Source organism: Zea mays, chromosome 10 (genome assembly GCF_902167145.1).
Source record: "Zea mays cultivar B73 chromosome 10, Zm-B73-REFERENCE-NAM-5.0, whole genome shotgun sequence".
Taxonomy (NCBI): domain Eukaryota; kingdom Viridiplantae; phylum Streptophyta; class Magnoliopsida; order Poales; family Poaceae; genus Zea; species Zea mays.
The window spans coordinates 55,274,954-55,347,042 of NC_050105.1; the positions used below are offsets into that span (position 1 = coordinate 55,274,954).

At 44.0% G+C, this 72,089-nt stretch overlaps 1 protein-coding gene and 1 pseudogene across 1 annotated transcript; both read left to right on the plus strand.

Annotated features, from left to right (window-relative positions):
• The first annotated feature begins 26,170 nt into the window (after window positions 1-26,170).
• On the plus strand, window positions 26,171-27,028 carry LOC100284176 (GDU1). Its single transcript, NM_001157072.2, has one exon. The coding sequence runs from the start codon at window positions 26,276-26,278 to the stop codon at window positions 26,801-26,803; it is 528 nt and encodes a 175-aa protein (NP_001150544.2). The 5' UTR covers window positions 26,171-26,275; the 3' UTR covers window positions 26,804-27,028.
• A 19,468-nt stretch (window positions 27,029-46,496) lies between these two features.
• LOC111590412 (uncharacterized) lies at window positions 46,497-46,656 on the plus strand (annotated as a pseudogene).
• Window positions 46,657-72,089: the final 25,433 nt, after the last annotated feature.

The following is a 72,089-nucleotide window of genomic DNA, read 5'->3' on the forward strand; positions in this document are numbered from 1 at the left end:
ATAGGGCGCGGGCTGGCACCGATAGGCGGGGTCCGCCTATCAGGGACGGCGGGCGCGCGGGGGGCTGGGCCAGATGGGCTGGTTGGGCCGAATTGGCTTTTTCTTTTTCTCTAGAATTTCTAATGGCTTTTCTATTTTATTTTCCCTAGTGTTTTCAATTCATTTTCAAACCATGTTTCAAATTTAAACTAATGCAAACATGTGCAACAATTCAAAGAAAATTTTAAGCTCAGCATGATGCAGCATTTCATGACTCATATTGTTTTGACAAAATAATTAATTTATACATCTCCTAATTTACTTAATTCTAGCTAAAAGAAAAGGAGAGAGAGAGAGAGACAAGAGTAACACCTGAATTTGGTAGATAATTAGAAAGAAATTTTATACCCCCAAATTCAGGGTGTTACAGACCTATCCCCCTTAAAAAAATCTCGCCCTCGAGATTCAGTGTTGGCTAGCAAAGAGTTCAGGGTACTTTCCCAGGTTGCTTCTTCTTCTAAGTGATGGCCCCATTTGACTTTGCACATCCTGATGGTACTTCTCCGAGTGACCCAATCTGCTGTCTCCAGAATCTGAGTTGGCTTCTCAATATATGTCAGGTCTTCTTGTACCTCAAGGTCCTCTGTTGGCAATTGCTCTTCTGGTACGTGCAAGCATTTCTTTAGTTGAGACACATGGAACACGTCATGCACGGCTGACAAACTTTCTAGAAAGCTGAGTTGATATGCCACTTCTTCGCGTCTTGCTTGAATCTGGTATGGTCCGATGGATCGATGTGCTAGCTTGCCTTTGACTCTGAACCTTTTGATTCCTCAGATGGGTGACACTTTCAAGTAGACATAATCTCCCACTTCAAAACTCAATTCTCTTCTTCGGGTGTCAGCATAGCTTTGCTGCCTGGACTGCGCTGTCTTCAGATTCTCTCGAACCATTATGATGTTCTCTTCGGCTTCAAGCAAAATATCTGGACCAAACACCTGCCTTTCGCCGGGTTGGTCCCAATGCAACGGAGTTCTACAATTCCTCCCATAGAGTGCTTGAAATGGTGACATCTTCAGACTGGCTTGATAGATGTTGTTGTAGGAGAATTTTGCATATGGTAGCCTCTTGTCCCAACCTAACTTGTCTTGCAGTGCACAAGCCCTCAACATATCTTCAAGAATCTGGTTGGTTCTCTCTGTTTGACCATATGTCTGCGGGTGATAAGCTGAACTGAACTTCAAGTGTGTGCCCAAAGCTTCATGTAGTTGCTGCCAAAAATGAGAAGTAAACTAGGTGCCTCTGTCAGAAATCTTCTTTGGAACGCCATGCAAGCATACAATCCGAGACATATATAGCTCTACCAACACTGCACTGTTATAGGTGGTCTTGACTGGTATGAAATGGGCCGCCTTTGTTAAACGGTCCACTACTACCCAGATGGAGTCATAACCAGCACGAGAGCGGGGCAGACCAACTATAAAGTCCATCCCAATCTCATCCCATTTCCAGTGAGGAATCTGCAATGACTGCAGCAAACCTGCGGGCCTCTGATGTTCTGCCTTGATTCTCTTACAACTGTCGCATCTGGCAACATACTCTTCTATCTCCCTTTTCATACCGTACCACCTGAACCTTTTCTTCAGGTCTTGGTACATCGTCTCGCTACCAGGGTGTATGGAGTACACTATCTCATGAGCTTCCTTAAGAATCAACTCTCGGATCGATTTGATGTCAGGAACACATAGCCTATCCTTAAACCACACCACTCCTTTTGCGTCTTCACGGAAATCTGGGCCTTTTCCATCTATGATCAGCTGCTAGATCTCGTTGATCTTCTCATCGTATTTCTGGCCCTTCCTGATATCTTGCTCTAGAGTGGGTTCCAGCTCGACTGTCACTCCTTGAGTGTTGTTCAGAAATTCGAGACTCAGCCTGTCAAATTCCTTTGCTAGCTCATACGACATCGGGTGAGCAACCAACATATTGACTTGACTCTTTTTGCTCAAAGCATCTGCAACCACGTTTGCTTTGCCTGGATGATAATGTATCTCTAGCTCACAGTCTTTGATTAACTCTAGCCATCTTCGCTGCCTCATGTTCAATTCTGACTGAGTGAATATGTACTTGAGATTGTTGTGATCTATGTAGATATCACACTTATGCCCATACAAATAGTGTCTCTAGGTCTTCAGTGTATGAACCACTATTGCTAACTCCAGATCACGAGTAGGGTAATTCTTCTCATGAATCTTCAGCTGGCGGGACGAGTATGCCACTACTTTCCCTTCCTGCTTTAACACACATCCCAGTCCGGTGTACGAAGCATCACAATATACTGAGAATGGCTTGTGAACATCTCGCAGAATCAGTACCGGCGTTGTGGTCAACTTCTTCTTCAATGTCTCAAATGATTCTTGGCACGCTGGGGTCCACTTGAAATCAACCTTCTTTGCGAGCAAGGCTGTCATTGGCCTGACAATCTTTGAGAAACCATCAATGAAACACCGATAGTAACCGGCCATTCCAATGAAACTCTTGATTCCTCGGACATCTTTTGGTGCTTTCCAATCTAGAATCGCTGCTACCTTCTTTGGATCTACAGCTAATCCCTCTCGATTGATAATATGACCCAAGAACAGAACTTCGTTGATCCAGAACTCGCACTTGCTCAGCTTGGCATATAACTAACAATCTCATAGCCTTTGTAGTACTTTCCTCAAATGCTCTTCATGCTCTTGCTCATTTTGGGAGCATTCAAGGATATCATCAATGAACACCACTACGAACTTGTCGAGATAGTCCATCACACGTTGTTCATCAAGTACATGAAATAAGCTGGCGCATTCGTCAAATCGAATGACATGACAGTGAACTCATATAGTCCATACTGGGTGATAAATGCGGTTTTCGGTATATCCGAAAGTCAGATCCTGAGCTAATGGTAACCTGACCTCAGATATATCTTTGAGAACACACTGGCTCCTCTCAACTGATCGAATAGATCTTCAATTCTTGGCATAGGGTACTTGTTTTTGACAGTGACTTCATTCAAGGATCTATAATCAACGCACATCCTCTTTGTACCATCTTTCTTCTCCACAAATAACACTAGGGCTGCCCAAGGCAAGGTAGTTGGTCTGATGTAGCCTTTCTCTAAAAATTCATCAATCTACTTCTTGAGTTCCACCAATTCTGGTCCGGACACTCGATAGGCTCTCCTGGAAATAGGGGCGGTGCCTGGGATAAGATCTATGGCAAATTCAACTTTACGCTCGAGTGGCATGCATGGTAACTCCTCAGGGAACACGTCAGGGAATTCCAACACAATTCTAATATCCTCAATCAGGTTGGCCTCCTTGCCATCTACTGACAATAGTGATAGGCTCTTTCTTCTAATTCAGGCATGTACAACTCAATTATTACTTCCTTCCTGGATGGGGACACTAACTTGACGGTCCTCTTGTCACAACTGACAGTGGCTTGGTTTCTGTATAGCGAATTCATCCGTAAGATGACATCTAACCCTTGAGTACCCATTACCACTAGGTTAGCGGGGAAGTCTATCCCCCTTATTTCAATCCTTAGATTCGGACACATCTTATCGGACTGAACTTCCCCCCCCCCCCCCAACTGAATCAACTCTTAAAGGTGGAAACATTGGTTCTACAGGGATGTTATGTGATTCTACCCATGATGTAGAAACAAAAGAATGTGTGGCACCAGTATCAAATAATACTTTTGCTGGATGGGATTCGACTGGAAACATACCTACTGCCACGTCCTGAGCATCCTGGATTGCTTCAGCCTCCAGGTGGTTTACCTTTCCACAGTTGTAGGCCTAGCCACGGCCTCCTGGTGCTTGTTGTGGTGCTCCTTGTCTTGCTGAAGTGTTGACTGCTGGCGACTGCTGAGTTGCCTTCTTTGCACAGTGCTTCGCCTAGTGATTTTGTTCCCCACAATAGAAGCATGTGCGGACTCCTACTTGAGCTGGAGCTGCTTGATTGTTCTGGCTGGTTGCTGGGGCAGGAAGGCAAGGTGCTTGGTTGTTCTGACGCTGGTACTAATTTCCTCCCTACTGGTTGTTCTGACGGTACTGCTGCTGCTGAGGAAACTGCCTCTAATACTGCTGCTGGTGCTGACGCTGATGCTGGTGCTGGTGACCTTGAGGGTGTCCTTGCTTGAACTGTTGAGGGGGGTTGCCTGAGCAGCGTGGACGACTGCTACTCCTGGCCTGAGATCCACCAATCTTGTGTTTCCTGTCCTCCATCTCCCGACACTTCCTTTTAGTCAGTATGGCTCTGTCGATCAAATGTTGGAAGGTAGTGAAAGTGTGGTTCATCAGCTGATAGTGAAGGGGGTCAACTAATCCTCTCAGAAAACGGTTCTGCCTCTTAGCATCTGAGTTGACATCTTCTGGTGCATAGTGTGACAACTGCAGAAACTTGTCCATGTACTCACTGACAGACAACGCACCTTACTTCAATGCTAGGAATTCCTCCTTCCTTACTATCATCAGTCCTTCAGGCGCATGGTAATGACGGAAGTTGTCCTTGAACTCTTCCTAGGTGATGGCTTTAGGGTCGGCATGGGTGGCGAGGTAAGACTCCCACCAGGACTATGCTGCTCCCCTTAGCAGACAGGGACCATATAGCACCTTCTCACGATGGTTGCACTGAGCAGTGTGCAACTCACACTCCACGGTACGCAACCAATCTTCGGCGTCCATGGGATTAGCAGAATGGGCGAAGATAGGGGGATGGCCCCTCATGAATTCTGTCCGCTTGTCTCTGGGCACCTGTGGCATCTGAACTTGCACTTGAGGTTGAGGTGGGGGTTGCTGCTGCTGCACCTGCTGCATTGCTGCTAGGGTCTGACCAATCGCTTGGACTGCTTGGGTCTGCATCAAGAACATCTGCTCAATTGTCATCGGGGGTGGCAGTGGCAACTGCTGCTGAGCTGCCTCTTCCTAGGGTGCCTGCTGCTCCTGCTGAGCACGCCTTCCACCTCTGCGCTTGTTCTCAGACATCTGTAGAAAGCACACACACATCAGATCTAACTATGTAGTCTTTCAACATAAGAAAAGATATATGGAAATCTTCATAGCACTGAACGATTGATCATCTTCACAGACTCTTAAACACAACTTCTCAAATAAAGATGAAAGTAGAAATAAAGGGATTGCCCAACTAAATAACTAACTTTATTAATAACTACACCAAGTTGCAGGGGATGCCCACACCTTGATGACAATCATTACAAAGATCCAACTTCATTACAAGTTCATCATGACAAACATCAAAACATATGATAAGCAAACTAACTCTAACTAAGACAGACTAAGACCAAGACACTGAATTAAGCATTATTACATACTCCGACTCTGTCGATCTATGGCTCCAAATCTATCTAGGTCTTGCAGTCAGGGGTGCCGTAATCAAAGCGACCATGAGGCGGCAAGCAGTAAGGGTACTGAATCCCGATAGAGTGGGAGAACTACCATCCTGATAGTGGTGTGTTGTGCGCTCAGCATGCAATTCCGCAACCTCCGCTCGAATCTTGCTCAATTCATCAAGGGCATGGTCTTGTTTGGTGTTGAGCATGGCGACCAGGTTGACCATGTTGTTCAGCCTAGGATTGCCCTCACCAACGGACGAGACAATCACACCTCCAGCACTGTCGGTCGAACGGCGAGGGTAGTACTTCAGGTTGAGGCCATCAGCTACCCCGCTGAACAACGAGCAACACTGTGAAAGTGTACGTCGTGCAGCATCTTGCATGGCTTCCTCGGCAGTATCCCTCTCAGTGATAGAATAATGCTCTAAGAAGTCCTCTGCACCCCGAAGATCATCATCCAGATGGCGCAGCAAGCAAGTAGCCTCCCACTGGTCCGGGTATAACCCGCAACGATGCTGGTAGACTACACAACGATACTCAATAGACCAAGTGTGTCGGTCCAAGGCCTGACATAGCAGGGTATCGAGAGCGTCGTGGAAGTGACACCCGCGAGCGGCGTCGCGACTGATGGGCCTAGCAATCCATCCCTCTGGCTCCTGCTCCTCCAAGAGCTCTGTGTTGTGGCTAGAACTGTCACCAGCGTCGTCGTTGTCGTCTCCATCAAGGTCTCCTCCAGCAGCCGGGATGCCCTATGGTGATGCAGGGGCATCTCTGGATGAGGTGCAGGGGATGGCTACCTCCTAGACTCCACCTCCTGCTGAGGCGAGGGGAAGAGTCATGCTGCTCCTACTCCTGGCTTCGGCGCTCCTGCTCCTCGTGCAGGCGACGATGCAGTCTCTCCAGATGGCTACACTGACCCGTCATCGTGCGGTGCAGTGGGCGCTCCGCCAGGTGAGAGGGCAAAAAAGGGGATCACTGACTTACGTGCAGTGCATCTAATACGAGCCATCTACAAAAGACATCGTAAGCACAAGAGTGAGAGTAGAACTTTAAGACCAGCAAGTAAACAGAAAGAAAAGTGAGACAAAATTTTGTAGGATGAGTAATAACATAGAATTGGTCAAGATGACCAACTTTTGAAATGACACTAAAGGTCAAGGTAAGGGTAGAGGTCTATAGTCCTTAGGGGACCATTCTAGTCTAGGTTAGTGGTCCTACAGTCAGCAAGGCTTTGATACCACTTATGTCACACCCGATTTTGGAAGGTAAACCAGATGCGAACCATGTACATGCCAGGATCAGAAACTCACGTACATAGTGATTACATAATTGAACATCATCACACATTGCTCAAAGTAAATAATGGATAGATACTTTATTACATCAAGATGACCAAGATATCCACAGAGTCTAATACATAGTCATTAGCATTAATATCATCAAAGTGCAGAAATACGTAACGTAGCAGATAAGGCCTTCACATGCAGCTGACTAGGGGTTTGCCACTAAGAAAAACTAGAACTCGTCATAGTCTTAAAACTCCTCTAAGTCCTCCATGTTGCCAGCATCTCCTCCTGAGCACTGAGTACAGTGGGGACAACCTTGGGTGGGGTGGTTTTTAAACCAAGGTTGAGTACACATCAACGTACTCAGCAAATGTCCCGTTTGGCTAAAGTGAACTAGCTGTATGTGGAGTTAAGGTTAAGCAATTACTTTTAGTTGGTCAAGTATTTATTACTAATAGTAGAGCCAAATTTTAGTAATAAACCCAGTTATTACCCAAATGTACTCCCTCCAAGAGAAATTACCAGAGCTCATAATTGTAAACAACATCATTAAACATCATTATAAGAGTATCCAAAGTTCTTAACCGTGAGCACGGCTGATATAACGGTTTCTAACACTCTGCAGAGGCTGCACACTTTACCAACAAGTCATGATTCCCATTCTGCCCGAAGATCATGACTCTCCATTGATCACTTCCAAGATGACCTAGCAGGGTCTCACTACATTGCCTTTACAAAGATTTCCCAGAGGTCATAGTCGCCCATTAGGTTTCTCCGATTTGATAAACACAGTACCTCTCCCTAAAAAAAGGGTGACTAACAAAACCAAATCAAGAACCTCTGTATCCAGCCTCGGCAGAGCAAGTACTATGCCCGAACCCCATTGATGGCCCTACTGCGAAGCCAACTACACCTCAGGTTCCTCTAATTAATCAGCTAAGGGCGTCCCATTCCACCCTCATGGTTGCACTGTTATTCTGGGTTGTCACTCCCCAAAAAGGTCCTTACGGAGAGGTGCTCAAGAAAATGGCCTGAGTCCCCTAAAATATCACAGGATCATCATCGGGATAACATCATCGTATCATAAGTATTCACATCATGTTCATTGATTAAAGTAAAGCAATAACATAAAGCTAACCATGATAACCCAAAAGGTAAACAAGGATGAGGTAAATACAGAATAATCAATCCTTAGGTTTCAATAATGTAATGCGGGACAGTGAATTATAAAGTATGTAGGATATAATGGGTTAAAGGACACTTGCCTTCACCAGGTTGCTGTTAGAAATATGCCCTAGAGATAATCATAGAGATGAGCATATTTCTTTGTATCCATGATATATATATTGCTTAATTGAATATCCATGGAAGGCACCTTGTATTGATTAGCAATTATGTGAATTGTTTGTGAGATTCTTTACTTATATGGTTATTCTAAATGATGTCCCTAGTCAGAGTCGATGACTAGCACATGTATTAGTTGATGACTACATTTCACAAGTCATGGACATGGAGATGTTAAACTAATAATGTGGGCGCATGTATGACATGAGGCTGGACCGACCCAACGTGAGATATTGTAATATAGTTCTCTTCTTGCAACATGAATACTGTATCCTTAGACCTGAGATTGTCGCATGTTCTCAAGATGTGAATTGACTTACTTAGGGACTATCAAACGCTATCCCGTAACTGGGTAGTTATAAAGGTAGTTTTGGGTTTGTCAGGAAGCATGCTATGAGGCATGGTCAGTCAAGATGGAATTTGTCCCTCTCTTTGTGAGAGAGATATCTCTGGGCCCCTCGAGTGATTGGATCAAGAAATGCATGGCCGTGCTAGGGTTAAGAGTTAACCATTGAAAGGATTCCAATTCACAGTATCGAGAAAGAGAGGTCAGCTTGGAGCCAGACCAAATATCGTGAGACAAAGGGAACAGCATGTACTTAATGTCGCAATGGTTCGTCTGATATGATCTTTACGTACACATAGGAGTTGACATGTCTTGCTAGAGGCCGCTGTCAATTATTGGGCCAAGTAAGAGTACTCGGGCTATGTCTATTTGTACGTGAACCTATAGGGTCACACACTTAAGGGGAAGGAAGCCTAATTCGGATTAGATCCGAAATTAGACTGGGCTTTAGGGTTAATGATGGGCCTCGGCATCAGAAGCCCACCATAACGCCTATATATTGAGGGGCGGGGGCGCGGTTAAGGATAACCTAATTCGCCACCAGCGAACTAACAGCCGCCGCCCACCTCTCGCCCTCGCCAAGCCGCCGTCGCGAACCTAGCAGTTCGGTACGCGGCGCTTTCTCCCTGTACGTGTGGATACCTCGGAGGTGCTACATCTGGAGCACTTGGGCGAACCGTGCGAGGACGTGAAGGACGCCGGCGACTGCACGGCACTGCTCGACGCGTTCGTCTACATCGAGACGTCTTCCGCTGCTTTGCGCGTCTAGTGGTAATTCCATGACCTATAACCGCAGTAGTTCTTGGTGTTATGGGGATGAAAATTTTTTGTTTTGCGCTAGCGTAGCCTCCCCGTAATCCTACAGTGGTATCAGAGCCAGGTTCTGCGTAGTTTTAGGTCTGGATCTAAGTTCATGAGATGGATCTACTTGATGCACGGTTTGATTAGATCAATTGGTTATAAAGGGTTGAAGTCGATTACATCGGATATGACTGGAGAGATCAGTTCATCCTTCTCTGTTATGTGCGCGACTTGCCCCTACCGGCTGGAATCACCATCGGGGCTAACTGCGTACACAACTAGCAGATTGATGTAACAGATCAACGTCATGAGTGTAATCTTCTTCGGGTCGAAAGTCTCGGATTTGGGTTGATTTGATCAACCGCATGAGATTTCTAGTGGAATTTCCATACATACGATGCATGGACCGCCGTGGCTATCTGCTGTAGTGGCGAACGTATAGAAACGTGTTTGTCTAACCTGTTTTTGCAGGACATCTTGTGATCGGTATGGCTATTGTGTATATGATGCATGTTAATAAATTATTCATGACCTGCGTGTCGTGACCAGGGCAATACGGCTGGAGCCACATGTATTGTCCAAATTTAATGTAATGACCTGCGTGTCAACATGTGATGATCCAAAGCGTATATGTAATTTGTTTACCAGCATACGTTAGATAGATCTTGAAGGACTCATCACATGGAGGATGGCATACCTATATCATGGAGATGGAGATCATCGTGATGGACAGATTAATGGAGATGGGGATCACCATGTGAAAAGCAAGCCATACCGAATCACAACTGTTGTGTGAATGCCATTCTTATTGTTCTACTTGTTTATATTGCATATAATTCCTTGCGTCCGATGTTATAAGTAGGACGATCCCTCATAAATGTTTAAGCTTTAATGCCTCTCCAAACCTTGCACTATCATAAGTCTTGTACAATTGGTGGTGGGTCTATGAAATTAGGGTGCCACCAGTTTTCCTTGACTAGATAGGTTTGTATCGGATACGAACTGCAGAAAGGGTTGGTTAACTTAAACAAAGTCAGCTTAATGGTTAAGGACTTTGAGGCATAAGGTTGGGAGCCGAGACATAGAGATGTCACCCAACAACAGGAGTCATATATATGATATGATTAGCAAGGAGTTGCTTACCGATCTACCTTGTCTTCTAGCGGTGATGCTAAAGCTCACTAGTAGACTTGTTAGTTGTGGGTTCTGAATCACTAAGTATCAATCGAGGGATATTGATTTTAGTGGGAGTAGACTATTAAATGTTAAATATGATTTACTCTGTCATGGATATTTTTGTCTTAGTATTTTGCATTATTTTGTTGTAGATGGCACCTAGCACACCAACATTTACTTTGCGATCAATTCTTGAAAAGGATAAGTTAAATGGAACAAACTATACGGATTGGATCCGTAACCTGAGAATTGTTCTCAGGGCTGAAAAAAAGGAAGACGTTCTAGACACCCCACTGCCAGAGGATCCTGGTGAAAATGCAACTGCTGCAGCTAAAACCGCTTACAAGAAAGCAATGGATGCTAATCTTGAAGTGAGTTGCCTAATGCTTGCTTGCATGGAGCCTGAGCTCCAGATGCAGTTTGAGACAAACCATGAGGTGTACGATATGATCGTGGCGCTCAAGGATATGTTCCAGACTCAGGCTAGGACTGAAAGGTTCAATGTGTCCAAAGCCTTTCTGGAATGCAAGCTAGCAGAAGGCGCAACAGTTGGGCCACATGTAATCAAAATGGTTGGTTACAGTCAGAGGTTGGAGAAGCTAGGCTTCCCAATAAGCCAAGAGTTGGCTACTGACTTCATTTTGGCATCTCTTCCGCCCAGCTATGGAAACTTCATCACGAACTACCATATGCATGGGGCGGAGAGGGGCCTCAATGAACTATGTGGCATGCTGAAAACAGCAGAGGGGGACATAAAGAAAAGCGCTGGCAGCAGCGGCCATGTGATGGCGGTCCAAAACAAACCCAACTTTAAGAAGAAGGGTAAATCTCAAAAGAAGAAGGGCAAGGCAAAGGATACAGTATCCAAGCCAAATCAAAAGCCCAAGGCTGGACCAGCTGCAGATGCAGAGTGCTTTTATTGCAAAGAACTTGGTCACTGGAAAAGGAATTGCAAGCAGTACTTGGCCTCTATTAAGGATCGCGGCGGTAAGGGTACAGCCGCAGCAGGTACACTTGCTATTCACATTACAGAAATTTTTCTTGCTGATTCTTATATTAATTCTTGGGTATTTGATACCGGATCGGTTGCCCATATTTGCAATTCGATGCAGGGAATGATAAGAAGTAGAAGCGTGAAAAGAGGAGAAGTTGATTTCCGGGTAGGCAATAATGCAAGAGTTGCTGCGTTGACCGTCGGGACGATGCAACTCCACCTCCCATCAGGATTTATTTTGGAGTTAAATAATTGTTATCTAGTTCCTAGTATGAGTCGAAACATTATGTCTCCTTCATGTTTGATGAAGGATGGTTATTCATTTGCGAGTGAAAACAATGGTTGTGTGATCTCTAAGAATGGCATGTTTGTGGCTTTTGCATCCATTATGAATGGGTTATTCATTTTAAATCTTGATGATGCACCTATCTGTAATATTAGTGCTAAAAGGCCTCGGCCTAATGATTTAAGTCCTACCTACATGTGGCACTGTCGTTTGGGTCATATAAGTGAGAATCGCATGAAGAAGCTTCATTCTGATGGGCTTTTAACTTCGTTTGATTTTGAATCATACGAGACATGTGAAGCTTGCTTACTTGGTAAGATGACCAAGGCGCCCTTCACGGGTTTACCGGAGAGGACGTTAGATTTATTGGAACTCATACATACAGATGTGTGCGGACCAATGAGTACGACAGCTAGGGGAGGATTCCAATACTTCATAACCTTCACTGATGATTTTAGTAGATATGGGTATGTCTACTTAATGAAACACAAGTCTGAATCCTTAGAAAAGTTCAAAGAGTTTCAGAATGAAGTAGAAAATCAGCGTGGCAAGAAAATTAAAGCACTGCGATCAGATCGTGGTGGTGAATATTTGAGTCATGAGTTTAGCAATCATCTAAAGAGTTGTGGAATTGTTCCACAGCTTACGCCGCCTGGAACGCCTCAGAGGAATGGCGTGTCTGAGCGACGTAATCGGACTTTATTGGATATGGTTCGATCAATGATGAGCCAGTCGGACCTACCTTTGTCGTTTTGGGGATACGCTCTAGAAACAGCAGCTTTCACACTAAATAGGGTACCGTCTAAGTCCGTAGTTAAGACACCATATGAGATGTGGACTGGGAAGACTCCCAGCTTGTCTTTTCTGAAGATTTGGGGTTGTGAGGTTTACGTCAAACGACTACAGTCGGATAAACTCACTCCAAAATCGGACAAGTGCATGTTCGTGGGATATCCAAAGGAAACTTTAGGATATTACTTTTACCACCGGTCAGAGGGCAAAGTGTTTGTCGCCCGGAACGGTGTGTTCTTAGAGAAAGAGTTTCTCAAAAGAGAGAAAAGTAAACAAAAGGTGTATCTTGAAGAAGTTCAGGATGAGCCAGTGGGACAAGATTCAACAAGTGATGCTAATGTAGCAGAACAAGTTGAGACGTCTATGGCAAGAGAATCACCACCACAACCACGAAGGTCAGCAAGGCTTCACGAGGCACGAGGAGAAGTGCTATTGTTGGGCAATGGGGAAGTGTTGTTGTTAGACAACGACGAACCTGCAACATATTCAGAAGCGATGATGGACCCAGATTCCGAGAAATGGCATGTCGCCATGAGATCCGAGATAGATTCCATGGGAGAAAATCAAGTTTGGAACTTGGTTGACCCGCCTGATGGTGTTAGACCTATAGAATGCAAATGGATCTATAAGAAGAAGAAAGACATGGATGGAAATGTTCACATCTATAAGGCTCGACTTGTTGCAAAGGGTTTTCGACAAGTTCAAGGAGTTGACTATGACGAGACATTCTCGCCAGTAGCGATGCTTAAATCTATTCGGATCATTCTAGCTATTGCCGCATATTTCGATTATGAGATTTGGCAGATGGATGTCAAAACAGCTTTCCTTAATGGAAACCTAGATGAGGACGTGTATATGATACAGCCCGAGGGTTTTGTCGATCCGATCAATGCTGGAAAGATATGCAAACTTCAGAAATCCATTTATGGGTTGAAGCAAGCATCTCGGAGTTGGAACATTCGTTTTGATGAAGTGATCAAAGGGCTTGGTTTTCATCAGAATGAAGAAGAAGCTTGTGTTTACAAGAAGGAAAGTGGGAGCGCTGTTGTATTTCTGATCTTGTATGTGGATGACATATTATTGATTGGGAATGACATTCCTATGCTGGAGTCCGTCAAGGCTTCACTGAAAAAGAGTTTTTCTATGAAGGACTTAGGGGAAGCAGCATATATTTTGGGCATAAGGATCTATAGAGATAGGTCGAAGAGGCTTATAGGATTAAGTCAAGATACGTACATTGACAAGGTTTTGAAACGGTTCAACATGGAACAATCCAAGAAAGGTTTCATACCTATGTCACATGGTAAACACCTTAGCCAGATGCAATGTCCTGCAACGGCTAATGAGCGGGAGCGCATGAGTAAGGTACCATACGCCTCAGCAATTGGTTCAATCATGTATGCCATGATAAGTACACGCCCAGATGTTTCATACGCTATAAGTGCTACAAGTAGATACCAGGCTGATCCAGGTGAGGATCACTGGACAGCGGTAAAAGGCATTCTTAAGTACTTAAGAAGGACTAAAGATATGTTCCTGGTATATGGGGGTAAGGAGGAGCTCGTTGTAACTGGTTACACCGATGCTAGCTTCCAAACTGACCCAGACGAGTTAAAATCGCAATCAGGTTTTGTGTTCACAATAAATGGTGGTGCTGTTAGTTGGAAGAGTTCCAAACAGGAGACTGTGACTGATTCTACAACAGAAGCCGAGTACATTGCAGCTTCTGAATCTGCGAAGGAAGGTGTTTGGATAAGGAAGTTCCTCATCGAGCTTGGTGTGTTTCCTAATGCATCTAGCTCATTGAACCTCTACTGTGACAACAATGGGGCTATTGCGCAAGCTAAGGAGCCAAGGAACCACCAGAAAAACAAACACGTACTGCGGAAGTTTCACCTCATACGGGAATTCATTAGGCGGGGTGAGATAAAGATATGCAAAATACATACGGATTTGAATGTTGCTGATCCTTTGACAAAACCTCTTCCACAACCTAAGCATGAGGCACACGTGAGATCTATGGGTATTAGATATCTTCTAGATTAACTCTAGTGCAAGTGGGAGACTGTTAGAAATATGCCCTAGAGATAATCATAGAGATGAGCATATTTCTTTGTATCCATGATATATATATTGCTTAATTGAATATCCATGGAAGGCACCTTGTATTGATTAGCAATTATGTGAATTGTTTGTGAGATTCTTTACTTATATGGTTATTCTAAATGATGTCCCTAGTCAGAGTCGATGACTAGCACATGTATTAGTTGATGACTACATTTCACAAGTCATGGACATGGAGATGTTAAACTAATAATGTGGGCGCATGTATGACATGAGGCTGGACCGACCCAACGTGAGATATTGTAATATAGTTCTCTTCTTGCAACATGAATACTGTATCCTTAGACCTGAGATTGTCGCATGTTCTCAAGATGTGAATTGACTTACTTAGGGACTATCAAACGCTATCCCGTAACTGGGTAGTTATAAAGGTAGTTTTGGGTTTGTCAGGAAGCATGCTATGAGGCATGGTCAGTCAAGATGGAATTTGTCCCTCTCTTTGTGAGAGAGATATCTCTGGGCCCCTCGAGTGATTGGATCAAGAAATGCATGGCCGTGCTAGGGTTAAGAGTTAACCATTGAAAGGATTCCAATTCACAGTATCGAGAAAGAGAGGTCAGCTTGGAGCCAGACCAAATATCGTGAGACAAAGGGAACAGCATGTACTTAATGTCGCAATGGTTCGTCTGATATGATCTTTACGTACACATAGGAGTTGACATGTCTTGCTAGAGGCCGCTGTCAATTATTGGGCCAAGTAAGAGTACTCGGGCTATGTCTATTTGTACGTGAACCTATAGGGTCACACACTTAAGGGGAAGGAAGCCTAATTCGGATTAGATCCGAAATTAGACTGGGCTTTAGGGTTAATGATGGGCCTCGGCATCAGAAGCCCACCATAACGCCTATATATTGAGGGGCGGGGGCGCGGTTAAGGATAACCTAATTCGCCACCAGCGAACTAACAGCCGCCGCCCACCTCTCGCCCTCGCCAAGCCGCCGTCGCGAACCTAGCAGTTCGGTACGCGGCGCTTTCTCCCTGTACGTGTGGATACCTCGGAGGTGCTACATCTGGAGCACTTGGGCGAACCGTGCGAGGACGTGAAGGACGCCGGCGACTGCACGGCACTGCTCGACGCGTTCGTCTACATCGAGACGTCTTCCGCTGCTTTGCGCGTCTAGTGGTAATTCCATGACCTATAACCGCAGTAGTTCTTGGTGTTATGGGGATGAAAATTTTTTGTTTTGCGCTAGCGTAGCCTCCCCGTAATCCTACAGTTGCTGCTCAGGAAGATCTTCGGCAACACACTCAAGAACCATGGGCTGCTCGTTGTCTAAATGAAGTGATCATACATTCAATACATTTGGAAAGAGACAAATGAACGGCACACCAAACATTTGCAATCAGGTATACACTAGTTTGATAAGACATTATTACACAAAAGATAAACCTAAATGCTAGGGATGAGTACATTTGAAGATTAGTGATTCCTAAATATTATAGATTACATAGTTTAGTTCTACTAATTTTAGTGGGACACAAAATTATAACATGGATAACTTCATACATGATATAATATTAATCTCACAAAATTAAACACCTAAGTATCATTAGGGTTTTCCTTTTTATGTTGTTATTTCATAAATTAATTATTACATACACTAACCTATAGCATAGACATGAAATTAAAGTACACAAACTGTGGATGAACATAATTTATTTGAACAGAGAATATTCCTATGAACATTTTGCAATTTGAACCACTAAATTTGGAGTTCATATGAAAAAGATATGAAATAAACAGGTTTTGGAGTTTGAAATCTAAAACTAGGTCCAATTTTGTGATTATTTAAAAGGCCACGGATCTATTTATAGGAGTTCAGGGGCCTGCGCGCAAAACCTAAGGACGACGGGTTGATTCTCGGAAAACCGAGGGGTTCTTTAGCAATTTTACCACGCGAAGGGATATCGGGCCAGCTCAGTCGTTAGATCTTAAATCAACAGCCGAGATCAGATCTCGCGGAAAAGCGCGTGCGGATGCACGTCGAGCGCTGACAGGTGGGCTCGGGGTGTTAGCGACCTGAGGTAGGGCTGACAGGCCGGGCCCAGCGACAGAGCGCAGGTGAGCGGAGTGGGTCTGAGATTAGATTGGTTCTAATTAGATCCAGACCGCCAGATCTCGGATGGACGTCCGAGATCCAACGGCCAGCGACTGGTCTTGGTTGCGGTGGCACCGCTCGACCTCGTGGTGAGGTCTCGCCGGAGACGAGGGGGACGGCCACGGCGGGGCTCTAGGGACTTAGGGAAATACTCGGGCACGTCAGGGCAACATGGCAAACTTGACTGTGGGCACAACGCCGGTGCGGTGGCACCAAAGGGCGCAAAACACGGTGGGGTGGCCCAACGGCGGTGCGGACCTACTCCGGCGAGCAATCGCGCGAAGACCAGGGCAGTAATCAGAGAAATAGGGTCGCAGGGAGGTTGTTCACCTCGAGAGGAAACACTAGAGCATCGGGGCAACAATGGGGATGCAGGGACGCCTCGGGTCGACGGTGGTGGAGCTCCGACTGCACGGGGAGAACTCCGGTGAGCGCGGACCGGGCGAACCAGAGGGGTTGGGGCGAACTGAGGGGTGTCCCGGGCTGCTGACGATGAGGCAGAACTCTCTGAGGCAATGGGCGAGCTGAGGGCTCGACGGTGACCATAGAACAGGCACGAGACCACGGCGAGCGGCGGCGGAACTCCTTGGTGCGCGCAGAGTGAGAGAGGGGGTGAGAGTGTTCGGCTGGGGGCGCAACTGAGATAGGGGAGTGAGTGAGTGGGTGTGGGTTCTAAAGGGAGGCCGGGTGCATGCAGAGGTGGCCGGGAAACGTGTGACGTGAGCGCGTCCATGACGGGGTGTGAGGGCGGGAGGTTAGCGACGAGGGGAGTGGCTAACAGGTAGGGTCCACGGACCAGCGAGGGTGCACAGCGAACGGGCGGTCAACTGCTGACAGGGAGGTCCCACTGAGCAGGGAACGAGAGTGGCCATGAGCGCAGACGAATTGGCATCGACAGGCTGGCCCCACCGGGCAGCGAGCGAGTGAGAGAGAGAGAGGAGGAAGAGAGCGCGGGCTAGGGACGACAGGCGAGGTTCGCCTGTCAGGGATAGCGGGTGCGCGGGTGCGCGCGTGGGGCTAGGCTAGATGTGCTGGTTGGGCCGAATTGGCTTTTTCTTTTTCTCTAGAATTTCTAATGGCTTTTCTATTTTATTTTCCCTAGGGTTTTCAATTCAATTTCAAACCAAGTTTTAAATTCAAACTAATGCAAACATGTGCAACAATTCAAAGAATATTTAAGCTCGGCATGATGCAACATTTCATGACTCATATTGTTTTGAAAAAATAAATAATTTATCCATCTCCTAATTAACTTAATTCTAGCTAAAAGCAAAAGAGAGAGAGAGAGACTATAGAGAGAGACAAGAGTAACACCTGAATTTGGTAGATAATTAGAAAGAAATTTTATACCCCCAAATTCAGGGTGTTACATAATGTTATTTCCACTGGCGGTTGCTTAAGAAAACCGCCAGTGAAAATCTTGTTTCCACAGGCAGTTTTCTTAAGCAACCCGTTAGTGCTAATGTTATTTCCACTTGCGGATGCAAAACAGCCGCTAATGAAAAGGTCGATTTCTATTGTCCCCTAGCACTGGTGGCACTGAAAAATGCTAGTGCAAATAGCTCTAGGACCGCCACTTAGAGCTTCAGTGTACTAGTGTGCCAGCCGGTGCGTATGTACAACTGAATTGAAAGGTTATTGTTGGCACAGATTTGGGGCTAAACAATCTTAGGGCATGTTTGGTTTGCTGCCTAACTTGCCACACTTTGCCTAAGGTTAGTCGTCCGAATTGAAGTACTAACCTTAACCAGAAAAGTTAGGCAAAGTGTGACACAATTAGTCACGAACCAAATATGCCCTTATTGCGGCGCTTTCTTTAGAGCGTGGATGGTTCGCGGTTTTACACCGGACGGTCTACGACCTCGCTGCGGGAGTTGATACTCTCTGTATGCTTTTGGACGGTTCGCGCGTAGGACCGGACGGTCCACAATAGAGAAGAATTTTCTTTTTCATAGAAATCTGAATCTCAACTTCCGGGAGGTATCCGACGGAGGAGGGATCCTAGGGTTGTCTTGAGATCGTCAGGCCACCCAAGACACCTTTAGACGATGTACAACCGAAGAGAGGTGAAGATTGAGATTGGGGAAGGCTAAACTAAGGCTAGATTACTCATACTCATAATGTATGGAAAGAACAACGCAAATAAGATAAATTGATTTGATAGATTCAATTGTGGTTATGTTACTTGGTTGTACCCATTCATTTATATAAGGGGGTCTGGACCCATTGCTAGTTGGTTCCCAAACAAATCCTATTGAGCTTGCTAACAAATCTCGCAAGAAATTCAAATACCTAACTAAATATGTTCCCGCGAGGACCGTCCACGCTGCTACGTCAAACCGTGCTCAACATACGTCCCCTACCTTTTGGTGTAGCTTGACGAACCAAAAGCACCTATACTACTAGCACCTTTCGTTTATTTTATTCCCAAAATAAGAACTCAACTCGATGCAAGTCACCGGCTCTGTCAGCCAATAGAATAATCATTTAATAAGATTCCAATGCATAAAGGCCATTTAGGATTGCATCTTTCTCGGCCATGACTATTTGATCAATGGGTCAATAGGCACAAAATAGTCATGCTCTGCAGCCCGAATAAGCAATGAGATTATACTTGTAATACGGGTTCATTGCCACACTATGTCATGTTTGAACAAGATAATATGTCATCGACGAGTAGGCTATTAAAAAGTACCATGACATCACTAGAGATGGATGAACATACAACATTTGTTGTGCCACCTTTTAAGCTATGTTTTCATCGGTCGTGTTACTTTTGTGGGTGACCGGGATTACTTTGTTGACCAACCACGTGGAACGACCTTCTTATTGACGTATTTGGAGAGTAATTGATCAAAAGTAGGGTCACCTTTAACTAGCCGACTAGATGCCTTAAATGTATTTTGCTTTCACGTACCTACTTCTAGTTGTCGAGGCTTAGGTGTGTAGATGTTGCAGTCTCTTGTCGCAGCCGGACCGTCCAGCTAAGTCAGTCGGACTGTCCGCGTGGGCACTAGACCGTCCGTGCATAAGTGTCGGACCGTTTGTGATGCGCGAGACGAGAGCTTTGATCGACTGGCCAACCACGCTTGCCTCAGTACCTTTGGTCCTGATGGTGATATACAAGGGTCTTTTATGTAACAGACTCCCTAGAGTGACCCACTTGACCTCATTAGGGACATGAGGGTTGCTGATAATGTCACTTTTGCCTTTGCCTTTATTGGCCACATCCGGCCGAACCAAGACCTTCTTTTCGCCTAGATCTATTATATTGACAGGAAATGACTGCTTGTCAATTTGCATCACCTGGAAACTCAACCGACCTTCATTTATATCAATTGTATCTATCAACAAAAAACATTACAATCATTAGCGGCATGGGAAAAGGAATTATGCCACTTGCAATAAGCTTGTCTCTTTAGGTCGTCTAGAGGAGGAATAGTATGAGTTACCTTAATGTTCTCACTTTTTAATAGCTCATCAAATATTTTTCAGACTTGGCGACATTAAAAGTAAACTTAATTTCTTCTTGCTGGTTCTTTTGAACTAGGTGTAAAGAAGAACATGTCGAAGGTTTGTCCTTTGTTGGCCAAACAAGTTCGGCAGTATATACTTCTGCAGACTCATCATCTGAACTACTTTGATCGCGTTCCACTAGAAGCACATTATGGGAAGTTAATTTTGATTCTTCTTTACTTTGGCTTTCACAAGCCAAAGCTCGTTGGTGTAGTTGTGCTATAGAAAACAACTAGGTGCCATCAATTTTTTTAAGTGAGATCGCAACCCATTAAAAGCCAACACTGCTAGTTGTTTGTTAGCGACATGGATTTGGAAGCATCAATTTCTAATGTCGCAGAATCTCCTGATATAGTCATTAATTGATTCTTTGTGGCCCTATCGGACTGAAGCCAAATCAACTAATTCCAATTCATAATCCTCAAAAAATAAATGCTCATCAAATTTAATCTCTAAATCATTCCATGAATTAATGGAATTAGGAGGTAGAGCGGCATACCATGCAAAAGCAGTACCGATAAGGGATAAGGAAAATAAGAGAACACTGAAAGCCTCTCTATCGCCCAATTTTCCTAGCTGCGCTAAGAACTGGCCAAGTGTTCATGTGTGGTTTTACCATATTCGTTAGAAATTTGGAGAAATCTAGTATCCTAGTCCCTTGCGGGTATGGGATAGTGTCAAACCGGTGATCATATGGCGTTCGGTATGATTGCCCCAATCCAGTTACACTTATTCCAAGTCTTTCTCGGAATAGTTCGTTCTCCCTAATTTTCTCTATAGTCGTAGGTGGCAACCCACCGATCCATGGGATATGGGGTTATGTCAGCCTTCTACCCACGACCAATCGAAAACAATGTTCGACCTATGATCATATGGTGCGATGTGGCTTTGATATGTAGGGGGAGGAATGTGTTGCGGTTATGGCGCGTAATAAACCAGTGTGTTGTGTACAACAACATGTTCTGTGTATGTGTATTTGTACGGTCTGCCCTGGGCGATCAGATGGTCCGGTGTGATGGCGGACGGTCCGATAGCATACTTAGATTGTCCAGTCATGTTTGCTACTTCCTAGGTGCCAAGTGGTGGCCTAGTATAGTCCCAGACTGTCTAGCAGAGAGTGCTAGATGGTACATACTATGACCATAATATCCGCGACTAGGTTTAGACGGTTCGGTTACATCCAATGTCAACAATCAATCAAGCAAGGACAACGTAGTGGTATTTTCCGTGGATATGAATTTATCAGCATACCAAAGATTACCTAGGGCTGCAAATCCCCATTTGTTGCCGATGCATTAGGTACGGATATCATATTACTATTTTCATGTGACGTAAAACTAGGAGCAACAAATTTTGAAATGTGCCTGTTAATTCCTTAAGTGTTTTCCCATCCCTCCAATCAGTTATTTTATTTGATCTTATTGTTGATCTACATATTATTTAATAGATTGGATGTTGTCGCTTTAGGGTCTATTCATTTTCTTCTGAATCCATATGGATTGGAGCGGATTGAGTGTGTTTAAATCCATAGCAAGTTAAAATTTCTACTAATTTTTTTAATCTCATCCAATCCATGTGGTGTAGAAATAACCACTACCAGAATCCGGCTCTTTGTTGAGTGCTTGGCGCTTTGCCGAGTGCCTTTTGTCGGGCACTCGACAAAGAATTCTTTGTCGAGTGGCACACTCGGCAAAATCAGACTCTCGGTAACGACCACCTTTACCAAGTGTAGCACACTCGGCATAGCTAGACACTCGGCAAAGGCCTTTTCTGATATACAACACTTTAATATTCGCGATAAAATTTGCTTAATTTTATCTTTTGATATGCAATGTACCTATTTTACTTTGTAGATGACTCCTTATTGGTGCGCCGCGCATCCTCGGTGCTGGGAGTAGATGGCGAATAGGTGATGCTCGCCTGAGTGGGACGAGGCTCACAACGGTAGGCGAGAACAGCATCTGATGATGCAAGGTCCCTCCCACCACCAAGGCAGCCGCAGCCTAGACAAATATGAAGAAGCATGGGTACGTGCTCTTTTTATTTAGGTATATAACACTGGATTAGATATTATTTCTAACTAACATGGTGGCCAGCCTTGCTCCATCTTCTCGGCTTATGTTATGGCCCACAAGGGCAAGGCGATGTCCGACATCACCTACAGCCGGATGACGGGCCCGAGGCGTATAACAACCCCGCCGTCTACTGCCTCCTAATTGAGTACACTGCCATGGCACAAGAGGTCCATGGGCCAGATTACGATCCGAGAACCGAGGATATCGACGGAGATGTCCTCATGAGGGTCAGAGGAGGCAAGAGGCATGGGCGGTACTGGATTACCGATGGGGCAATCGACTCATCGTCCACTCCCACTTTGTCTCAGGTGCGAGCAAGGAGCACGAGCTCGAGCCCAGCCATACGACCTCTACAGGATAGCTCACATCATCAAATACAACAACTCCAGGTTAGTGCTTCTGTAACTCGTCATTCCTTGAGTTATATACCTTGTCTTTGAGTTATTATAACATTGGTTTGAAATATTACAGGCATAACTAGAAGAAAAGAGGAGGGAACGACAGGAGATAGAGGCGAGGATGATGGCAGAGCGGGAGGCCCGCTTGGCAGATCAGTAGAGGATGGCAGAGATATTCTAGTACATGCAGAGCCTTGGCGCCTCACAGGGTTTTGCTCCACCACCTCTGTTGCTCCCTCTAGTTGACCCTGCTCAGTTCCATACTCCTGTGAGTATCAAAATTCTAGTCCTGTATGATATATATATCTGGTATAACACATGTAATCTCTTCTGTATGCAGGGACAATCTTGGGCGGCATCCAACAACCCTCATGGATCGCCCAGCCCATTGCCGCACCAGTCCAGTCGTCCACCTCGCTGATGATCTTCTCTTAGCTTAGTGGTGATTGTCAGACTTGTGTGATAAACTGAACTTATATTTGTGAAAAACTTATGTTTTAGAGTTGGCAATACTTATGTTGGTGAAACTTGGTATGAACATAGACATGTTTGTGAAAAACTTGTGTGATTTATGTTTTTTGTGAAATATGTGGTCTCTATTGTGTATGTGATTATTATGTGATATCTGTGATGTATATGTGATGATTATGTGATATATCTTTTGTTTGTTTGGATGGAATAGCAAAAACAAATAAAAATGTAATCTGGTGACTTTGCCGAGTGTAACACTAGGCAAAGAGGTACTTTACCGAGTGTCAAGGTCATAGCACTCGGCAAAGAAAGCATAACTGGGCACCGGTAAAGCCACTTTGCCGAGTGTTGTGGTTTTGGCACTCGGCAAAGAAGCAAGTTTTGCCGAGTACCTACAAATGCACTCGGCAAAGGAACTGACAAAGGAGCCCGCTGCTGATCCCTTTGCCGAGTGCTATTCCGGCGGACACTCAGCAAAGAGTGAGCCTTTGACGTGTGCCACCTAATACGCTCGGCAAAGAACCTGGTAAAGGGGCCCACGGGGAGCTTCTTTGACGAGTGTCAGTACAGTGGACACTCTGTGGCACTCGGCACAGACTCCGTCACCTTTACCTAGCGCCGTGACGATGACTTTTCTTTGCTGAGTACCGTCTTTGTCGAGTGCCCGATAAAAAGTATTCGGCAAAGAAGTCGTTGCCGATGTACAGTTCGTCGAGCTTTATTTGATTTTGTCAAAACAGCTGACTCCAGTAGTGAACCAAACAAATCCCTTATTAGAGCTAGTCTTGGAACCCAATTGTTTTAAGGGATTTTCATTTCCGAAATAAAAATTAATTTATTTTCTCTTGAGAAAATAGAAATTTTTAAGAAAATAGAGTTCACAAACTTGGTCTTAAGAAGATTAATGTAGAGATTTTTTTTGGCGCCAAAGCTACAGCACAGTTGCTTCGTATGGCAACCTTTGCTATAGGCAGTTGTAAGGCATAGTATACGGATCCACCAAAAGTCTGATGGCCGGCGTGAACTATTGCCTCGGTGTTGAATATCTGTGTCCTCTAGTTTATTTTTAAACTAAAACAGGATAAATAAAAAAATGGAAGAATAAATAAAAAATGTAAGAAGTATTTCATTCGTTGCGCAATGTTGTTTTAGCTTTTCCTAAATAAAATTTTTTAAAGGTCATTATTAACATCTATCGTATCAAATTGCCTTCATTAAATCTATACTATGTTTAAAGCATCAGTTTTAATGGTCGTCCCATATCATCTTTTTATAAATAACTCCTCACAACTATTTTAAATTAATCTGCTGCACGTTATTTTTAGAGCATACCGTGTGTATCTGTGTAATCGTATAACTAAAACGTAAAACATAATGATAAAGATAGAGGGACCTTTTTAAATATACAAAGAACATGGAAGGATTGCTTTTTTATATAATATATACTATACTTAAAGCACCAGTTTCAACGGTCGTCCTGTGTCATCTTTTTACAAATAACCCCTTACAGCTATTTTAAATTAATCTCCTGCACGCCTATAGATGACTAAACGGCGGCCCGGCATGGACCAGACGCCCGCGGGCCACAACTCTAGCCTAAGCACGTCATGCTGGCCTGCTGACTGTACCGGGCCCAGCCCGTTAGACAGTCGGCCCATTTGATTAAATCAGCGCATGGAGGTGGGGTTCGAACCCATCCCCTGATGGAAGAAGGGCGGGAGACACGGTCCGTCTGTTCGGTTGGCTTCTCTCGATAGCCAGGCTGCATGAGCCAGGTCGCTCGGAGCCTGGCTTCAGAGATGCGACCAATTTACTCGCGCCTGCAGAGCCTGCCCCAGGATGCTTTAATTATCGTGCGAGCTTGACTCCACATCTGCACGCAGGTAACCAAACACACACCTCGCACGCGTAGAGCCTGGTTGACAACAACCAAACACTAGCTCATTGCATCCCGCGATACAAGCACCAGCAAATACATGCAACCAAACACATGGGGTATGAAGCTGTCTAACCAGTAGAACATCATACTCAGATTTTTTAATATTGAATATAAATTGTATATATGTTTTTTTGTAAAATAAAAAATATAATCGTGTCGGGCCGGGCCAGCACTACGGGCCGAGGCTACAACCCAAGCACGGCACGACGTTCTTGGCTCTTGCAAGTATTAGGTCGTTTCGGAGACTACATTGGCGCAATGGACTCCATGGTGTTTGAGGTTGCTGAATTGGATGGAGCAACAATGATTGTCACACTAACAGTAAAATGAAAGATTATTTGTTCGTTTTAAACGTTAGTAATTGCTACGAAGTAACATAATTTATATGGAGCGCATCCAGTTTTTATTGATGCTTGACTTTAGCAATCACTTCATATTTTGATCTGTCTTTTTTATAAGTTTAACTTCATGTGACTTATTTTAGAAACTTGAGCTCACAAATTTCTATTATTTGGTCTCTGTATGATGGAATTATGTCATTTTATAATCTATTTTCGTTCAGTCAGTCGTTGTGAACTCTCATCTAATCGATCACCTCATTGCTCGTGTTGTACCAAGATATATTACATAGAGTAAACAATAACATCAGTTAGTCAAATTTAAAAAAAATATTATACACAGAACAGAGACAATCAATAAAAAATCTTGAATTTTTTTTATGGATAGTTTACGTGGGCATTATTGTAAGCCGTCGTAACGCACGGACAACTGACTAGTCTACTATAAATATATCTTAATTAATGTAACGTGTACTTGTTTATTTTTTTCTTTTTCATATCTTAGTTTTAAAATATTTCTGCGTCGTCAAGTTAGATAAGCTTGTTTAGATCAAAACAAAACACTGAATATTTTGAAACGGGTCGGAGTAATATGAGGGCCGAGCATCGTGTATCTTGCATTGAGCAGTAACTTAAAAAATACTTACTCCGTATTTTTTTATTTGACGTAGTATCTTACACGCGAATCATAAAGCTCAAGTCCCAAACAAATATCTTCCTCTTTTTAGAGCACAATAAAAATCCCGACGCCTAAGCTCTGCTATAAATATCTCTCATCAGCCTCACCCTCCACTTTGTCAATTCCCCTACGCCAAGGCAACCGTGATTCCCTGAACTGTCCCTCTACCTCTCTAAGCTTGCCAAGAACTGCCACACAGCCTCGCACCTCTGACGATCTGAGCTTACTGAAGCCATGAGGCCGGCACCAAGTGTTTCCAGGCCCACGTCAACGTCGACGATTTCGCCGGCAGCGCCACCACCGGCAGCCGCGAAGCTGGCGTCCTCGCCGTGGCACTCAACGGTGCCCTACCTGTTCGGAGGGCTAGCCGCCATGCTGGGCCTCATCACGCTGGCGCTCCTCATCCTTGCCTGCTCGTACCGGAAGCTCAACAACTACCTCAGCACCGGCGACGCTTCCTCTTCCCCCTCCAGACCCGAAGCCACGGATGGCAACGGCTTCAAGTCGCCGGCGGCCACTGCCCCGGCCTCTCCAGCGACCTTCGCCGACCTCGTTGCCGTCGTCATGGCCGGGGAAAAAATCCCCACATTCTTGGCCGCGCCGATCGTCCGACGAACGCACGGTAACGACAGCGCTGCCACAGCCACCGGAGAAGGGTCTCCGGAGACGGAGGAGGAGCTGGAGAGCCGCGGCAAGGCAGGGGAGCGGGAGTGCCGTGTGATCGCCGACGCCGAACGGGAACGCCATCTGAGTCACGTGTGAAGTGAACCACTAATGGACGAAAGAGAAAGCTTCAGGGCGGTTTCTGCTCGAACTCTTCATCCAAATTTTGTTTGGTTATTAATAATTTGTAGCTCGTGTCAGGATAAAAAATTGCGATTCGTGACCGAAAAATCTTTTAGCTCAGTGCTAGACTGTTGTTATACTTCAGTTATTTATGTTCCTGGAGCTGTTTGTGGCAATAATAGCACAACTTCATCTGCGTTTCAGGTAACGTAACGTGAAAAGTGGGAGATTATAAGAACCTTTTTGCAGAAAATATGGAAAAGCGAAAACACCACGTGTTGGTTACTTGCTCTCAAATATTGTCAATCAATAATAAGACAATACAATTGTTAATTGTTATGGATCTTCGTCTTCCGAAGCATTATCGCTAGATGATCATAATGATCATCACACGAAGATCAAGAAGGACATATCTTCATTATTAAATATGTAAATAGGAACGCAAAGGGATGAAAGTAGTAATTGCATCTCGTTAGTTTATTCATATTTGCATTCCATAAAACATATATGAATATCAATAGAATTCATATTACATTAATACGTTCGACTTGCTCGAAGGTGAAGACGCGAGAGAATGATTACAATTCAGCATGAATATTAAGGTGCTACTGTTCATCTATTTATAAGCACGAGACACAGTCCGAGTAAAAGTATATATATGTCCATGACCTCTATTTATAAACATAACATGAATCATTAAAACTAAATAGTCTGTTTCCCCTTTCGGTCAGCACATATTTTGCCTTCGTCACCATATTAAGCCGAATCTCTTCGGCTATAGCTTCGGCGAGCATTTTTATCACCTTCGGGTTACATCTTCACATCGTATGTCTTTGCGATGAGAGAAGACATTTATGTCGAAGCCGAAGCCCCCTATAATAACTCATATACTGAAAACATATGGTCAGTCACGTTTTTTAGACCTTCAGAAGAGAAAGGCCCCAACAGTAGCCCCTCGCAGTATTGATTTTTTTCTTTGTAACAAATTTAGACTGCGACGTGAACGAAGTCCTTTAACTAAAGGTCCGAAAAAAGACCTTCGCTTCGCTAGAATAGCGAATCATTTTGAATTGTGGGACCCACCGAACTGTGTGGCTCTGAGTATATATATAAAAGCATATGTCGTGAGTATTTTTTGTGCTATCTAGTTGATTGCGCTGTGTTTGCCATTTTAACTTTCTTTGCTTTCTCGAGCTCAATTGACTATTGAGCTTCGGCATCCGCCCAACCATCGTCTGAATGGCTGAGGAGAAGAAGATCGTTGATCTCGCCCTGGCCGGGTTTTACGAAGCTATGGAGAAGACCAACATGGAGAAAATCCCTAATGAGATGCTGGCTGGATTGTCTGAGAACTCCAGCGATAGTGAGAGTTTTGACGTAGAGAGTGGAAATGGGGATGTCGAAGACAGGACATGGAGGCCGAGCCATGTTGTTTTTGGAAGGTCTACTTTTAAGCAAGGGCAGATCGAAGCGATGAAAGGCAGATACTTTTGTGATATTTCTATTGTGAGGGCCGGAGGGGAGAATATCATTCCTCTTCTCGAAGCTAATGAGGTGGTAGTCTTCAGGAGCTTCATGAAGGCTGGGCTTCATTTCCCACTACATAAGATGTTGGTTGAAGTTCTGAATACTTTTGAAATATATCTTCAACAACTTACCTCCGAAGTTCTTATCAAAGTTGGGATTTTAATATGGGTCATGAGGAGCCAAGGGCTAGAGACAGATGTCAGGTGCTTTTATAATATTCACGAGTTAACCTATCAGACGAAAGCGACTAGGAAAGAGCAATACCACAATAACTTTGGCTGCTACAGCTTCATGTCCCGCTCTGAGGCCAAGTTATCCTGTGCCCACATTTCAGAAAAGGTGGCCAGGCTCTTGGATGCAGGAATGATTTTATGTGAAGAATGACCTGAGTCAGAGGGAGGATGTGAAAGGGATTATTTGACGCCCTACATGGTCTCGCTTCGGCATTAGAAGGCCACTCATTGCACTTGGGAATGACGTGCAAGTATGCCAGGCAGCTTTCAACACAGTATGCACCTATATTGGCACAAGAGACTTGGTCCAAGAGCATATTGCTTATAGATTGTGGCCCCTTGCAAGTGGATGGGAAATGCTGAAGGAGGCTGCCGCTGGCTCCAACCAAAATGGCTTGATCTATATCAAGTATACCTTTCGATACAGAAGCCAATTTGATGAACCGAACGATGACTGGCTAGATGCTATAGAGGCAACTAGTGATGAGCTGCTTGGAGCCTACTCTAAGGCTGAAGACAAAGCTATGACGGTCGCCTTTGGCGCTCGAGGGAGAAAGAGGCTGAAAAGGGTATTTGATGTTATCGGGTTTGTTTACCCTGATTACCGTTTTCCTGTTCGAAAACAAGGGAGAAAAAGGAAAACTGCTGCTTTGGCATCCTCTAGTGCGTCAAAGGCAAAAAAAGGGACAAGGTCCTGACACGTAGACCGAGACGCATTGAGACGACCGATGTGCCAAAGCTTATTGTAGGTGCAAAGACTGCCCCAACTGCCACAGAATCAGGTCATGTTATGCCAATCGAAACTTTTACTGATCCGGTCGAAGAGCCGAAATCAGAGAAGGCAACAGAATAGCTGAAGGTACTGAGCCCAGTAACTACAAGAGGACTGCCGAAACCATCAAGTGTTTCTGCAGCGACTCCGAGAAAAAGGAGAATGGCTAGTGTGCTAGACGCTGTTCTGGAATCCGTAAAGACGTCAGCTCCTACCTCTGCCGAAGCTCCTAGCGATCAAATTAAGGATGGAAGAGAAGCTGCTGCTACGAGCATGGCCAACGCTCCTTCTGAAGCTGGACCTTTGGAAATCGCGCCGATAGCACTAGTGGAAGAGAGTGCTCCTAAGAAATCTAAATCTCCTGCTCCCGAAGTACCTCATAAAGAGCTGGAATTCATTATTCGACATGCTTCAGGAAAGCAGCTATCTTCAGAGAAGATTGCCGAAGTAGAGCATTATGATAGAGACCTTAAGTACCCCCAAGGGTTCTTAGTATGTGGTGGAAATGACAAAGACGACTTCCTTTACTATCTACCAGACAGTAAAGAAATACATGTCTGCCGAGAAATAATGGACAACATAGGATATCCGAAGCTTGAACTTGGCCTGTCTGCAATGGCGAAAGATCAACTTGCAGACAGTCTTGCTTACAACTGTCTGAAGGTTTGTATACTTTGACTTGTCTGCTGTTATGGTTTTTCTTGCCGTTGTTACGTGCTCACTCTTCGTTTTCCAGGGCTTAATTCTAAGCTAGGCTTTCAAGGCCCAGAAAGATGCCGAGGATGAGAGCTGTCGAATAGCTCTTGGGAATCTTCGTTCAGAAGTTATCACGCTAAGGAACGAAGCTCTTGAAAAGGATAAAATATTACTCTCCTTAGTAGATAGACTAAAATCTAACGAGGCTAAGCTTGCTGCCCAAGCCAAAGCTCACAAAGCCGAAGTACAAGAACTGAAGATGAAGGTTGTTGAAGCAACCAAAAAATTTGAAGTTGAAGTGGTGAAGCATGAGATATGCGAGATCGAAAGATTAAGAGCGCAAAAGAATGTCGATGAGCTTCGTGCTGCCAAAGAAAAATGTTATGAAGTATCCTTGGAATGTGCTAAGAGCTTAAAGGACAGCTTCACTAAGGTTGGAGCCTATTCCTCTGAGCAAAGATTTATCCGCGGTGACCCCGATGGAGTTATCCAATGGATCAGCGGGGAAGCCGAAGCTTTTGAAGAAATTCTTAGTGATCGAGGAGATTATGTGCCTTTGCTGGTGCCCGGGGGGGCACGTCCATCTTGGAGAAGGCTAGTTGCGATCGTACTAAGGTTGTAGCTCAATCAAACTTTGCCTTCTAAGTTGATGATATCAAAAACCCTTCAGCCAAAGCTATTACCCTAGGTGGAAAATTTTACTCCGAGATATGGCTGAAGGGCGGACGAGAAGTCGCTGATGAAGCCATCAAAAGGAACACAAAGGAATCACATGATGCTTCAGAAGAGGAAAAAAGGGCTGAAGAAGCTGCCGAGCAGGCTAGGCTTATAGGTACATCTATTGTGCTTTAACTTCATAATCTGTTTTACCTTCAGAACTAACAAACATGCTTCGGTGTAGCTGAACTATCTCCCCCTCTGGAGCCATATGATCCTGAGGCCGACCCGTCCCTGAAGGAAGCGCTTGAGACTATTAGAATTGCCAATGAAGTTGTTGACGAAGCTGTCAACAAGCTGTTAAACGAAGCTGTCGAGAAGGTCCTAAATGAAGACGGAAACTTTGTATTTTTTTGCTAGTTTAATGTCCTTGAACATGATCCCTAGTCTTGTAAGAAACACTTGTAAACAATTTGTATGTATATTGATGTAATATATTTCTTTGTGATGCATGAAACTTCCGTACATACCGTTTTTGAGTCGCTGGCGAAAAAACACATTCCCTTCTTTTCTTGCTTCACAAAGAAAAAGATTCACCTTCTATCGTTTCAATATTGAGTATTTTGCCACGGTTGTTGTATAGTAATACTGCTGACAAAGATTCCCCTCCTGTGTAAAAATATATCCGCCGAAGGCATACTTTGTGCTACAACACATTCTTTCATGATCCAACAAATATTTATGAAGGAGCAATTTTCCTTCTTCTCCACAGCTTTTTGCTGATGCAAAATGATGTCTGATGCAATGCTATGCGATATGATATGATGGTATGATGCAAAATGATGTTTATGCCAAAGATAAAAACCCACACGAATACACACCTAGACTCTGCATCCTCTTAGGAACGACTTTTGAGTCTCTTCACCTTTTACTTAGGTGGTATTTCAGCTCTACATTCCCTTAGGAACGACTTTGGAGCTAAGCTCTGCATCCCCTTAGGTGGCAACTTAGCTCTGTATTCCCTTAGGAATGACTTTTGAGCTTCTTGATCCATTCTTGTTACACTCAGTGGTGTAACCACAGGCTTATTACATCAAGTAAAGGTTAAACCCTCTTGTATTGTCTTTTTAGAAGAAAATATAAAGGCAAAAAGAGTAAAAATACATTGGATCAGGGCACTCTTTGGCCGAAGCGTTGTGCCACCTTCAGTAGATATGCCTCGACTCGGGCACAGTGATGTTTACTGTGCGAGCTTCGGACTCCTCTCAAAGGTCACACTGTTGCTGAGCTTGACAGTGCCCTTCTGGCTGTTGGTTATGAACCAAGGCAGGCGCCAGTGGTGGCGATGGTGGCAACTGAGCCCAGGAGGCTTGGGAGTGACTTGCCAAAGCAACAGAAGTCGTAGGCTGTTGATTGCCCACATACTCCAGAATATACGGAGAATAGCATGAAGCAGTATGCAAGACCTGCTTCGGTAGGTTTTGTCGTGCTTTGGCTTCAGCGATTTCCTTCTGCTTTTGGATTGTGACTTGGCACGTCTTTGTCGTGTGTCCCTTATCTTTGCCACAAAAGAGGCAGGATAGTCTCCTGGGCTTATTACCATTTCTTCCTCCGAAGCTTCTCTCCCTCTGCCTCTTAGAGCTAGTGGCCTGAAGGAACTTCATTGTGCCCCTAATGATTGGGAGCTGTGTTGTTGCCCTTGGGTATGATTTCCCCTATCGTCGCTGTGGCGGAACAACCCGAATTATTCTAGCTTAAGTGCCCAAGTCACACCCGCAAGGGCAGTAGGACACTTAAACCAGAATAACCCGTCAGTCCCTCGGATCTAGTCCGATAAAGCCACTTACCAGGATCGAATACCACTAGCTCTCACGAAGGTGAGGCACAGAGAAATACAATAAAGCATAAGACCACAAATTTAATAAGTGTCAATAGTGATTACATTATCGGAGTTCATAAATAATACTATAAATTTTAATGCAGCGGAAATAACTAACGGAGAAAACCGAGTAACATGGCGAAGCCTGGCCACGCTACTCCTCCTGGTCCTCTCCTGCGGAAGCAGTAACCCTCTCGACCATCTATCCCAGTGGCAGGGATGGAGGCCAAGTCACACCAGCAACTAAATCATCCCAAGAGTACCTGCAAAAATTATGCCACAAGCAAGGCTGAGTATACTAATACTCAGCTAGACTTACCCGGTGTGAGGAGTCTACTCCTCCACCTCTAGACATGCAGCTGTTTGGCTCACGGGTTTGGTTTGCCAAAAGCACTAGCTAAGTCTAAAATCAAGTTTTAGCTTTTCAAGTTTTAGTATGCTCCTATTTAAACTAGATGAGTACCTAGCTACTCATACATGATATCAAACAATTTACGAATCAACATCTTTTGCCAGTCACCTCATTTCCACTTATTACTCAATGCAGTACAATGGATCAAGCAGTCTCATTAGCTACAAGAAGCAGACGATTCGAATCGAGTTTTTAAACCTTGCAAGGGAAACCTAAACACACGACGTGGCGAGGCACTCCATCCCCACACACATCAACCGTCCCCATCGATTCCCCATCAACAGAACAGGGCTCACCGCCTTGGCGTACAATGCCTCACTGACCCCGACTGCCATCGTGCAGTGACCGCACTTGTACCCACCATAACCAGAATGGGAGACTACGTCTCAGGTCGCGTGAGGGGTAAAGTCTGCTGCTAGGTTCACTCAGGTACTAGGCTTACCGATTTACCATTTTTCTCGGCATGTGCTTAGTACGTTCAAACGCTTGACACAGGTATATGCACGTTAATCCTTATTTTAATTTCTCTCGTAGACCACACATCCCCATGGATCCATGTCCACAGACTATCATCATTCTGTTATAAAAAATGGATACAACCAATTCCTGACCTCGCGCGAGTGCTAGAAAAATCACTCGACTTCTATCGAGATCCCTAATTAGCAAAGCAGCTATTCGACCAAGCATACTAGTATCCATCTCAAAGGGGATCCTGAGTTCATGCAACTGGGGTTTCAGTCAACTCCTACACTTAAGTGCATAGTTCAAGCCTACAAACATTAAGTGCAGTAAAATAGCATATATATAACGGTTATGCATAAAACCAGAGCATGCCTTCAATTTAACACTTAGATAGTGTTTGCTGGGGGTACTCGCTTGGCGAGCATCCACTGGTTAAGTCCATCATTCTTCAGGTCGTCCACCAACTACATCTTGTGGTTGGCACCACATCACGTGCATGATCATCATCTCTCGGTCCTAAATGAGATGCAAGATGCATATGTATGAATACAATAAAAAATGTCACAAGATTATTCCAATACATGATAGCGAACTAAACACTAATTAGTAAGACACTGCAACGACTATACGCAAGCGCTAGCTATTCGTACGTTATCAGCGTTCATCATTAACACCATTACAAAGACGATAACAATTTATTTATTTATGCAACACAAATACGACATCACAATCAACTAGAGAAAGAAACATATAAAAATGACACACATGCATTATTAAGCTTAGTCATGGCAAGTCTATATTAATTTAGTGCTAACCAACCATTTTTAGCCAAAAGGGTGAACTAACAATTAAATGAGCACATGTAGATTTTAGGACAGCAGCAAGCAGTTACTTGTTTTAATCATAAATCTTGAAATATTAATCCAAAAAGAGCAAACTAGAACTTTCTGGAAAGTTTAAAAAGTGAACTACAACTTTGGTATTTTTACCGCAACAAGATTCAACACTTAGCAGTGTCAAAAAGTGCTAATACAACAGCTCTGTCTAGATTTGGACAGATTCAGACTTGCAACTTCAAAAATTCACAACTAAAGATTGAGACATCCAAACAAAGTGATCTTAGACTTTCTGAAAAGATAATTAAATGTTCTACAAATTATTTATAAACATCCCTGGCTGGTTTAATATGTATCAAGGATAAAATACACTATGGAGGCTGTGCTGTCCAGAACTGGACAGATTCGGTCTTCACACTTTAAACATCCATAACTTAATCTTAAGACCACCAAAAAGAGTGATCCAAGACTTTTTGGAAACCTTGGCAAAAGCACTACATAACTTTTATAATAACCAAGAAGTGATTCCAGGTTTAATCAAATCAACCATTACAGTTTTCGAAATCTGTTCTGACAGAGGACAGAACACAGCAATCAGTTTGTAAAATTCATAACTCTTAAACTATCATGCCTATGGTTATGAAATTTTAACACAAGCAAGATAAGAAAAAAATATACCACTTTCTTATAACGATCATGAACAGATTGTAACATTAACTTAAGCAAACAATTCAATTTCTGACATCTGTACAGAAATTGGACAGATTCAGTTACTGAATTTGTAAAAAGCATAACTCCTAAACGATCAGACTTATGGTTGTCAAATTTTAACACAAGTAAGATAATAAAGTTATCTACAACTTTTCTATAGCACATATCTACAGAAAACATACTTTATTAACTAGATTAATCGCACAACTAAAACTGCCTACGCAGGAATTTTAGCTTACGGTCATAATGGCACTTGACTCAAGCACCAAACACAAACATGGAGAGATAGTGCCACAAACTCTCAAGTCTAAATTATTATGACTTAGTTACCAACTTGTAATGGACATCAAGGAACAAAATCTCATATGCTCATGTTGTCAAAGTTGAGTAACATGAAAGGGGCACCTTATTCTATTTGTGTAATTTCAGTAAGTCACTTCCAAATTTTATAGCGCAACACATTTCCATTGACTTGCCATCAAGCGACCACAACATCCAAAACGGGTGCGAGAACACTAGTTTCTAGTTCTAACCCTATAATTATTCCATTAATCATTTTAACTACTTACTCAGCATCGACCGACTTAACCTTTATCTCAACGGTTCGAGCACCACAATTCACGAAAGTCTACCTAGACATCTAGCATCACATAGAGAGCCTACTACTTCACATTGCAATTCATACAGAACTGCGGCATGACAATAATAATACACAGGTAATCGACCTTTCTCCACGACCTTCAGCTAGGTCACCAACAGACGACATGATGACTACGAAGGCGTGTCACCACTTCATCACACCCATTCATTGCCTATATGCGCACTAATTCATTTCTTGCGACACATGCACTCAAAATAAATCCACACTACACAAAGTACACTTATCTCTTATTTATGCGCAGACTTAACACCTTTCGGGATAAAGCGTCACTATAAACACCTCACACATAATTGCATTAGGAACCTATTAGTTCACTCGAAAACATCCATTCAAAGTCATAAACACAATCATAGACTATATGTGAAGCACAATTTAAGGAACACATAACGCATATAGACTCGACTTATAAACATATAGGAAGCAACGACTACTTTGGCATGCCATCACCTCTCTACTTAAGCCAAAACAATTTCTACCTACTCTGACCGAACTTTCGTGTCGAGCACATCTTATATTGCCCTGTCTCGCATACAACCATGTGCGACATGCACTCGAGACACTTTGATCCACGTAGCGCAACAATAAATACGATGCACCCCGGCACACACACACGTTCACTAATCCATCGCTCGCATATCTTGTACTTCCATCTTACTTATCACATCAAACAAGAACGACACATTTGTTTACCAAAATGTGAATGCGACCTTGCCACTGCATATAACCAAGACATTTTATTCCCACACATATTCAAACACCAATGCACACCACATCGACCAAAACATAACTAGACAAACTACAACCACACACATCAAACAGCCTCTTGTTCTCTAACCGCAAATGCGATCCTACCAATGTGTATAGCCGAAACATTTTACACACATCCACACATATACATGCATTGCCTGTCATCAACCAAAGCATACGTATTGTAAACTATAAATCAATCAACCTGAACGGGATTGGACTAGACGCATGTGCTGTCCACATGGCTCGTCATTTCGTCGAACGGGCAAAGCGCGAAGCGCGACATTGACCACTAGCTGCAAAAACACACAAATTTGTTGGCGGCAATTCATCGAACATCACACACATTGGAAAATAAACATTGAGGACAGCAGGGGGTTTCTCACCACGGGTTTCGACGGTGTTGCGGATGGGGCTGCGCAGCGAGCACGAGAGCGATGACACGCGATGAGGGGGGTGGAGAACGAACGGGAGGGCTGCTGCGCTGTGGAGGAGAGGGAGTCCTTGCTGCTTGTCGCTGGGGACAAAGAGGGGCAGAAAAAGGCGCTGCTTGGGCGCTCGGATGGGGGAGCCGAGGGGGAGAAGGTCGCTGTGCAGGGCGCCGGCCAGAGGTGAGATGTGCTAGGGAGGGAGGAGCAGAGGGCACGATGACTTCGGCCATGAGGGAGCTCTGTTGGAAAAATCTGAGTGCCATGGAGCAAGGAGCAGAGAAAGCCACGACCAAGGGGAGAGCAGGGGGCACCATGGGAAGCTCCAAGTAGGGGGAAGAAGGGAGAGGGGCGCCATGGTTGGGAGCTCGGCGGCCATGGGAGGTCCCTGCGCACATACAGGAACAGAGAGAAGAAATGGTGGGGGGAAATGGAGGACTCTGTGGGGTGGTGCCATGGAGGCCCTACTCCTGCGCGCTGGGGAGGAGGGAGGAAGAAGGGGAGTCGGCTAGAGCAGGCCTACGTAGAGGAAGGAGGAATGGCGCCATGGGAGGAAGGGAGGAAGCTCCCTACGCGCTGCCGTGAGGAAGAAAGAGACAGGGAAAAAAGGAAGTGGCGGCTAGGGGGGGGGGGAATGGAAATTTTCCAATTTGCAAGGAAGAGGGCTCCTATTTATAGGCATGTGCTAGGGTTAGGGTTTCTTAGTGGGCCAATTGGGCTAGAATGGGCTTGGCCCAATACACTAAATTGGTTGCACTAATTATTTTCCAAAGCAAAAATGCTCCTGCGGAATTCGTCTATACGGAGGACAGAGCGAAATAGATTTCGGAAGATCGGGCGATTAACTCGGCCAAGAGATTGATTTGACTTAGCTCGGCAATAATTCCCTACGCATGATTCGAAAATAAATCATCTTGAGATATGACAAGCTTTCGGATTTATGATTGAAAGAGACAAATCGTGACATTTAAAATCATCACCGATGTTGAATTTTGAATTCGGATCGGACACAGAGGGATTAAGCCGAGTCAGATAAGGATTTATTTGAGGACAACGCATTGGAGATTCCATTTTGAAATTTTCTCGCGCACTATTTTAGAAATAAATGTTCCTCTCAGACTTTTGATCGGCTTTGGATTTTTAGTCGGAGGAGGCGAATTGTGACATTTTAAAATCGCTGCCGGAGTGGGTTTTGAATTTGGTTTAGACACAAGATACTAGGCTGAGTCGAGTAAGAATTTATTAGAGGACGACATACTGAGTATTCCGTTTGCGAGTACGGATTCAGATAAAATAGTCAGACATAGATCAAGTTTGAGGAATTAGACTCGGGCTCAGATCAAATAACAGACGTCGAGAGTTTGATTAAATGAGCTTCAAATGAGATTTATAAATCAAGATTGATTAACGAGTTTGCATTCATGCCGAGAATTAAAAGTTTTAACCAGCTCCAAAATTGGTTGTTTCTCGCGATCGAATAACTCCGACTTCGGTGAGCTTCCATGAATAATCCTGATAAGTAGAGATAGACACGATCGAGAAATAGGAAATTTTCACTGAGCATTCAAGTTAGGGACAAATCTCCCGACATAACACGGAACTGACACCTGGAGTGTCACAGCCGCTTGAGCTGGGATTATGGATCGTCCTGACATGCCTACGGTGGAGTCTTCCTCCGAAGCCCCTAGTCATCTCGAAGTATTTGTAGGCTTCTTCCCTTCTCTATCGAATGTCATTGTCGGCTCTGATGTACTTGTCCATTTTCTGGAGAAGCTTCTCCAAGGTTTGTGGTCGCTTTCTTGTAAAACTGCGCCATTGGTCCTGGTTTGAGCCCCTTGATCACGGCTTCAATGACAATCTCATTGGGCACTGTAGGCGCCTGAGCTCTCAGTCACAAGAACCTTCGAACATACGCCTGCAAATACTTCTTATGGTCGTGCGTACATTGGAATAGAGCTTGGGCAGTGAATGGCTTTATATGGAAGCCTTGGAAACTTGTGACTAGCATATCCTTCAGCTTCTGCCATGAAGTAATTGTTCCTGGCCGAAGGGAAGAATACCATGTTTGAGCCACACTTCTGACTGCCATGACGATGGACTTTGCCATGATAGCAGTGTTGCCCCCATATGAGGATATGGTTGCTTCATAGCTCATCAGGAACTGCTTCGGATCTGAGTGCCCATCATACATGGGGAGCTGGGGTGGCTTGTAAGATGGTGGCCACGGGTTAGCCTGCAACTCTACTGCTAGAGGAGAAGCATCATCAAAAGCAAAGTTACCATTATGAAAGTCATCATACCATTCATCGTCATTGATTGGGCTTTCTTGACGAAGCTCCCTGTGTTGGGGCCTTCGGCCTTGGTCATCCTAAGTAATATGACACATTTCTTCAGCAACTTCATCGATCTTCCTCTAAAGGTATGCTAGCCGAAGCATTTTTTCTCTCTTCCTTTGCACTTGCTGGTGAATAGCCTCCAAGTCCTTGATTCCCTGGTCCAACTCCTCCTACTAAAGTGTTGGGCTAGTGGCCTTCCTCTTCTGGCTCCTAGCTTCTCGTAGTAAGAGTGTCTCCTGATTTGTGGCCAGTGGTTGCAGGGCAGCCTCTGGTGCTATTGTCTTCTTCGGCGGCATGACGAAGGTGAATGCTTGCCGAAGCTGGTGGTTTGAGTTCACCGGAGGTGGGCGCCAATGTTGGTTACTTGCTCTCAAATGCTGTGAATCAAGAACAAGGCAACACAATTGTTAATTGTTATGGACCTTCATCTTCTGAAGCATTATCTCCACATGAGCATAATGATCATCAGACGAAGGTCAAGAAGGACATACCTTCATCATTAAATATGTAAGCAGGAATGCAAAGGGATGAAAGTAGTAATTGAATCTCGTTAGTTTATTCATATTTGCATTCCATAAAACATATATGAATATCAATAGAATTCATATTACATTGGTACCTTCGGCATGCTCGAAGGTGAAGACGCGAGAGAATGATTACAATTCAGTGTGAACAGTATGGTGCTACTGTTCATCTATTTATAGGCACGGGACAAAGCCTGGGTAAAAGTACATCTATATCCCTGACATCTAGTTATAATTATAAAATGAATCATTAAGGACTAATTAGTCTTTTCCCCTTTTGGTCAGCATCATATTTGGTCTTCGTCACCATATTAAGCCGCTTCGGCTATAGCTTCGACGACCATTCTTATCACCTTCAGGTTACATCTTCACATCGTATGTCTTTGCCATGAGAGAAGACCTTTATGCCGAAGCCGAAGCCCCCTGTAATAATCATATACTGAAAACATATGGTCAGTCACGTTTTTTAGGACCTTCGGAAGAGGAAGGCCCCCAACACCACGTTATTATTATTTTCCAGTCAAAATTAAACATTTCACTGAATGACATGTATTCATATTATTATAGGAACGAATGGTCTGAGCTTATATATATATATATATATATACTAGTCGTATGCCCGTACATTGCTACGATTTTTATATATGATTTAGGATAAATTTTGTTTTAATAAAGCACAAAATATATGTTTTCTATTGATTAGCTAGGTGTGAATGTGGAGCCAACAACCAAGGTTCAAACACTCACTTTTACATAATTTTACCTTATTTTTTACATAAAGCGCAAATATATGGCTTCCCAAAGGAAGTCTTGCACCCTTGTATCATTTGCCCTTGCAGTAAGAGATAATAAACATTGGATGATTTCATGATATTTCTGTTGTCTCTCTAAAGGATATTATGAAGAATCACCTCAAATAATTGTTGGGGCTTTGGTGGTTGCAATACATTTTTGTGAAATAAAACAAATCTTTCCAAATTGATCCGAGCATGCCAAGGCAAATGAAGCAACACTGGAAGCCTCATGCACCCTTGAAGTGGAGCACCAAGTTCACTGAATGTTTTTAGCGTGGTAATCACGTGGTGCTATGAGATCTCAGAACCATTGTCTATAAGCACGAGAAGTTTCTTATCAATTCCTAATTCAATCATAGTCTCAACAGCCTTCAACTTTCCAACCTTTATCAAAGATGCAAGTATTGCAAACACATTTTCATGCATTGCTCATTTTCTGCAAACAAGAGATCTGCAATTTGATCCATGAGAATTATTGCCAAATTTCATCAGCAATTGTGCCATCAACATGCTCAGATATCTTGGCCAGAACAGAAGAGAAGTTGGCTAGAGTTGAAGTATCTTCACAGGCACCAAGAAGATCAATTAATCTATCTATAGAACCTACTATTACAAAAGAGCAAGTAAGATTTATGTAGTCTGATGGAACAAATATAATTGCAATTGCGGTAGTGAATGTAAAAATAAGATCTAGTGATCCTATGGAAATTATCTCTGCTATTCGAGGGACAAGTATTTTATTGAACGTAATTATGCTTGCCTCAAATTTAGATAGGGATATGCATGCCATGAGAGCATGAGTTGTGTTTGCCAATTAAATGTCAATGTCCATGAACTCTAGCAGAGAAAAGAATGATCCCATCTTTTGTTCAGCTAGTCTTTTCATACACTCTTTGCCAAAAAAACAAAAGGCCAAGGAGCTACAAATGCCGCATAATATGAAATCGAATCAGATAAAAGAGCACGAGTAACATCATTTGTTTTGTTCTCATGGTGCATATACATCTTTCTCATTGACGTATGAAACTGGACCAAGTGCACAAGTTGCATAGTTGGGAGGTTGGATATGGTTTTCTCCCATTTTACCACTCTGGTATCCTTCGTCAGAGCTTGCCCATGACAACAACTGTAAGAGGATGGAGACCACAACGATCCAGCAAGACTTATGCGACAGGCTGTGAAGTATAGAGAAGTTAAACACCCAAAAGCCATGGTGTTTGTATTTTTTAGTTATTGTATTTTCATGATGTATCTTCCTCTAACATGCCTTAGTTTGCAAATTTGGCATAACTACTGATTGAAAATATATATATATATGTAAAAAATACTAAGCATATTTGTGAAGCTAAACATGATGTTACTTAAGAAAATATGTTGTTACCAAAATAAAATTAATATTGAAATGGAAACATATGTAAATTAGAATCGTCCGACAAATCTAAGAGATGTCCATGCTTTGAGAACCTTCTTCAGATCATGACCGCAGAAGTAACTCTCCAAGGCTCAGCGAAGGTTGCCGCAATTCCACAAATACATGGCAAGCATCCTCATGGTCGTCGTTGCCGCCATAAATGTAACACCCCGGGATCCACAAACACCCCTGAATGCTACTAAACTACACATCTAACATTCATATATGAAATTTCGATAGCATCTCCTTTGAAAATTGCATAAACAGGGAAGCAACAAAGTATAAATTGATATCATGATAAGAAAACATAATATACATTAATAATCTGATAGCAATGGGAAGACAACCATAACGACATGAACTGAATTAACCAGTGCGCACAACTAGTTAGAAACAAACATCATTTGACAAGAAGTTTCTAATTAAATCATGACTGCGCCTAAGCAGCGTTATTATGAGAGTGAAGGTGGATGTGCTGCTACTTCCCGCTCCACTTGATGAGCAACAAGCACCTGCATTGAGTAATGCAAGAGTGAGATGAAACATCTCAGCAAGCGAATTGTTTTGATGAGATATTTAAACCACAAATTGAATTAATCAACATTTTAAAAGAATCACAATTAAGATCAAAAATACTTGTAGATACAGAACTCAGTAGTCCCAATATAACCAATACCATCTCATTTCCTCGAACAACCACAATAGGTTGTATAACACTTCCCTGCGTCAACAATACCTGCAAATATCACTTCAATGTATGCATAGGAATGCAATGTGTAGGTCCTCTGTCTTCATACCTCTGAGGGTATAAAACCACATCATCTGCAAATATCACTTCAATGAATGCATATGAATGCAATGCATATGTCCTCTGCCTTCATACCTCTAAGGGTATGAAGCCGCATCGTACTCCTCATCGGGCAACGTACGATGCTAAGTTGTACCGGTACGGTCGGACCATAGGACACGACCCAACTTCAGATGCAAGTGAATCATGCAATGTATATGACACACTGCATTTATTAATATACTTCACTTCCTTCACATACAATACAAACATCAAATAATACTTCATTTACCTTTAGGGGTGTGAATTAATCTCATGAGTCATACTCGAATCATAATCATCATCAATATATGATTGAGCATCAGTATAATGCAAGCAAGTAAAGCATCACCATAGAGTCCAATTATGAAAGAATCCAATAATTCTGAATATTAGAGTGTAGGCGATTGAAATAACAGGTCAGAACGGAAGCAACCACCGCTACATTCACTTGCCTTCATCGAAGAAGAAAAAATGTACTAGGCATGATCTGGAGTGTAGCCACCTGCTAGCGGGCATAAAACATAGTACAAATATTTCACAAACATTTGCCAACAATCAACAAATCGCTCCTACACTTGAAACCAAGACCTGGTGGAAAGCCTCCCACCTTGAACCACATGCCATACAACAGCAGCACTGTTTGTTAATTTTGTATCTTAAAAATTATAACAGTGGTGATATCAAACAAATACTCTAGGAGTATTTGCACAAAATACTCTACAACTTTGGTATTCAATGGATAATTAAATTTTGTCATCTATAAGTTCTAAAACATTTGACAAGATAACTGATTGAATCTGTTTCATACAGCAGCATACTTAACTTCCAAATTCGATATCTCACAAACTACTCAACCAAAAATCATGAATTTCTGCTGGCAGTAAGAACCTTTATTCCTCTACATAAGTCTCCATAGTTGGAAGAGCCAATTCGGCCATTTACATGATGATACCTACCAGTGAACAGACCCGCTCATTTTTGTCATGTAAACAGGAACAGCCACAGTAAAACAAACATAACTGGAGTTTCGTAATTCATATGAATGCACTCTTTAACAATCTGGAAAGCTTATAAAATTATCTACAACTTTTCTTACAAACCCAAGGTTTAATTCGGTTGATAAAATTGCCTAAATCTTAAGAGAACAGATTCTGCACAGAATTATGAGACTGAAAAACTGCTATAATCAAACTACCATAACTCTCTGATCTGATGTCCGATTGAGGTGTTCTTCGCGGCCACGGAAATATCTACAAATTATCTACGACTCATATATAGACTTTTTATTTTTTGAGGCCACTAAGACCACGGAAAACTAGCATGAACAGAAACTATCGAATATGTCATTCTGCAGAAACTAAATTCGAGATCACAACCTAACCCCACATCTAATCCAACCTCTAATCCTTTAGTCCCCATGATCCACAACCTCCAAAAGCACATAATTACAGGGAGGAACAAGGATCTCATCCTTACCTAGGGTTTCCCCAAGGAAATCTGTAAGAAGAGATGGAGTAGAACATCTCCTTAATCCTCTCCTCTTCAATTCAACGTGCTCCTCCTCTTCTCGATCCTTGCTGCGTGGGGGAAGATCTAGGGAGGAGGAAGCAATAGAGAGCGGATGCCATGGGAGGAGAGGGGTGGCCAAGTGTGGGGGGTGGCGGCCAAGAAGGGGCAAAAGGGAGAAAGGGCCACCACTAGGGTTTCTTCGCGGGAGAAAAGAAACGACGCCACAGATGACTCTGACTTAGCATCCAACGCTCCACAACCCTTTTCCCACATCCACGCACTGAAGATCAACCTTTGGCAACATTTTTTTGGGATATTACAATAAACACGGACAACTCAATTCCCCACTCTGTCAATTTAGAAACGAGCAAGCAAGCAGCCGATCGCTCACCGCCATACTCATCAGTCTGACTCGCAAGCTCCATTCGCATCAGTACTGCCAGCACTCCACCTGCAGCTACCAATCGAGACCTTTCCAGCCTAATTAGATCGATTGATCGTCAGAGTCAGAGAGTTGGTGGTACAGGTACCTTAACTACCATGGAACGATGGGGTACGATGTAGAGCAGGGCACCCGCGCCACGCCACTCGACTACAGCGTCCTCCTCGTCGATGCCACAGAGAGGGGGCCCATGGCTGCAGCCATCGACCAGCATGTCTACGCGACCTTGTCCGACCTCGACGTGTCATGGAAAGCAGTCGGATGCTAGCACCAGACTGACGACATGGGTCTCTGAAGAGCCCGCCACCTCGGGAGATCCGAGCCCTGCTGTTGGTGGTGGTAACCATTTTCACTACGCTGACGCGGAGAGCCAGAGGCCAGAAATTTATAGCGACGGTGGTCGTGGTAGGCACACTATCGGAGGTTGTGGCATGGCGGATCACTCGACGCGGAGTTCACAGGGCATATCCTCGCGTCGCTCGGCACAGAGTTTGTTGGGACTTATCCTCACGACGCGGTCCGAGGTTGCGACAGCGGGCAGAGGAAGGCGCGTGGCGTGCGAAGGCAGTTTGTGCGCGTGGCATGCGGAGGTGGCTTCTGCGGGGAAGCACGACGATGTATGACTATCACTAGAGGGGGACAACGCACGAAAAGCAAGACACCCAAAACTCTCCTTTTTATATTAGTGGAGAAGATATTAAAGGAGTGTGGGTTGATTCTAATGAAATGTAGAGATTTTTTGAAAAATATTGACGCTGGACGACCGCTGAAACTGGTGCTTTAATATAGTAGAGAATTGATCTCTTCTTTATGAATTATAATAAACTATTTTTGTTTTCTAGATACATATATCACTATATATACATATATCTCACATAAATATAGACTAACAAAAGTTATATACAACACGGTTAGAATGGCTTAGCCAGGTGCCAATACAGCATCATCCTCTCGTCCCTACCTCGTTAGTTTTCTACTCCATTCTCTCACTTCTTGTTCTAGTGCCTAGCCTATAGTAAGCTACAACATCAACCTATAGCCACATCAACTTTTCTATTGCAGACAAAACTATTTCATATAGATTTGATTCGACACCTACAAATCAAACGACATAACATTCTTTTATTAAATTAAAATAACAAATTACATAATATTTGAGAGAAAATTATATAACTATTAAAAAGAATTATATGTAGTATGTGAAATGAGCTATAACCCATTAAGAATATTTATATATCGACTACAAATAAAATTTGTGAGTTTTTGCAAAAAAATAAACCTTTTAGACTCCTAACGGTCACAAACGACTAGTATGTGTGACACTCACGTGGACCAATTAAAACGCACCACCTTATTCTGGATCGGATGATCGCGCCAACGCGGGCGAGAGCCCGCTCTCGTTGGGCGCTAGGGCTGTAGCCTGTCCGAGCTCTATCGCCTGCATCTCGACTTCGCTCACGCGATAGCACCAGCCTCACGACTCGACTGTCCATTGCGTTTGCACCAGCCTTACATTGTATGTCACAAATGCACATTGTCGTACATGTGCACCACCCTACACATATTTTTTCTCTACTCTTTTCACGCACCGGGCTTCATGTACGAAGCGTGTCTGTTCCTCACCCTCGCTTCTCGCCCACCAATGAGTCGTTACACAATAGATGGGCCCTAAAAAAACTACCCAAGTCCAATACGACAGGAAGCCACACACAGAAGCGCTTCCATATAATACCACCTCGCTAGCTAAAGAAGTACGAGCGATCGAGCAAGCTATATAAAAGAGGTTACATTTCTTCTCAACTCATACCTTTCTCAGCCTTTTGGCTAAGATAAAGTCTAATATTTGCTCTTGTCAATTTAATATTTGATACGTCCACAATATGTTCACCTTGATATTAAATTTATTTTTATGGGTATCAAATATGATTTTGTTTGGTCACAATGCACGGCCATTGTACTAGTATTCTTTTAAGACACGAGTTTTCTGCACCATGCTTCACGTGTGAAGCACATAGATATGTTCCACTCCCTTGCTTCTCACGTACCAATGGGTCGTTATACCACAGAAAATTTGTTCCTCTCCCTTGCTTCTTGCGTACCAATGGGTCGTTACACCATAGATGGGTCGTGAGAAATCACCCAAGCCCAACATGATAGGAAGGCACACGCAGCGCAGCGTTTCCACATAGGGGTCAGACTCCTTTTCAATTCATACCTTGGTAGCTGTTGGGGGCCTTCGTCTTCCGAAGGTCCTCAAAAATATGATTAATAATGTTTCTCAAGTGTAATATATGTACAGGAACCTTCGAACTCAGATTGGAGCTGCATAAAATATGAAATGCAGGGTCGGGACGAAGGTTGAACCATCTCCGAAGCTGCACGCAAGGGAGCTTCGACTCAGTAGTAGAAAAATGAACCGACTTAAGGAGGAAAAGGCTATCCAGTCCTCGATAGATTGTCTTTAAGTCAGTAATAAACATGAAGGGCATGAATGTAATTCCACACAGGCTGCGCCCTGTGCCTATAAATAGATGAACAGTACCCACATACTATTCACGCTGACTTGTATTCGCTCGTGCGTCACGCTCGACCTTTTGCCTTCTGTTAAACCGAAGGTACAAATGTAATTCAGTATTGTTCATGTTCATTCATAATGATATAATAAAGATATATCAATAATGTTATGTGAATATTCATGTTATCTCTCATATTTCATATGCTTTTTCTTTCATTTACATATATTACGATGATGAAGGTATGTCCTTCATAACCTTCGTCTGAAGATCATTATATCCTAAGGGAGATAATGCTTCGAAGGACGAAGGGCTTTAACCATTAACATTTTGTGTTGCCTTGTTCTTAATTCATAGCATTTGAGAACAAGTCCACAACATTGGCGCCCATCTCCGGTGTACTCACTTCCACAATCTTCGGCAAAGCATCAACCTTCGTCATGCCGCCGAAGAAGATAACAGCATCAGGGGATGCACTGCAGCCACTGGACACAAACCAGGAGACTCTCTCTCTCCGAGAGGCTAGAAGCCAAAAGAGAAAGGCCACCAGTCCAACACTTCATGAGGAGGAGTTGGATCAGGAGATCAGGTACCTAGAAATCATTAACCAACAGGTGCAAAGGAAAAAGGAGAAGATGGCTCGGTTGGCCGACCTTCAGAAGAAGATCAACGAAGCTACTGAGGAAGTGTGTCATCTTACCCAAGATGATCATGACCGAAGGCCCCAACATAGGGAGCTTCGTCAGGAGGGCTCATTCAACGAAGATGAATGGTACGATGATTTTAATCATGGTAGCTTTACTTTTGATGATGCTTCTCCCCTGGCAGCAGAATTGCAGTCAATCCCATGGCCACAATCCTACAAGCCACCTCAGCTACCCATGTATGATGGGCACTCTAACCCAAAGCAATTCTTGATGAGCTATGAATCAACAATATCCTCATATTGAGGCAACGCAGCTATCATGGCAAAGTCCTTCGTCATGGCAGTCCGAAACGTGGCCCAGACATAGTACTCTTCTCTTCGGCCAGGGACAATCACATCATGGCAGAAGCTCAAGGACATGCTGGTTACCAGTTTTCAAAGCTTTCAGATGAAGCCAGTAACAGCTCAGGCCTTGTTCCAGTGCACACAAGACCATGAGGAATACCTTCAGGTGTAAGTCCGAAGGTTCTTGCAACTGAGAGCACAAGCGCCCACGGTGCCTAATGAAATTGTCATTGAGGCCATGATCAAGGGTCTTTGGCCAGGGCCTACGACTCAATACTTCGCCAGGAAACCCCCTAAGACTTTGGAGAAGCTGCTTCAGAAAATGGATGAGTACATCCAGCCTCATAATGACTTTCGACAAGGAAGGGAGGAAGCTTATAGATTTTCTGAGATGACTAGGTGCTTCGAAGGTAGAATCCACCCTAGGCATGTCAGATCAATCCACAGCTCCAGTCAGAATGATGACAAAGGAAGCCAGCTTCAGAGGCCACAGCACACCTCACAGTTTTCGAGTCAGCAACAAAGCTCTTCAGGCCACCAGCTCCAAGAGGCCGAGGCGGTAGAGGCTTCGGAGGAAGATATGGGGATCAGCCTAGAAGAATCTATTGCTTATTCTATGGTGAAAATAAGGGTCACACAACAAGAACGTGCCAGATCACTATTCTGAAGCAAAAAGAGATTGCCGAAGCAGAAGCTCGACAGAATCAGCCGAAGCAGGTTTTACATACTGCTTCGTGCCGCTCTCCTTACATACCAGAGTATGTGGGCAACCAACCTGCAGCTTCTGTTGCTTCGGCAAGCCATTCACAAGCTTCTTGGCCTCAGCTCCCACCGCCGCCGCCACTGCAACCTACTTACTCCCAAAGCCAGCAGCCAGAAGGGCGCCAACATTCCCAACAACAACATGTCTTCAGGGAGGAGTCTGAAGCTCGTACAGTCAACAGCACTGTACCAGAATCAAAGCACATATACTGAGCAATATCCTGCTTCTGAAATACTTTTATCTTCTATGCCATTTTGCTTTTTAAATAAGAATCAAACAATGAAATTTTAGTTTTAATTTCTTTTAATGATTTTGCTTCTATCAGAACGAAATAAATTCTCTTCACAGATTTACGAAGCTCAAAAGTCATTCATAAGGGAATGTAGAGCCAAAATTGCCGAAGCTACAAAAAGTCGTTCCTAAGGGAATGCAGAGCCAAAATTGCCGAAGCTACAAAAAGTCGTTCCTAAGGGAGAGCAGTGTAAGTTTTCTGCTCAAAAGTCATTACGAAGGGAATGCAGAGCCAAATACCACCGAAATATAAGGCGAAGAATTTCCAAAGTCGTTCCTAAGGGGATGCAAAACTTATACCGCTGAAATAGAAGGCGAAGAAGTTCCAAAGTCGTTCCTAAGGGGATGCAGAACTTATACCACCGAAATAGAAGGTGAAGAAGTTCCAAAGTCGTTCCTAAGGGGATGCAGAGCTTGTGTGTTCCAGTGTGGGCGTGTGGGTGTATGTCTTCGGCATCTTCATCATTTCGCACAACATTACATCATACATCATATTGCATTAACGGCACAAGGATCGAATACGAAGCCAATCTTCGGTAAATGCTTCGTCAAAATGAAAATGTGCTAAGGCATGAAGTAAGTTTCTGGAAATAAAGTTTTATTAGCCTTTGACATAAGAAGGGATCTTTTTCTTTACGACGCATGAAAAGAAGGGAAGATGTTTTTTCGCCGAAGGCTCAAAAACGGTATGTGTAAATTTTATGCATCGAAAATAAATAAATTATAATAATTTACATATTCGATTCAATGTTACATAGTTTTGTTACAATAGGGGCTTAATCTTACTTAAATTGTTCCATATATTCCAGCTATTATTACAATAAAACCTATTCCTCTTTAAGGACTTTCTCTACAACTTCGTTCAGTAGTTTGTTGACGACTTCATCGACAATGGATCCAGCCATGTTTATGATGTCCAACGCTTCCTTCATTTTTGGATCAGCTAGGGGATCGTACGGTTCCGGCGGCGGAGGTAGTTCAGCTGAAGTAGGAAAAATTGATTAGTTCGAAGCCACAAAGCAAGTACCGAAGCTAAAAAGCCAAAAAATAATACCTATGCGTCTTTCGCGTTCTGCAGCTTCTTCAGCTCGCTTTGCTTCTGCTCTGGCGTCATGGGTGTCTTTTTCACTCTTTTTTATAATTTCGTGGGCTAGCTGTCGGCCATCGTTCACCCAGACATCATTGTAAAATTTCCTGCCTATCAAGGTTGCTTCAGCTGAAGGATCCTTCGTATCATCTACGGAGAAGGTGGCTTCGGCCTGGGCTATGGCTTTAATGTGACCGCATCTAGCCTTCTCCAAGATGGCTGAAATTCCCCGCGCACCGGAAAATGCGCAAACATCCCCGCGATCACTCAAAATTTCTTCGAAGGCTTCGGCTTCTTTACTTAACCATTCAACGACGCTGTCGGGGTCGCCTCGTAAGAAGTTTTCTTCAGCAGAATAGGCACCCACTTTGGCGAAGCTAGCTTTTAACTTCTTCACGCAATCCAAGGATTTCTCAAAGCATCTTTCCTTGGATTCGCGAAGTTCTTTAACATTTTTCTCTAGATAATTTTTCTAGTACTCGCTGATCTCTTGGTTAGCCTCTACGAGCGCGCAATTCTCTTTAGCATCCCACAGCTCGGTAGGCACCACCTGTAACACCGCTCACATGCAAAGCCACCCCAGGAAGTAGGGTATTACATATGTTACCTGTAATACACGCAATTTACCTTCATGGGTGTGAATATTCATGTTCATTCATAATGATATAATAAAGATATTCAATAATGTTATGTGAATATTCATGTTATCTCTCATATTTCATATGCTTCTTCTTTCATTAACATATACTACGATGATGAAGGTATGTCCTTCATAACCTTTGTCTAAAGATCATTATATCCTAAGGGAGATAATGCTTCGAAGGATGAAGGGCTTTAACCATTAACATTTTGTGTTGCCTTGTTTTTAATTCATAGCATTTGAGAACAAGTCCCCAACATTGGCGCCCACCTCCGGTGTACTCACTTCCACAATCTTCGACAAAGCATCAACCTTTGTCATGCCGCCGAAGAAGATAACAGCGCCAGGGGCTGCACTGCAGCTACTGGACACAAACCAAGAGACTCTCTCTCTCCGAGAGGCTAGAAGCCAAAAGAGAAAGGCCACCAGTCCAACACTTCAGGAGGAGGAGTTGGACCAGGAGATCAGGGACCTAGAAATCATTCATCAATAGGTGCAAAGGAAAAAGGAGAAGATGGCTCGGCTGGCCGACCTTCAAAAGAAGATCGACGAAGCTACTGAGGAAGTGTGTCATCTTACCCAAGATGATCATGACCGAAGGCCCCAACATAGGGAGCTTCGTCAGGAGGGCTCATTCAACGAAGATGAATGGTACGATGATTTTAAACATGGTAGCTTTACTTTTGATGATGCTTCTCCCCTGGCAGCAAAATTGTAGGCTATCCCATGGCCATAATCCTACAAGCCACCTCAGCTACCCATGTACGATGGGCACTCGGACCCAAAGCAATTCTTGATGAGCTATGAAGCAACAATATCCTCATATGGAGGCAACGCAGCTGTCATGGCAAAGTCCTTCGTCATGGCAGTCCGAAACGTGGCCCAGACATGGTATTCTTCTCTTCGGCCAGGGACAATCACGTCATGGTAGAAGCTCAAGGACATGCTGGTTACCAGTTTTCAAGGCTTTCAGACGAAGCCAGTCACAGCTCAGGCCTTGTTCCAGTGCACACAAGACCATGAGGAATACCTTCAGGCGTATGTTCGAAGGTTCTTGCGACTAAGAGCACAAGTGCCCACTATGCCCGATGAAATCGTCATTGAGGCCATGGTCAAGGGTCTTCGGCCAGGGCCTACGGCTCAATACTTCACCAGGAAACCCCCCAGACTCTGGAGAAGCTGCTTCAGAAAATGGATGAGTACATCCGTGCTGATAATGACTTCCGACAAAGAAGGGAGGACGCTTATAGATTTTCTGAGATGACTAGGGGCTTCGGAGGGAGATTCCACCCTAGGCATGTTAGATCAATCCACAGCTCCAGTCAGAATGATGACAAAGGAAGCCAGCTTCAGAGGCCATAGCACACCTCAAAGTCTTTGAGTCAGCAACAAAGCTCCTTCAGGCCACCAGCTCCAAGAGGCCAAGGCGGTAGAGGCTTCGGAGGAAGATATGGGATCAGCCCAGAAGAATCTATTGCTTATTCTGTTGTGAAGACAAGGGTCACACAACAAGAATGTGCCAGATCACTATTATGAAGCAAAAAGAGATTACTGAAGCAGAAGCTCGGCAGAATCAGCCGAAGCAGGTTTTACATACTGCTTCGTGCCACTCTCCTTACATACCACAGTATGTGGGCAACCAACCTGCAGCTTCTATTGCTTTAGCAAGCCATTCACAAGCTTCTTGGCCTCAGCTCCCACCGCCGCCACCACTGCAACCTACTTACTCCTGAAGCCAGCAGCTAGAAGGGCGCCAACATTCCCAACAACAACGTGACTTCATGGAGGAGTCTGAAGCTTGTACAGTCAACAGCATTGTACCAGAATCAAAGCACATATACTGAGCAATATCGTGCTTCTAAAATACTTTTATCTTCTATCCCATTTTGCTTTTTAAATAAGAATCAAATAATGAAAGTTTAGTTTTAATTTCTTGTAATGATTTTGCTTCTATCAGAATGAAATATATCCTCTTCACAGATTTACGAAGCTTCAAAAGTCGTTCCTAAGGGAACGCAGAGCCAAAATTGCTGAAGCTACAAAAAGTCGTTCCTAAGGGAGTGCAGTGTAAGTTTTCTGCTCAAAAGTCGTTCCGAAGGGAATGCAGAGCCAAATACCGCCGAAATATAAGGCGAAGAAGTTCCAAAGTCGTTCCTAAGGGGATGCAGAACTTATACCACCGAAATAGAAGGCGAAGAAGTTCCAAAGTCGTTCCTAAGGGGATGCAAAACTTATACCACCAAAATAGAAGGTGAAGAAGCTCCAAAGTCGTTCTTAAGGGGATGCAGAGCTTGTGTGTTCTAGTGTGGGAATGTGGGTATATGTCTTCGACATCTTCATCATTTCGCATCATACCATCACATCATTTTGCACAACATCACATCATATAGCATTAACGGCACATGGATCGAATATGAAGCCAATCTTCGGCAAATGCTTCGTCAAAATGAAAATGTGCTAAGGCACGAAGTAAGTTTCTGGAAATAAAGTTTTATCAGCCTTTGTCATAAGAGGGGATTTTTTTCTTTACGACGCATGAAAAGAAGGGAAGGTGTTTTTTCGCCGAAGGCTCAAAAACGGTATGTGTAAATTTCATGCATCGGAAAGAAATAAATTACAATAATTTACATATTCAATTCAATGTTACATACAACAAATGTCACATAATTTTGTTACAATAGGGGCTTAATCTTACTTAAATTGTTCCATATATTCCAGCTATTATTGCAATTAAACCTATTCCTCTTTAAGGACTTTCTCTACAACTTCGTTCAGTAATTTGTTGACGACTTCGTCGACAATGGATTCAGCCATGTTTATGATGTCCAGTGCTTCCTTCATTTTTGGATCAGCTAGGGGATCGTATGGTTCCGGCGGCGGAGGTAGTTCAGCTGAAGTAGGAAAAATTGATTAGTTCGAAGCCACAAAGCAAGTACTGAAGCTAAAAAGCCAAAAAATAATACATATGCGTCTTTCGCGTTCTGCAGCTTCTTCAGCTCGCTTTGCTTCTGCTCTGGCGTCATGGGTGTCTTTTTCACTCTTTTTTATAATTTCGTGGGCTAGCTCTCGGCCACCGTTCGCCCAGACATCATTGTAAAATTTCCCGCCTATCAAGGTTGCTTCAACTGAAGGATCCTTCGAATCATCTACAGAGAAGGTGGCTTCGGCCTGGGCTATGGCTTTAATGTGACCGCATCCAGCCTTCTCCAAGATGGCTGAAATTCCCCGCGCACCGGAAAACGCGCAAACATCCCCGCGGTCACTCAAAATTTCTTTGAAGGCTTTGGCTTCTCCACTTAACCATTCAACGACGCTCTCGGGGTCGCCTCGTACGAAGTTTTCTTCGGCAGAATAGGCACCCACTTTGGCGAAGCTAGCTTTTAACTTCTTCACGCAATCCAAGGATTTCTCAAAGCATCTTTCCTTGGATTCGCGAAGTTCTTTAACATTTTTCTCTAGATAATTTTTCTAGTACTCGCTGGTCTCTCGGTTAGCCTCTTTGAGCACGCAATTCTCTTTAGCTTCGACCAGCTGTTTCCGAAGATCCTCAATTTCGGTTTTCTGAGCTTCGGCCTGAGCTTTATAATTAGCTTTGTCTTCTTTTTACTTTGTTTACCAACGAAATCAGAATCTTATCTTTCTCTAGACCTTCGTTTCTTAGTTCAATCACTTCGGACCGGAGGTTGTTAAGAGCTAGTGTATAGCCTTCGTCTTTGATATTCTTCTGTGCCCTCAGGTCATTACTAAGAATTAAGCCCTGCAAAGAGGAGGAAAAAATTGAGTATGACAAATAAAATACTTCATTCCCAAATTCAAAGTTAACTTTCATACCTTTATGCTATTGTATGCTAGGCTGTCAGCTAGATCAACCTTCGACAAAATCGAAAGGCCATCTTCCAGCTTCGGGAATCCCATGCTCTTAGCTATCTCTGGCCAAACAGATATTTCTTTGTTATCCATGAGACAGTATAAGAAGTCGTCATCGTTACTTCCGTTAAATACTAAGGCTCCTTTCGGACATTTCAGTTTTGCGCATAATGCCTTTCTTCCACGATTTCATCTTCGGACAATTTCTTCCCCGAAGCATGTCGATAAATATAATCAGTAGCTTCGACCGGCGCTTCAGAGGAAGGAGATTTTGCCCTTTCTGCCATATATTGCCCTACTGTCAGAGTGGTATCCGAAGATTGCTGATCAGCTTGGACTCCAAACGTGACAGCCTTCGTCTCGCTGGGCACCGAGGGCCCATCTTCGGCTTCGGCTTGTCCAGCTTCGATTTTGGCTTGTGCTTTGGTAGCTTCAACAATTTTTTTGAAGGAGCAGGGCTCAAGGCCTTTGTAGTCTCCAGCACAGCATCTAGCATGCTGGCCATTCTCCTCCTCTTGGGAGTTGCGGCAGAAGCCTTTTGCACCTTCGGCAGTTCTGCCTCTGACGGTGCGCTCAGGATTTCTGGTGTTTTTATCACCTTTTCCACCGGTGGCTCTTCAGTCTTATCATCTCTAGCTTCGAGTGAGCTGACTGTAGGCACCTTCGGGACTACAATTGGCTTTTCGGTAATCTGCATAATCGAAGTAGCTCTCTTTGCTTCAGCGGCTGAAGAGGTTCCCGCGCCAAATTCAGGTACTGCGGCCTGTTCAATGTAACACGGCCGGTGTGTTAGAACCTTCATCTTTTTGCTCTTCGGCTCAGCTGGGGTGACCGAAGCGGCAGGTTTTCTCTTTTTCCCTTGCCCTCGCAGCGAGTAGCGATAATCAGGGTATGCGAAGCCAATAGCATCGAATACCCTGTTTAATCTTTTCTTGCTTTGATCCCCAAAAGCTGCGGACAAGGCATTGTCTTCGGCCTTGGAGTATGCCCCAAGTAGCTCATCACTGGAAGCTTCGATACACTTCAGTCAGTCATCGTTTGGCTCATCAAACTTCACCCTAAATCTGAAGGTATACTTCAATCGGACCAGGCCACCCTCAATGGAATCGGCGGTGGTCTCCTTCGGCATATCCCAGCTCTCTACAACTAGCCATGCCCTAAAATCTATGTGCTCTTGAAACAAATCCCTTGTGCCAATAAAGGCACACACAGTGCTAAAAGCCTTCTGCCATGCTTCAACATCGTCATCAATTTCCACCTTCGGCCTTCGGAGGCCGAAGCGAGATCAGATGGGGCACTAAATGATTTCTTTGATGTCTTCACTTGCCTTAAAATCATTCTTAACGTAAAATCACTCCTCCATCCAGGACCCGGGCCACCTGTTCCGAAATGTTGGCACCGAGTGGCTTGCATTGGGGCGAGCAATAAATCCATAACAACCAAAGTTGTTGTGGTACTATTCTTTGTCGGTAGCCTTCGTCTCATATAAAAGCTCGTGCATACTACAGAAGCACTTCGCGCTTGGCTCTAGCCCCTGACTCCTTACAGCCCAGACAAAAATCCCCATCCTCATTATAGCTTCAGGAATGATCTGATGAAGGAAGATCTGGTATATCTTCAGCACTTCAACCACAAACTTGCTCAAAGGAAACCGAAGACCAGCCTTAAAAAAGCTTCGGTAAATAACAACTTTGTTTTCCTCCGGAGCAGGCCTAGTACTGTCTCCCCCAATTCTGACAATAGACTTGTCACAAAAATATCTCCCCCTCATGGCATCAAGATGACGTTGCTTGATAGTCAATTTTCGAAAGATAGTATGGCTTGGTTGCCATGATCGATCCTCAGAGTCTTCATCCCCACTTTCCACGTCATAACTATCGCTGTCATCGGAGTCTTCGGATAAACCCTCCATGATCTCCTTAGTAATTTTCTCTGTATTTGTTTTTGCCATGGACTCAATAAATCCAGCAATGTAAGGATCCGCAACCTTCTTCTCTTCAAACAACTTCGTCTCTTCAGTCAGCTTCACCTTCTCAGTCATTTTTCCCCAGACATGGTGCAAACGCGTCTTTAAACCGAAGCTGAAAAAGCTTGAAAATCTAGCGAGAGCTAGTGAGCAAGAACTAAAAGTTTGAGAAAATAATGCAAATGGCAGAAACAGAGTATCAAATGTTGTCGGTGTGAATTCATATTTATATGCCTAGTACGCTGCAACTTGGAGGGCCCCGTCTGTCATTGATTGTTGCTATTCTAGCAAAGGGAAGGTGTTTTTCGGACCTTCGGCTTAAGGCCTTCGTTCACATCGCAGTCTGAATTCGTTGTTATAACAAATTAATACTGAGAGGGGCTACTGTTGGGGGCCTTCGTCTTCCGAAGGTCCTCAAAAACATGATTAATAATGTTTCCCAAGTGTAATATATGTACAGGAACCTTCGAACTCAGATTGGAGCTGCATACAATATGGAAAGCAGGGTCGGGACGTAGGTTGAACCATCTCTGAAGCTGCACGCAAGGGAGCTTCGGCTCAGTAACAGAAAAAAGAACCGACTTAAGGAGGAAAAGGCTATCCAGTCCTCGATAGATTGTCTTTAAGTCAGTAATAAATAGGAAGGGCATGAATGTAATTCCACACAAGCCGCTCCCTGTGCCTATAAATAGATGAACAGTACCCCCGTACTGTTCACGCTGACTTGTATTCGCTCATGCGTCACGCTTGATCTTTTGCCTTCTGTTAAACTGAAGGTACAAATGTAATTTAGTATTCTTCATGTTCATTCATAATGATATAATAAAGATATATCAATAATGTTATGTCAATATTCATGTTATCTCTCATATTTCATATGCTTCTTCTTTCATTAACATATCCTACGATGATGAAGGTATGTCCTTCATAACCTTCGTCTGAAGATCATTATATCCTAAGGGAGATAATGCTTCGAAGGACGAAGGGCTTTAACCATTAACATTTTGTGTTGCCTTGTTCTTAATTCATAGCATTTGAGAACAAGTCCCCAACAGTAGCTAAAGGAGGACGAGTGATCGAGCAAGCTATGAAAAAGGGGTCGGACTCCTTTTCAATTCATACTTTGGTAGCTAAAGGAGGACGAGTGATCGAGCAAGCTATGAAAAAAGGGGTAGGACTCCTTTTCAATTCCTACCTTTCTCAACCTTTTGGCTAAGATAAATTGTAATATTTGTTCTTATCAGGAAAATCAATCAGGTCAAGGAATCGTTTGCACCAGCCAAACGTGATTAATGGGATTGATCTGCATGCCGCTCTCGACGCGTGTTGGTCACTTGTGTTTGACATTTTCGGGATATCAAAAACAAGGCAACACAATTAAATCAGACTTTGTGATATCCTGGCCCTTGGAATGGTGATGTCCTGGCCCAAGGCTTAATAGAATTAATAGAGTATCCATACCAACAAGGTGCATCTTCTTTTTCGGGAGCCTATCTCGAAAGAACCTCCAAGTTAAGCGTGCTTGGCTTGGAGCAATTTGGGATGGATGACCGACCGAGAAGTTTTCTCGGGTGCGCATGAGTGAGGACAAAGTGCGCATAAAAGACTCATGTTGGTCTATGGGGACGATATATGATCCTAGCGAGCTGCTAGGAGTAAGTACCGCCGATCCAGGGATTGGACGGGGTGTTACAGTCTTCTTCACCCATTAATTAATTCCTCTTAAATAGAGATTAATTAAAGGGAGAAGGTGTGAAAGATAAACAAAGGATAGATAAAGAATAAAAGGAATAAAGCAAGTAAGATATAAAGATAAAATGAATTACTCATCTTGATTGGGCATTACTTTACTCTATTTTTTATTACATAACGAATCATTACAATTGTACTTTCGGCTCTATGAGCAACAATACGAAGGTGAGAAGAAGAAAACGGCTTCGTAGGTGAAGTGAGTCAATTCTGTCCTATCAAAAAGCATGTCCAATGCATGGTATGGTTCCTCTATTTATAGTCATGAGGTACAACTTCATCAATATTACAATCAATGATGCCCTCAGTTTTATGCATATGAGTTACAAGACTGACTAAGGGCACTGTTGCCTTTTCCCTTCATAGTCTTGCTGATCAAGTCTTGAGGACTCTGCCTTACTCCAACCGGCTCCTTCGTTGCGCGTGTATACCGCTGATCCAAAGCTTGTAACTCTGTCTTTGCAATCATGATAACCACACATCATCTTCGTACGAAGGTGTTGGGCAAAGTGATGTGTTGGGCACTTAATCACCAAAACACTTAGAAATGGCCCAAGGGCACATTTCCCTTTCAATCTCCCCCTTTTTGGTCATTTATGCCAACACATCAAAAGCAACTTAAAATGCACTAACATAACCAAATGTGAGCCAAAATTTGTGAATTGGAGTCAAACTAAAAACCAATTGAATTATCACAGGATTTGGCATATTTGGATCATTTTTCCACCACTTGGTTTATTTTGGTAATACGAATTCATTTTCTTACTTCTATGACAAAATCACTTTGTTTTGGCAAATCAAAGCATTTTTCAAGACTAGTTTTGATCAAAATCCAAAAACTCCCCCTTTTTAATCAAATTTCTCCCCCACAAGAGAGTAGTTTTGCAATAAGAGGGTTTTGATCAAAACACAAGTACTAAACACAATAATTTTTGAAATTCACAAGTGGCAGTTGATCCAGTTGCTTTGGCCTTTAATTTCTCCCCCTTTGGCATTAAGAACCAAAATGGAGAAACTAGTGGCCTTAAAACCCCCATTGCCTCACCAAAAATTGCGAATTAAAAGCAAGAAAGCAATGAACACCAAGGGCAACTTGAACAAGATACTGTTTTGTAGTGGAAGCCTTGTTTGTTGTTCAAGTTCAACATTTCCCATTTCATTCACCTTTGAGACTACACAAAAATTACTTAAGCAAACATATTAGTCTCAAAGGGTCAAGTTGTAACATATCATCCCCCTAAACATATGCATCACTTGCATAAGGACTTGTGAGGTCCGGGGATGATGTTTACAACTTGAATACCATAAATACATAATGAAACTTATAATAACATGGTCAACACATAACAACATGTGTGATCTAGATCAATCCATGTGTTCTGCGTATTTAAGACATTTAGCTCACTACACAGCTTACAAAATCTTTTCTCATCCAAAGGCTTGGTAAATATATCGGCTAGCTGGTGATCGGTGCTAATATGGCAAACTTTGATATCTCCCTTTTGGTAGTGATCTCTCAAAAAGTGATGTCGGATATCTATGTGCTTAGTGCGACTGTGCTCAACGGGATTATCCGCAAAGCGGATTGCACTCTCATTGTCACATAGGAATGGGACTTTGCTCAAATTGTAGCCAAAGTCCCAGAGGGTTTGCCTCATCCAAAGTAGTTGTGTGCAACACTGGCCTGTGGCAACTACTCGGCCTCGACGGTGGATAGGGCAACGGAAGTTTGTTTCTTTGAACTCTAGGAAACCAGGGACCTTCCCAAAAACTGACAAGTCCCTGATGTGCTCTTCTTATCAACCTTGTACCCGGCATAGTGAGAGTCTGAGTATCCAATCAAGTCAAAGGTAGACCCCTTAGGATACCAAAGCCCGATGTAAGGCGTACGAACTAAATATCTAAGAATACGCTTCACAGCCACAAGGTGACATTCCTTGGGATCGGATTGAAATCTAGCACCTATGCAAACAGAAAACATAATGTCTGTTCTACTTGCACAAAGATAAATCAAGGATCCTATCATAGACCGGTGTACATTTTAATCTACGGAGTTACCTCCCATGTTGAGGTCCAAGTGTCCGTCAGTTCCCATTAGCGTCTTAGCAGGATTTGCGTCCTTCATCCCAAACTTCTTAAGTATACCTTGGATTAGTAGAACCAAATATTATGTCATCGACATATATTTGGCATATAAACAAATCACCATTGCAAGTCTTAGTGAAAAGAGTAGGATCAACTTCCTCGACCTTGAAAGCATTAGAAATAAGGAAATCTCTAAGGCATTCATACCATGCTCTTGGGGCTTGCTTAAGTCCATAGAGCACCTTAGAGAGCTTGTACACATGGTCGGGTACCTATCATCCTTGAAGCCAGGGGGTTGTTCCACGTACACCTCCTCCTTGATTGGCCCACTGAGAAAGGCGCTCTTCATGTCCATTTGAAAAAGCTTAAAGGAATGGTGAGCAGCATAGGATAATAATATTCAAATAGACTCAAGCCTAGCTACACGAGCAGAAGTCTCCTCAAAATCCAAATCTGCGACTTGAGCATGACCTTTTGCTACAAGTCTTGCTTTGTTTCTTGTCACCACTCCATACTCATCTTGTTTGTTGCGAAACACCCACATGGTTCCCACAACATTTTGCTTTGGATGAGGCACTAGACTCCATACTTCATTTCTCTTGAAATTGTTGAGCTCCTCTTGCATGGCCAATACCCAGTCCAGATCCTGCAAGGCTTCTTCTACCATGAAAGGCTCAATAGAAAAAACAAAAGAGTAGTGCTCACAAAAATTTACAATATATGAATGAGTGGTTACTCCATTGCTAATATCACCAAGAATTTGATCCATTGGATGATCTCTTTGAATGTTGGTGCGGACTTGGCTTGAAGGTGCATGTGGTACTTCTTCCTCCACCCTTCTTTCTTGTTCTTATGCTCCCCCTTGATCCTTGCCATTGCCTTGAGGTACCTGTTCCTCATCATGAGTTGGGTGTTGCACCATATTGAGGAAGAAGGTTGATCTTGCACTTGTTATTCCTGTGGTCGCACATCTTCTATCGCCATAGTCCTCATTGCAGCTGTTGGAACCTCATGTTCATCTATATCGTCAAGATCAACTTGCTCTATTTGAGATCCATTAGTCTCATCAAATACAACGTCACTAGAGACTTCAACTAAACCTGAAGATTTGTTAAAGACTCTATATGCCTTTGTATTTGTGTCATAACCAAATAAAAACCCTTCAACGGCTTTGGGAGCAAACTTTGAATGCCTACCTTTCTTTAACAAGATGTAGCATTTGCTCCCAAATACACGAAAGTAAGAACACTGGGTTTGTTACCGGTGAGTAGCTCATATGTCGTCTTCTTGAGGAGGTGATGAAGATAGAGACGGTTTATGGCATGGCAAGCCGTACTCATGGCTTCCGACCAAAACCGTTCCGACATCTTGTATTCTCCTAGCATCGTCCTTGCCATGTCAATGAGCATCATGTTCTTCCTCTTCACTACATGATTTAGTTGCATCGTGTAGGGAGCATAATCCTTGTTCTTGACATAGGAGGTGAACATGTTCTTCTCCCCCGTCATGTGGTTTGTGCATCCGCTATCAATGATCCAGCTTGAGCCTCCGGATGCATAAACCTGCAAGGTATTTAGGCTTGGGATTTAGGTACCAATCTTGTGTTGGGTCATGTTAGGTTAGTTACATAAGTTTTGGGAACCCGAATACAAGTCTTACCTTTCTTGCATTTTGGTCCCACATTTTAGAAACAATTCTATCGTTCTTACAATGAATTACATAAGATGCATCATAAGTACGAAATAGAATTGAGGGTCCATGAGATGCATTCTTACGCGCATAGGAAACATTAGGAGGAGCATGGCGCCTAGATCTACTCCTATCACTAGATGAAGCAATCACAATGTGAGGAGTAAACTTATCATTGCACGTAACATGATAAGCATTAAGAGAAGTATTCTTAACATGAGAATACAAATGATCATGGTTTCTATTCTCATGGACCAGATGCATACTACTAGCCATAGGTTCCTTCCCCTTCTCCTTTGTTAAGTTGAGGTCCTTTTGGCTCTTAGTGTTCTTGGTTCCCTTTTGAAAACCAAGTCCATCCTTAATGGAGGGATGTCTACCAATGGTAAAAGCATCCCTAGCAAATTTTACTTTTTCTACTTCATTTTTGCAATTATTAAGTTGAGCATTTAAATTAGCAATTTCATCATTTAATTTTGCCATAGTAGAAGCATGATTACTATAAACATTAAAATCATGACCTTTGCACTTTGCACAAATTGAAACACACTCAATTGAAGAACTTGTAACATTTACTTTCTCTATTCTTGCATTCAAATCATCATTTAAACTCTTGAGGCTAGTAATAGAGGAATGACAAGAAGATAATTCAAAAGCAAGCATTTCATTTTTCTTGATTCCTAAAGCAAGAGACTTTTCTACTTCTACTATTTTATCATGTTCCTCATAAAGTAGATCCTCTTGCTTTTCTAGCAATCTATCCTTTTCATTATGAGCATCAATTAATTCATTAATTTTATCTACCTTTGATCGATCTAAGCCCTTAAAGAGATTGTTATAATCTACATTATCACATTCCTCATCACTAGAAGAAGTATACTTAGGGGTATCACGAGTAAGTACCTTCTTCTCCTTTGCCATGAGGAAAGTGTGATGCTCGTTGGAGAAGAGGGAGGATTTGTCGAAGGCGGAGGCAGCAAGTCCTTCATCATCGGATGAAGAGCAGTCCGAGTCCCATTCCTTGCCAATATACGCCTCGCCCTTTGTCTTCCTGTTGAACTTCTTCTTCTTCCCTTTCTTTTCTTGTACCTGGTCATTTTCATTATTGGTACATTGTGCAATAAAATGATCGGTCTTACCACACTCGAAGCACGAGCGCTTTCCCCTTGATTTGTTCTTGTTGGGGCAGTCCTTACGTCCCTTTAATGTGGTCTTGAAGCGCTTTATTAGAAGCACCATTTCTTCCTCATTAAGTCTGACTAGGGCTGGAAACGAGCCGAGCCAACCTTGGTCGACTCAGCTTGGTGCAGCTCGGTGGCTGACCGAGCTCGTCTCGGCTCATCCTTTTCACGAGCTCTGGAGATAGGCTCGGCTCGGCTCGCAAGCCACACCCTGATATATATAATTGCATTATATAGTGAATTATTAGTATATAACTATGAAATATATATATATATTATTCATCATTATGAGTAATCTAAATTATTAATTATCATATATCTATCATGAAACGCTAAGGAACAAACTGAATATCTATAAAATTAGCCAATATCCATCATTATTCTAAATATTATGTAATTTGGCACAGCTCGCGAGCCGGCTCGGCTTGGCTCAGCTTGCTAGGGGAATGTGGGGGATGGATATCCCTCGGGTTCACTCAGGGGCAAAAACTTCGCTTGGGGCCACATGGCAGTCGCGCCTCTGTGGCATCCCGCCATGGGCCGGGCAATTGGAAATAGTGGAAGCAGGCCGACCCAGGAACGCGATGGGCTAGCGCCCAAGCTAGTCACGGTTTTGACGTGATTGTGTTAAGGCCATTCGCTTTTCCGGCGCCCGACATCCTCAAACACCGGAGATAGCTCGGAGCGGAGGCGCCGGGTTTTCCTCGGGAAAGTGAAAGTTGTTTGCTATTAATTAGGAAATAGGCAGGAAAACTACGATCAACATGTATGCGGGAAGCACCCCACGATCGTGTATATAAGGCCAAAGGGGGATCCCCTCCATTTTCATTTCATTAGCATCCCACAGCTCGGTAGGCACCACCTGTAACACCGCTCACATGCAAAGCCACCCCAGGAAGTAGGGTATTACGCCCTTCAAAGCGGCCCGGACCTGCTGAAATCTGCTTGTTTCTCTCTCTCTCTCTCGTGCCCAAGCATGAACCATCGAGTTACGATCCTCGACACCGTCCTGCCCAAAGCACCACGAGGGTACCCCCGGGTGTGAGGTCGGACACAAAACGCCGACAGCTGGCGCGCTAGGTAGGCGGTGTGTCGTCAATCAACGCTAACTCCATGGCCATCGTTTTCAAGAGCAAGATCACCTTTAGCCCAGGAGCTGTTTTTGCTTCGGAACCATCTCCTTCGTGGTAGATGTAGAGGGAACTCTGCACCACATAGCAACCCCACCCAAGAAGAAATCCTCCTCAGGAATGCCACAGGGAGCTGCAAGGAAACCACGAGTCGTGCCCCCGCTAACAGCATGACAGGGCATGGTCCCGCGCAAGTCTGGGCTCAGAAGTCCCCAGAGGGTAGAAGGCCAATCAACCACGGCCTCCCCAACTTGGTGAACTCCGTTCTCCACCTCGCCTACTAAGGAGTGGACGCGGATCACCCAGCGAAGCGAAATGGATATTCTGGACCGAGGCAGGAAGGCACAATGGACAATCACCCCGACACCTCTGCCCTCAAAGGAAGATGAGAAGAAGCACACCACTGCACCTGCTCCTTTCTTCCCCGACATCCTTTTCATTCAGGGGAGATTGGAGTCATCGCCCATCTCTGATGATGAACCCACCGTGCTGGGGAAGAACCTCCCCAGCGTGATGCTCGGAGACGGAGAAACAGATGCCGAAACGTGCGGCGACATCATGAAGTCGGAGAACAGGACCCGACACAACCCGTCTCTCAGGACAAAGCCTGAGAGATGGGGGAGACCCCTGATGAAAGAACACATCGAGAACGGCGCAACTCCCATCGCTGTGACCGCTGTCAAGCTTAGGAACGCGAGCGAGAGCTAGTGAGCAAGATGCTAGGCTCCGATGGGAGAATTCGCTCCTCACCTGAAACTTGTACCCCGACTTCGCGCGAGCATTGGACACGCCGAGCAAAAATGGAGGGGTCCTGGAACAGATAAATGATGGCCTCCCGTGAACCCCAGACGCATAGGGCTATCGGCGGGTGCTTACTCAGGCGACCAATCATATTCTACCCCTCGCCCACCCTCTGAACGATCTGCGTCTTACCATCAACAGCCGGCGGGACGCATGGAGCAACATCAGTGCTTCGCGCGATCGTCGACATGAAAAATGAAATAAGGTGTCGGGAGGAATATGACCGAGATCATGGTGTACCGGCACACACCCGCGCAACCCGGATCGAGTCAGTAGTAGCCTCTACTAACAGTCTGGTCTGGAGACGGTAGAGGCAACCCAATACTTGCTCCCCTCCCCAGGATCGACGGAATGATCATCGATAAGAGGATACGTGCGGGGTCTCCGCGCTTACCCTCGCCTTCGGGCCATCCAATGGCCTCCCAATTTCAAAGTCTCCAACGTCAACAAATATGAACCTAAGCAGGACCCAGGGGGTTGGTTGGCCGTCTACACAACCGCCGCCCGGGCTATTGGGGCAACGGAGGACGTCATGACAGCATACTTGCCCATCGTTTTGGGGTAGGACGCACTACAATGGCTCCAGCATTTGCCTCAACACTGCATCGACGATTGGGGAGATTTCAGTCTCCGGTTTATCGCAAACTTCCAGTCCCCTCCGATAAACAGGCGTAGCCGTGGGATCTCAAATCCATTAGGCGACAGAATGATGAAACTCTTCATTCGTTCCTCAGAAGATTTCAAACAATGAGGAACCGTATCCCCGAGGTCGCTGAGGCGGATGTGATCGAAGACTTCTATCGGCGATCCAACAATTCGGCTTTCATCCGAGCCATACTTCAAAAAGCACCCACCACCTCTGAACAACTGTTCAGGGAGGCGGATGTCTACATCACTGCAGATGAGCGAGCTCAAGACCTCATTGGAGGTGCAAAGCCCATACCCCCAGCTTCGCGAAGGGACACGAACCAGCAACTAGACAAACGCTGGGAGAAGAGGCCTCAGGAGGAGGTACACACAACCGGGCCACCTGCCGCTCGAACCTATGGCGTACCCCGTGGAGGGGTAAGGACATTGGATGAGATTCTTGACTCCCAGTGCCCATACCACAAGGAAATGCGGCACATCCTGCAGAATTGCAGGGATTTCAAAAACTTTGTCGGGCATGGTCGACCATTCTAGCGGCTACCGCCTCCCCCACCTCGAGGAGAGCCTAATGAGCCTAGGCAGCCTTAGCAACAGGAAGGAGGTAGAGGCGGAGCTTTCCCGCGCATCGACAGTGAGGTCAATGTCATATTCGGAGGCCACGGGGCGCAAGAAAGCAAAATACAACAAAAACTTAATGATCGACAAGTTCTAGTGGCCACAAATAGCGCTCCATGTTCTTACCGATGGTCGGAGCACACAATATCCTTCAGCCGAGCTGATCAGTGGCTTAACTTTGATCACCCCGGCAAATACCCACTACTCATCGACCCTATAATCCGAGAAAGCCAGGTCAAGAAGGTACTGGTGGATGGTGGCAGCAACATCAACGTCACTTTTCCCCGAACGCTTTAGGCTCTGGGGGTCACCATCAATGATCTCACTGACTCGGATACTCCTTTCTTCGGCATTGTGTCGACCGAAGAGGAGTACCCACTAGGACACATCTACATGTCTGTCACCTTTGGAACCCTAGAGAACTACCAACTGAGTTCCTAAGGTTTGAGGTGGCGTGTTTCGCCTGCAGGTACAACGCCATTATTGGGAGATCAGGGTTGGTGAAATTCATGGCCATCCCGCACTACCCATATATGATACTCAAAATGCCAGGTCCTCAAGGGATCATCATCGTGTGTGCTGACTTCCAAGGCACCACTGAATGCTTCTGAGGTGCCATTTAGACGGCTCTCACCGTCGGGCCCTCGGTAACCCTTCTTGCACAGGTTAATGGCAAGCTGGTGGAAGAAGATTTTACAATCCCTTCGAATGAAGCCTCGACCGTGACCTCTATGCGACTGATTGAAGAAACTAAAAGAATCAACCTCGGATTCTTTGATGAACGCAAGGCCACGGTCATCAGTTTTAGCCTCGACGACAAATAGGAAAGCGCGCTCGTCCAGTTCCTACAAGACAATCGAGACGTGTTTGCATGACAACTTGCGGACATGTCGGGAGTCCCGAGAGAGTTGGCCGAGCTCACACTCAAAGTGTACCCTCAGGCAAGACCGATTCGGTAGAAGCTACGCCGTTTCACGCCCGACAAAAGAGAGGCCATTCAGGCGGAATTAGCTTGCCTGGTGTCGGCAGGTTTCATTAGAGAAGTACTACATCTTGAATGGTTAGCCAATCATGTTCTTGTACTCAAAAAGAATAAAGTTGATTGGCGCATGTGCGTCGACTATACCGATCTAAACAAACACTGCCCGAAAGATCCTTTCGAACTCCCTAGGATAGATCAGGTAGTCGATTCCACCGCTGGCTGCTCTATGCTCTCTTTCCTGGATTTCTACTTTGGATATCACCAAATCAGACTGGCAAAGGAAGATGAAGAAAATATTGCATTCATCACATCTTTTGGAGTTTTCTGCTATACCTCCATGTCGTTCAGCCTCAAAAATGTTGGATCAACTTACCAAAGGGCTATCCAAACATGCTTAGCCAACCACTGGGGCAAGCAAGTAGAAGCCTATGTTGATGATGTAGTAATCAAAACTAGAAACCCGGATAGCTTCATCGAGGATTTGCAGCAGGTCTTCAACAGCTTGAGGCACTACCGATGTAAGCTGAACCCAGAGAAATGCGTGTTTGGAGTACCGGCTAGAAAGCTACATGGGTTTATCGTCAGCCATCGAGGAATAGAGGCAAACCCAGAAACAATTGAAGCCATGATGAGAATTGAAGCCATGATCACAGAAGAAAGTACAGAGGCTCACTGGGTGCATGGCAGCGCTTAGTCGCTTCATTTCAAGGCTTAGCGAAAGAGGAATGCCATTCTATAAACTGCTCAATAAAGTGGATAAATTCCAGTGGACCACAAAATCTTAGGAAGCACTGGAAGCACTAAAGAAGTTTCTGACTACACCACCAGTACTCAAGCCGCCGCGCTGAGCTACATCCGATCAACTAGCCGAGGACCTACTGCTATATATCTCCTGCACGACTCACGTGGTAAGCACTGTGTTGGTAGTCGAGAGGGGCGGAAGAAGCGTGTGTGTATCCAGTACAACATCTTGTCTACTTTATCAACGAAGTCTTCGGTCCCTCGAAGATAAGGTACCCTCAAGTTCAGAAGCTATTATATGCAGTACTTCTAACTGCTCATAAACTCCGGCACTATTTTGATGACCACAAAGTCATAGTAGTCATGGGATTCCCAATAGGAGATATACTCCACAACAAAGAAACCGTTGGAAGAACAGCCAAATGGGCATGCGAACTCGGAGCTCATGACATAGAATTTTGACCTCGCACTACAATTAAAACTCAAGCACTGGTCGATTTCATATCAGAATGGACTGAGCACTAGCTTCTAGAAAACCTAGAAGCTGTTGAAGTCTGTAAAATGTACATTGATGGTTCGTTGAGATTGCAGGGGGCAGGAGCAGGGATCCTTCTCATCACCCCTGGGGGTGACCAACTTAAATATGCGCTTCAGCTCCTGTTTCTAGCCTCCAACAATGTCGCATAGTATGAAGCCTTAGTTCATGGGCTAAGCATCGCCATTTCGCTAGGCGTCAAAATGTTAATGGTATACGGAAACTCACTAGTAGTCATCAACCAGGTAAAGAAGGATGGGACTGCTCAACTAACTCAATGAACAAATACTGCGCTGCGGTGCGGAAGCTGGAAGACAAATTCGAGGGTTTAGAATTTCAACACATGGAAAGGGATCGCAATGCAGCAGCAGATGCATTGTCAAAATTGGGGTCTAGTCGGACCCAGGTTCCACCTGGGATTTTCGTCCAAGAAGTAAAGCAACCAAGCGTCACCGCAGAGCATGCTGAAAAATGCAACGCCATAGACCAAGCAGAAACAGATCCCAACAACTGGAGGGATCCAATTATCAGGTACATAAAAAACGATGAAGAACTAAACGATAAGGCCATGACAGAACGCATCGCAAGGCAGTCGACCCACTATACCATCATAGGGGGTCTGCTATATAGAAGAGGTGCAGGAGGAGTCCTCATGAAATGTATTCATTCGGCTACAGGAAGGCAGCTACTGGATGAAATCCATGCAGGGCAGTGTGGCATATGCATAATCAAAAACATTAGTAGGGAAAGCCTTCAGGTCCGGTTTCTATTGGCCAACAACAAAGAAGGATGTGGCAGATTTGGTTCAGAAATGCGAAGCATGCCAGTTCCTATCTAAGCAACAACACTTGCCCGCCTAGCATTTGCAACTATTCCTATAACCTGGCCCTTTGCGTGCTGGGACTGGATATGATCGGACCATTCAAAAAAGCTCAAGAAAGGTATACTAACATACTCGTCGCTATTGACAAGTTCAGAAAATGGATGGAGTACAAACCATTCGCCTCTCTAACTTCAGTAAAAGCAGTGGATTTTATTCAGGAAATAATATTCAGATTTGGGATACCCAACAACATCATCACAGACTTGGGATCTAATTTCACTAGCTCAGAGTTCTTCGACTTTTGCAAACGGCGGAGCATCCTGATCAAGTATGCATCGGTAGCACACCCGAGAGCCAATGGATAGGTAGAAAGAGCCAACGGGATGATACTTGATGCACTCAGGAAGAAAGTATTCGACAAGAGTGAAAAGTTTGCAGGGAAATGGATCAGAGAACTACCGTATATAGTTTGGAGCCTGCGAACCCAACCAAGTCGGGCCCTGCATGGAAACACTCCAGTCTTCATGGTATATGGATCAGAAGCAGTGTTGCCAGTGGATTTGATCTTTGGAGCACCCAGACTAACATTTGAAAGTATAGCTAAAGCAGAAGCAACCGGACTAGAAGATGTTGATATATTAGAGGAAGAATGTCTGAACGTTGTCATCCAATCGGCTAGGTACCAGCAAACTCTGAGGCGCTACCACGACAAAGCAGTACGACACCAATCCTTCGTAATAGGAGACCTAGTGCTCCAGCGTGTGCTGATGAGAGAAGGGCGACACAAATTGTCACCTCCATGGGAAGGACCATTCATCATTGCAGAGGTCGCTCGGCCAGGATCCTACCGACTTACCCAGATGGATGGAACCGAAGTGGGAAACTCATGGAATATTGAAGACCTCAGGAAATTCTACACGTAGCAGTACATCAAAACTCCAGTCACCAAGCCGCACTTTGTAAACAAAAGGTTTCATTATCAATAAAGCTTCTGTGTTCATCCGCATGCAGACTCTCAACTAGCAAGTAGTTTAAGTCGGAAACGACTTAAACCAACACAACATACTTGCATGTACATAACTTAGGGTGATTACTATACTCTGCTAACGGAGCATTCGGTTTAAGTCAGAAACGCCTTAAGTCGGTGCGACAGGCTCACACTTGCATAACTTAGGGTGATTACTATACCCTGCTAACGGAGTAATCGGTTTAAGTGGGAAACGCCTTAAGTTGGTGCGACATGCTCACACATACATAACTTAGGGTGATTACTATACCCTGCTAATGGAGCAATCGGTTTAAGTCGGAAACGCCTTAAGTCGGTGCGACATGCTCACGCATAAGTAACTTAGGGTGACTATTATACCCTGCTAACGGAGTAATTAGCTTAAGTCGGAAACGCCTTAAGCCGATGCGGCATGCTCATGCATACATGACTCTATCGTGCGCCATCTCGATGAAAAATACCAACTAAATAAAAAGTGTTTTCTGTTCGAACGAATCAAAATTTGTTTTCGCTACACAATTACTGTGCAGGAGCGCCCCCGCAAGGGACCTTGTCTACATGATCACTGGAAGGAGAAAGTTTACTCGTACCAACAGATGCAACGAGCACGTCAGCAACAAGGACATTAGGCACCACGACGCCAGGCCTCTTCATCAGGATCCGGTCGGCGAACAGCCTTGTCCATCGCCTTGTCGCACAGTGCCTTCATAATACCACGGTCATCCTCTAAGACCTTGATATTGCGACGAGCAATTTCCAACTCCTGTGAAACAAGCTTCTTCGAGGCACGCAACTCTCTGATGATAGAATCTCTTGAAGTCAGTAATCTATTAAGCCGTGACACTTCGTTCTGAGAAACCTTCAACTCGTCTCTATGGCGATCAAGCTCCGACATAGTAAAACGATGACTCCTCTCTGAAGTAATAAGGGAACCGCTAGCATCACGGTACAGTTTGTCCAGACTGTCTCGGGAATCAAGAAGTCTCTGCATCTCCTCCTACAAACAAGAAGAGTACTAAGCGTCCAAGCAAAAGCGTGCCACATGGTATTGTGAACAATCAAAGGAATTTACCTCATGGGCTCTCTTCTCTGAATCAAGTTGAGCAGTCAAGGCAGAGTTCATGGTTCTAGCACCATCCAAGAATGCAGAAACCTGATTCAGATCAACTTGACTCTTAGCACACCTCTCCTCGGCGTCGAAACACCATCGAATCAGAGCTAAGAGCAAGAGGAAAAGATACAGGGGGTAAACGAAGGAGCAACAAACACCAAAGAAAGTTATCAACCCACTAA

Bases quoted from the DNA above. Each gene is read 5' to 3' on its own strand.
- LOC100284176 (NM_001157072.2), top strand. From the start codon at position 26,276: ATGAGGCCGGCACCAAGTGTTTCCAGGCCCACGTCAACGTCGACGATT.